Below are 72,089 nucleotides of genomic sequence, written 5' to 3'. Positions count from 1 at the left end.
ATTGAGATCATTGATATTGAGTGATATCAATGACCAAGGATTGTTGATTTCTGTTATTTTGTATGTGTGTGTGTGTTCTTACCCTCTTTTGATTTTTCTTGTCTGGAATAATTTATTCTTTGTGTTTTCTTGTGTGTAGTTAGCCTCTTTAAGTTGGAGTTTTCTTTCTAGCATCATCTGCAGGAATGGATTTTTAGAAAGATATTGCTTAAATTGGGCTTATTTTTCCCATCTATTGTGATTGAAAGTTTTGAAAGTTTTGCTGGGTATAGGAGTCTTTTCTGCTATCTGTCTTCTATTAGAGAAGATATCCCATCTCTCCAGGCCCTTCTGCTTGTTAAAGTCTCCATTGAGAAGTTAGATTAAGTTTAATTATTCTTTTTTTTATGTGTTACTTTTCCCCCTTCCATCTTTTAATATTCTTTCTTATTTTATACATTTAGTGTTTTGATTTTTATGTGCCAAGGGGACTTGGTTTTCTCTTCTTATCTATATGCTATTTTGCTTGCTTCTTTACATCCATTTTCTCCTTTAGGTTTGGGAAACTTTATGATTTTGTTGAAAATATTTTCTATGCCTTAGATCTAGCTTTCTTCTCCTTCCTCTATTCCTATTTTTCTAAAATTCGATCTTTTTCTTTTCACAGTGCCTTAAACTTCCTTGATGTTATGTGCCAGGAATTCTTCAGTTTAATCTTATTCTTTCACCAAATCACCTGCTTCTTCTACCATGTCTTCAGTTCCTGAGATTCTCTCTTCCATCTTTTGTATTCTGTTGGTGAATCTTGCCTCTGAAGTTTTGTTGAAGTTCCTAAATTTTTCATTTCCTGATATCCCTTTACGGGCATAATCTTCACTGATTGTATTTCCAATTTTAGATTCTGTTTTATTCACTTTTTTCTTTATGGTTGTTTGTATTTTATTAGAATTCTTTGAGGAATTTATCCCTTTCCTCTTTAAGACCTCTGTCATATTCATAAAGGTTGTTTTAAGGTCTTTTTCTAGTGCTTCAGCTATGTTGGACTAATCATGGCCTGCTCTGGTAGGGTTGCTGGACTCTTGTAGAGACATGTCTTTCCTGGTATTAGCTGTATTTTTACACTATCATCTAGATATTTGGATTTGGGGAGATTGCAGTTCTTGGTGCTGATATCTGCTTCTGTCTTTGTTTGGTGAGCTTTTCTTCCTTGGTTTCTGTTGTCATCTCTGGTTCTTAGGAGAGTGTGGTGGTTATATGCTACCTGGTAGGAAAGTCTGTGATCCTGCTAGGTGTGACCACTGTTTCCCTGGCTGGAGTCCTATCCTAAATTCTTATTCTAAACTGTCTGTTAGAAAAGAACTGTCGGATTTAAAGACAACCTTGTGTACTCTTTCAGATTTTACACAAACAATGCCTGGGAGAATGCACAATCCCCTTTCATGGTTTGAATCCAAGCATTTTCATATTAAAATAGGCACATTAACTCACAGTTCAGTAATAGAGACCCTGAGGTACTCATTGGATCACAGCCACAGAATAAATACTAAAGTCAAAGGAAGCAGACATGGTCAGCCACTTTGTAGACATCTGGTTACCCACAGGCCTCTCCCATGCACAGCCACATTCCCGGAGCCTTAAACATGTCTTGTTTTGTGGTGAAATCCACTTGTTTATATAATACAACAAATTGTGAAAAGTGTATAATCACCTACCTATACTTCAAGCTTTACAGAAATGTTGTCCAGTTCAAATAAAAGTCAAAAACAGCTATTTAATTTCTCTCCTAGCCTGGAAACAGAAACTTGTGATAATATGTGTTAAAACATATTTGCAATTATTCTAATCCACTCAAAATTTTATATCTTTTGTCTCAACATAAATTATGAACATTGTGGATGAAATATTTTCTTTTGATATCCTGTTTTACGAACCTGGCATATATTTGATACTAACAAGTTAAGTTGAGGGCTGAGCTCATCTCAGTTCAGACAATAACATATTAGGTGTCCCGCAGCCCTTGTGGGCAGTGGCAGGCACTCTGGACAGTGAGTTTCACACACCTCTTCTTCACTTATCTTTTGGCTTCTGTACTAAAAGAAAATAGTAAAATAATTATTAAATATAAGATTTCTTTAGCATGATATTAATAAACAAGTGACAGACTGTTTTTATAGCAGCATGTTGCAATAGAGCATTAAGAATATTTTTTTACCTGAGGCCACATTGGCCTTTGAGGGTCAAGCAGCTGCAGGGACCATACAGACCTGGGAGGTCTATGCTGCCACCAGGGTCCATAGTGTTTTCTGGACCTGAATTACTGTGTAGGACCTTGTCTGAGTCTGTGACCCTACCTACTGCAGCCAGAATCTGTGTTTATGTTCATGGCTCTGGTTGTTATTGAAGGCAGAGTGGATGCCTGGCATTTGGGCTGCTACCTGGAGACCTGTTAGTGTTTGAGGGCCACACCACCAATGATGTCTATGTGGGAAATCTGTAATGCCAACTAGAGCCATGATGACATCTGGTTCAGGATGCTGCCAAGGACCATGTATGAGGTCCTACTGCCTCCTGAGTCTGTGTTGATGTCTATCGCCCACGTTGCCACCAAAGGCCACAAGGAGGTCTAAAGATCTGGCCACGTTGGTGTCAGGAGGCTGTGCTGCTGCTTGGCCCACACAAACCTGAGTGACATCAGCTGCCACCCAGGGCCATGGCATCCTACAAGCCTGAGCTGTAGCAAGAGCCGTGTCTGAGTCTGCAGTCAGGGTCTGTGTTGATTTCTGAGGTTCATGTTCACCGAAAGCCCTGAGGATAGGGCTGCGCAGAGTAGGCCTCACCTCTCACTGGCCGCAGCCCTGGGGAGAACTGGCCTGTGCAACTTGCCTGGATAACATTAGAGTTGCTCCTGTTGGCAGGGGTGTGGGTGAGTCAGCCCTGAGAGCATGAGAGTGGGGGAGTGAGCCCCACTGTGTATTATGTGGTGGCAGGGATGAGAGAGGGATACCTCCCTTGTCCCTAGTCACCTATGGCAGAAGGGAAAAGCTGATCTCAGGGTTAGCAGAGTGGGGAGCCTGCCCCTGCCCCTCAAGGACTGCAGCACTCAAGAGAGTGGGCCCTTTGCCTCTCCTGGCCAGCACAGTAGAGCCGACCCTATGACAAGGGTGCAAGTAATCCACTCTGTGACAATGGGTGGGAGATCTGGCCCTACTTCTCATAAGCTATATGGGGAAGTGAGCAAGAAATAAGAGACTTCTCCCTTCCCCACCGCTTGCCGTCTGGGGCAGTTGGGAGATCTGGCCCTGAAGTCACAAGAGCAGGAGAATTGGCACTGTACCTCACCCGGGCAGCACAGTCGAACTGACCCTCTTGGCAGAGGTACAGGTGAGCGGGCCCTGAGTGTTGGAGAGCAGCGGAATTGACCCTGCTGCACTACAGATGTCACGCTGAGATTTTTTTCTTTTGTTTTTGTTGTGTGTCTCTGTGTGTTTGTTGTAGTTTGTTTGCTGGCTATGCTTTTAATTTTGTTTTGTTTTGGTGGAATTGTCAAAGGGGGCAGAAGAAGGGAGTAAGGGGACAGGTGGGATTGGGATGCATGAAGTAAAACTCAGAATTAATAAAAAGTTAAAAAAGAATAGTCTTTCTGATGTCTTAGTTTTGTTTTGCCTTATTCTGCTATATTTTATTGCCATCCCTTAGGAGATGTTTTGTTTTTGTTGTTGTTATAATGAGAGAGAGAAAGGGGATGGATCTAGATGGGAGGGGAGATGTAGAGGAACTGGGAATAGAAGGAAGGGAAAGCATAAATAGTTATACTATGTGAGAAAAAAATCTATTGTCAATAAAAGGATAAAATATAACTTAAAATAGGTATGTATCACTGATACTTCTTTACAAAAAATTCATATACATAAAAGATATCAAGGAGGTATACCACTTACTAGGGTAGGGGCATGGGGATTTGAAAAGTTAGTAAAGAGCACAAAGACACAAATGAAAATAATAAAACAGAAACATAGGATAGTACCAGGAGGAAGTTCCAGTGAATACTGAAATTTGCCCGTGTTTAATTTTTCATACAGTTTTATACTCCAATACAACAGGGGGAAGAAGACAAAAAAACCGCTTTAATATGGTACAAAGGGCAACTAGAACAGTTCCTTACTTCAATACTTGAGACATCAAGTCATTGGTTCCTGAGAAAAGCATTCTGTTGTGTAGGCAGTGAACCCACCCTAGAACAAGTATTCTGAAGGCAGCCACTTTCTAGGTTAAATCTCATAATTCAAAAGAAGGAGCATAAGTACGTTTGAATTCTCTGACTTTGGTCAAGGTGGAGTAGCTCTCTACCTGTCAGGGCCATCTTAATGTCCAAAGCACAAAGCCACCACACCCTAGGTAAGGGTGTGTAGATACACTTGTTTTCAACGACTTTGAGCAAGTTAAAACTCTCTGACCTTCAGACAAAGTAGAAATTGGCTCACATTTTTGGGCTTCCAAAAAGGAATAAGTATATTTTCAATATAGTATGTAAATGAATTACTGTTGGCACAATATATGTTGACACATCATGTTGCTTACAATATATTCAAGTACCTCCAAATAAAGTAAGTCCAATTTCATAATGTGAGCCATATTTTATTGTTGTATTTTAGAACACATTTTCTCTCTCTCTCTCTCTCTCTCTCTCTCTCTCTCTATCTCTCTCTCTCATACACACACAGAAACACAAACACATTAGAAACAAACAGATTCCATTTGCACATCTGTAAGCACACTGCTTAATCTTCTATGCTTGAGTTTTCTCTTCAATATTACAGCAGGTCTATATTACCTCCTTCATTGAAAGACTGGTGTGTTAGTTCAACACGCCTACAAACCACAGCACAGTGGTAGAAGAAGCAAAGGTTATGTAAGTGATGGCTTTGCTGTTATTACTACCTGTGTAGAAAAGTGATTCTCAATGTATGTTCTCTGGGCCATCAGCACCATCTTCAAGTCTGCTACTCATGTGGAACTACTGAATAAGAGCTTTCAACCACACAGCGCCATATTAACAAGATGCTCAGATAGTTCTGCTGTGCACAGTAGAACATGGGAAGCTGCAGGTAAAAGAGAGACTGCACAAATGACAGTCACAGCACCCAGGAACTGAAACTCATGCCATACTTTTCAAAGGAGAAAAATTAGGAAAAACAGATTAGGAACTGCGATGAAGAAATTTAAAAAACAAACAAACAGTAAAAGGACATTGAATATAATGACCAAGTTGAAGCTCAAGGAATTCTAACGATGACATCTGATTTCAATTTTAATGACCTATCAACAGCAAGACGGATTCATTGGGGCAGGAAAAAAAAAGAAAGCAAAGGCAAAAATAAATGTTGCATGCTGGGAACATTTTGTGGATTCATAGACCTCTTTGGCTAACACCTTACTTATGTTGGGCAATTAGTTATAGACTCTCAGCTGAAAGAAAACTCTAAAGCAGGGGATCTTCTCCTTGTTTGGTAAATGAAAAGGGAGATCTGAAGAAAATCAAGCTGGCCTATATCTACAGGCAAGTAGATGGTATGGCTAAAAGTATCTGACTATAAAGAGCGTGACTGAAATATTGTTAATAAAACCCTGTTCCACCTGAGTAAATCCACACAATACAAGTTACTAGCATACAAACAGCAGTGTAAGTGCAGCTAGCTAGCGTTCCTAAATGCCAACACCTGTCCTGACAAAGTTACCCCAACCACCACAGTATTTCACAAACACATAATCGCATGAAAAACTCAGTTACTTGTCCAAATACCTCAAACTAGAAACAGCTGAATTCTACTTGTGCATAGGAAATATCACTTTTGAAGCTAAGTCGTTATTAATTGCACTGAAGCATACTGCCCAATTAACTTGGCAGTTGGAACAGAAATGGGTGGGAGGTATTTAATGGCCAATAAAAGAATTAGTTGCCCAGCAAAGAATTGAACAATAAATTTTTAAATGATGACCAACTTTTTTCAACACAGAAGCGTATTCATTAATGGCTTTTTTAGAAAGCAACTACTGCTTAAAATTATATTTGATAAATTGACTTCTTAAAACTATATCATATTTGAATATGAAGAAACTTGATTTTGGAAAACAGTATGAATGAAACTGTTAAATCTCAAGAATATCTTCACGTAATCATATATAATGTTTTCCCATATCCCCAGGTGGCGATGTGGAAGTTAAATGGGAAAAGTCAATTTTTTTCAGTTAGTGGGTTTTCAGGTCATTTTCACACGTTTCATCCATTTTAGCTATTTCAAGTCTCTGGATAATTACAGCAGATCGCCTTTTGTGCAACAAATCAATCATATTGAATCTTGTCATTCTCAGCCGCAGTCCCAAAGCTGCTAACAAGCTGGAGAGAATCAGGACAGAGAAGGGTGTCAGGACACCCTGTGGACAGCAGCAGTTCTGGCTGTCTCTGATCTTGGATGTCACAGGATAGCCAGTATTCAAAGACTGGACTTGCATAAGCCTCTCAGCCTGGCACCCTGGATTTCCAGCGCTCATCTCAACCTTCTGACACTCTCACTAGTACTGTCTGGTTTTCCCTCTTACTCCCCAGCAGATTCCAGCTACCAGCTCTTGCTTTAATTTATTCCCACTGTGCCCATGGTGAACTATCTTGAGAGCATCAGCAAGTTGTGGAAGGCCTCAGCAGCTGAATTGCCTTCCATCAATGAGGTTTCAGACACCTGTGCCACTTAAAGCCTTAAAGTTGTGGCCCTGTAGGCTACATCTGGGAGCTTGTTACCTTTCCTGTACCCATATCCCAGTTACTCCAATATGAGCATCTACATCAGGAGCAAAAAGCTTTCAGATAATAACAATAAAACAACAACAACAACAATAATAATAATTTATTTCACTCCACATAAAATGGTGGGCTATACAGCAATATTTGGGAACTTATAAGAAATCAGAATCGGATGTGGGATTCCCCTCTGTATGCTATGAATACCATTGGCTAATAAAGAATCTGCTTTGGGCCTATTGCAGCGCTTAATAGGGTAAAGCGGGAATTCCATGCAGAAAAACGAGGAGAGAGTAGGCAGAATTAAAGAGATGTCATGTAACGGCCGAGAGGAAACAGTTGTGCCCTGGAACCTTACTGGTAAACCACAAGCCTCGTGGTATATGGAATAATAGAAATGGGTTAATTTAAGATGTAAGAGCTAGCTAGAAATATGTTTAAGCTACTGGCAAAACAGTATTGTGATTAATATAGTTTCTTTGTGGTTATTTCAGGTCTGGGAAACCAGGAAATAAATGAGCATCCTTCTGACTACAAAAATCCCAGGCTCTTGTACCCTAAGAAACTCTCCATTTTTCCAAGCTCTTGTATCCTAAGAAATTATCCCTTTAAGCACCCTCTACCAGGCAAGGATGAAGAATTATGACCTAATAAGCTTTTCTCTTCACAACATTAGATTCTCTCTCTTCTGGCACAATTTAATTATGTATATTTAATTATGGCATGTGTGCATGCAAATATGTATGTGCTTGTGCATGTGAGTGTGTGTGTGTGAATCTGTGCAAGTGTGTGTGTGTGCATGTGCATATGTCTGTATGTGTGTGCATGTGAGTATGCACGTATGTGTGTCTGTGTAAGTATATGTGTGCACATATGAGTGCATGTGTGTAAGTATGTGTGTGTATATGCACCTATGTGGTGATACATGCCACAGTGTGCTTCTGCAGGTCAGCAGAAAATTTGTCGGAATCGGTGTTCTCCTTTTATCACATAATCCTAGGGACTGAACTCAGGTTGTCAGGCCTTGGCAGGAGATACCTCTACATTCTGAGTTGTCTCTCTGGCTCAAGACTGAGTTCTAAACCACTGTTAAGTTCTGTCTTCTTTTCAAATGTACATTGTCCCTCTTCCAGGAGTACCAAGATTCTTTTGTTTCGTGATATTCTATGTGAGCAAATTGCTCTTGATAACTGATAATAAATTCTCTAGCACTATCAGTAAATGCAAAGGCAGTTGAAGGAAAAGTCAGTTTAAAGAAAAAGTTATTTTTACCAAGTATCCTCATCTTTCGTTTATGTGACCAATCTATTATTATTTCTAATAATCATGTCTAGTAATGAGACTATTACTATACAGACATATGTGTATATATGTGCATGAATGACTGTGTACACCAAGCCCCATCTTATTTGTGGCTGTTGTAAGCACCTCTCAAATGAACTTCAATCCAATATGGAGATGACGTAAACACCTGATAATGTCCGCTTTTCTTTTATCTCTGTTCTGTCCACTCAGAATACATTTCCTCTGCTCATGTCACCAACCACAGCCATGAGAATGAGTGGGTGTTTCTCTGCTGGATCCTCTACAAGAGGAAATCCTGTTCCAGTGAACAGTCCCGCTTAGTGTCTCTGGAAAGTAGAAGCCAATAATTAACAGTCACTGTCTGGCCGTCCATTTCAACATTGCTCTGATAACTGCATGGCACAGAGCAGTGGGAAACACAGTCTACGGATTTGCAAGTTCCTAGTTGGGAAACTCACATTCTTCCCTATGATAACCCTTTTATAAAGCAGGGAAATAAATAGTTGTACTAGCCTAATATTAAGACTGCAGTAGATTTCTCAAATGACTTTATTTAGATAGTATAATATCATAATTTTAAACTTGCTTTAAAAAATATTCCCTTTTTGGTTTAGAAAAATAGCTTGTTTAAATGCTGCTTTATTGGGAATTATTTTTGTTTCTGGGTACCAGTTAAATTACAGCCCCGTAAGGCAGAATGCTCTTTAGTGACTAACTTTCCTACTAACAGTTAATAAACCACAGCTTGAAAGCACTGCCAGTGTATTGTGACCAAAAGGTAAAGTGTCTACATCACTGCGGCTTGCTTCACTAATTCCTGGGTTGTTTTTTTTTTTTTTTTTTTTTAATAGGGTTTTGGAAGGCAGGCTCATTGGTAATCTCTCTCTACCTCTCTATCTCTGTCTCTCTGTCTCTGTCTCTCTGTCTCTCTCTTTCTCTGTCTGTGTGTCTGTCTCTAATAGAGTCTTGCCTGACTTATTTTGAAGACATAGGTTATTTGTGTTAGCATGTGCCTAAAAAAAACAGCCATTAATGGCACCAATGGATAGATAACACTTTGAAATTATAATTTTGATTTAATTTCAGAAAAAGTAGATATGAGGGGAACTACTAGCCAGTCAGGAAATTTCATCCACAGTTCAATCAGGGAGTTCCCTTGTTTTTCTTGTTTGGTATCTATATTTTGCAGTTAACTTTATAGACACTTCAGAACAGCTTTATTCATAGGTCCTTGATTTAGAGTCTGACACATTTCTTTAACATGCGGTTTTGTTCAAGCGACACTGACAAGATGTCTGAGCTATTATCACTGCATGCGTGAAGGAAACACTAGGCAGGTTTCTAAGCCTGTTAAAAGGCTTATGTGGCAGTCAAACCCAGTAGATAGACTATCCAGAAACAGTTTTCAGTGCATGTCTGGGTAGGCAAGAGGAGGGTAAATTATTATGAAGCAAACCCCAAGTAACAAGTTCTCTATAAATATTTATGTTTGTATATGCAAAACCATAAGGACTCTTTGAAGCCCAACTCAGTCCTTTCTGTAATTTTAAATGCCATTGAATTATTTACGCTGCCAAACATCCTTACTAGGTTATTAAAGTGCAAAATTTCTCATGATAAGTACATTATAACCAAGGTGTATGTCTTTTTAAGACTATTTAATTTCCTTTCTTCTCTTTCCTCCCTTTCCCATCTTCTATTTCTTAAATTATATTTGATGACAAAAAAAACATTTTTTATTGATTGAATTCTGGAATTCTGTAGTTTCATTTGACACACTCATCATCTCCTGTTTATTAACTCCTTAATTAGATGTAAGTAAGATAGGAACATGTCTGCTTTTGCCCCATTGTCCATCACAATGCATCGAAAACTAGAAAATGAGTGTGAACTTCTTCCTTTCCTCATCCAGTATTCCTCTCAATACATCTGAAGGCACATTGGCTTTTTTCCTACGTAAGGAGGCTGAGACAAGATAGCTCAGAGAGAGGAAGACTGGAGAGTGGACTGTAATCACATCCTCTCTCATGCTGGGAAATGGAATGAGTTAACAGCGAGACTCTCCTGGAGACCAGGCCAGTGTGTTTTCATAGCTGCACAGTAGCATGCTGGACCACACCCAAGAACAGACCAAAAGACACCACTCAGCCAAACATGTTATTCAGGGTCACATTGGCTGTTTATCTTTAGTAAATTTCCCCCAGACACTATTTCATAAAATGTAAGCTTTTCAAATGATGACTGTTTTTGTTTCTGTCATTTATCTGACAATAACTCTACTGTATAATGCTGAAGCAAAACAGAATCTCAGGTTTAGTTGTGTCTTATATGTAATTATCTGTCCTTGAAGCCTGTGGGGCCTAGATTTTTAACTTATTAACGTCAAAACCTTTTTGTGTCCTTGTCTTTTATACTCACTGCTTTCTATATTTTAAATGCACAATACACAAAGCTGTAGAAAGAGACTTAAAACTCACATCAGTACTAAAATATTTATTATGGGATGCAAATTAGCATAGCAATATTAAATTTTTAAAATACGTTTCAAGAAGGGCCTGTTTATTAGCATTAGCTCAGGGTTTCAGGAAGGACTTGTTTATTGCCATTAACTCATGAGACTAAAGTGAAGCCATAACATTCCTTTACTGCCCATCTTTTACATAAATAGATGCCTAAACCATGTGCCTGGAGACGTGCGTGTTAGTGTTGATATTCAATAGCTTTAGGAATGTGAGGTGAGTTTAATTCTTAATACTGTGGGGTGACATGTTCCACAGGTCTCCTGAGTTTTCACTCATGTTCTAGCACAGGCATCTATTATTCGTAGTAGAGCTAAGACATAGGCACAATTAGTAGCACAGGAATTTAGAAGTAGAACAGCTCTACTCCTCGTACTCCTGCTTAGACAGGCTTCCTGTCACTGTAACCACGTATCTGACCAAAAAATATAAATGGAAGAAGCATTTCTTTTGGTCCACAGTTGCCGAGGATTCAGACCATTATTAGGGAGCCTAATTTCAAGAATAGGAGGGTGACACAAGATTATAGAGGAGTAGGCTGCCCATTTTATGGCCAACAAAGATCAGAGAGGGACACAGAGGAGCTATTGACAAGATAAGGTTCCAAAGATGCACCCTTAGTGACCTGCTTCCTCTAGTCAAGCTGTTTCTTCTAAAATTTCTACTGACCTTGAAAATAGTGCCACCATCTGAGGAGCAACCCGTCAACACATAAGCATCAGGAAAGAACATTTCAATTTCTAATCAAAGCATCCCAGAAGAAAGGACACATTTATTTGCTTGGTGTAGATGCAAGTTTCTGTCCTGTCCAGTCCCACAGTAATTGATCCCTAAAGAAACACACAGTGGTTTATATTAATTTCAAACTGTTTGGCCTATTGCTCAGGCTTATTATTAACTACCACTTATAACTTAAATTAACCCTTAATTCTTATCTATGTTTAGCTATGTGGCTTGATACTTCTATTCAGTAAGGCAGTCTCATCTCACTTCCTGTTCTGATGACTGTGTCTCTGTCTTTCCTCTTTCCAGAATTCTCCTAGTCTGGTTGTTGCGCCTATACTGCCTGCCTAGCTACTGGCCAATTAGTGGTTTATTAAAGCAACATGAGTGACAAATATTTACAGTGTACAAGAGCATCATCCCGCAGTAGTCATTTTATCATTTTATCATTTGAGTATGATAAAAATTCTCTCTAGCAATGGGTGAAAAGAAGCTTGTTATTTTTGCAACCCATCCTAAAATATTTGAGCTGCTGAGCTTTGGCTTCTCAACTATACCACAGTCACTGAGTGGGAAAGGGGGCTTCAAGTAAAAATATGTCTCATAGGTTTTGTTATTTTATGAGCCATAACTGGTTTGTTTCTTATGTAGTCATCTTATCCTTTCTGATGCTTTATCATAATACTGTGGTGGGTTAATTTTATAGTGTGCAAACTAAGTAAAACATATTTGGTCCTTCTGAGTTAAGAAGTTACATTAGTTGGTTTAAATATATAATTCTTTATTCTCAACAAAATACAAAGAAGAGAGTGGGTCTTGACTTGTGTGTTCAAGAATGTATAAATTTCTGACATTAATCATTTGCCAAGCACCTTCAGTTGGTAGTGAGAAGTATCTAAGAAGGTGCCACAGTTTGTGTCTAGATGGTCTCCCAAAGGCTCATGTATTTAAACTCAGGCCTCAACACATGACTGGTAGGAACTAGTGGAAACTCAGATATGGAACAGAGAGGAGACTGCCCAGCTGTTGGAAACACAGTCTTTAAGGGAACCTTGAGATCTCCACCAACACCAACATCTGCTCCTTTTTCTTTCTTTTTGGTCCAAGATGAATGAGTTTCTTCTGCCGTGAAGTCTCACTACGATGCACTATGAGAGACTTGTAATCAATAGACTAATCAACAATACTGTGAGCCAACAAACTGTAAGCCAAAACAAACCTTTTCATTTTTTAAGTAAATTATCTCAGGCATTTTTTTTACAGTAATGGAAAGTTCATGTCTATGACTTGGTTGGAGAGATTAGATGTGTCTAAATATGAGCAGAGTATATAAAGATACATGATTGTTTAGACTGAAGAGAAGAGATTGGATAGAGTATTACCTGCTAGGACTGGGAAGATGGGAAGATGAGAAAATATATAGAATAGATCTGATTTCAGTGGTAAAGTGGTATGTTAGTGTGCTAACAGCAGAGGAAACAGCCTCATAGTTTCAGAGATTTCAGTCCTTTGTCATTGAAGATCTGTAGTGATAAAAAAACAATAATTAGAAAAGGGTTTATTGTAGAGCAAGTCTCACCACATGGTGGCCAACAAGAGACAAAGAAGGAGCCTGAGGAATATGCCAGGCATGCCCCCAGTAACATACTTATTATGCCCCACCTGCTATAGTTTTACCAGCTCCTAATTGTTCATTTAATTATGAATCCAGCAACGAATTCATCAGAGCCTTTATAATCCAATTTCTTCCCAAGTTTCATCAGTTGGCAAATAAGCCTCTAATAAATACTGCTTTTAGGAGATGTTTCTTGTCCAAATAACAAGAATATTTAGTTTTAAGAAAAAACATCCCTGGAAGGTAAGGCATTCTTAGGAGAGCAGCTGATATTAACAGTAACACAAAAGATGGAGGAGATAAGAATTCTTCCTTCTATTCAGTATGTCCTTCCTCATGGTTTCATGGGAATCCTGTCTGCTGCATCTTACATGGTTTTCTATCAGAACAGCAGCTGAGACTATGGTGCTTAGCAGGAGATGGGACAGGAGGCAACCCCAGTATCTTCCTGGTGGAATCTGTGGTGCCTAGCTGTGTGCACATGCAATGGTCATGGAGAAGTAGGGTTGTTTGACAGGGGATGCTCAAGGAACTACGTCTTGGTGCGGTTGACACAACACTGAAGCAATCTTGGTCATTCTCTTGATGTGGCCCCTGTTGTATCCAGGGCGCCTGAGGCATAAGAAAACTCAAATTACACAATAACTAGAGTGAGATGTGATGAATAGTGTGGCAGAGCTTGGTGTCATGGAAACCGAGTGGAAAATATTTGAGCTAGATCTTAAGGGGCTTTTCAATAAGCAGGTAATAAAACAAAGAGAATTCTCTACAGAAAAAAAATATTATTGCAAACGAAAATGCCCCAGATTTCATTTCCAAGTTGACTCCTAAATTTTTGAATTGTCAATGCCAAATAACCAACATTCCATAGTCAAATTACAAATATGCTACTGTTTGCTAAGGAAAGTGTGTTTAAGGGAAATATTGTGTGTGTGTGTGTGTGTGTGTGTGTGTGTGTGTGTGTGTGTGTGTGTACTTCCTGGTTGTTTATTTCCATCAACTTGACAGAAATAAAGTGGAGTAAAATAAAGTAGACATAAACAGGCTAGAGTCATGTGGGAAGAATCACATTCAATTGAGAAAATGCCTCCATGAGATTGCCTGTAGGCAAGTCTGTGAGGTGTTTTCATGACTGATGTGGGTGTGTCTAACCCACTGTGGGTGGAGCCCCTTCTGGACAGGTGGGGTTCTGTAAGCAAGCAGGTTGAGTAAGTTATGGGGGAGCAAAACAGTAAGCAGCATCCTTCTATGGCTGTTCTGACTTCCTTTGATATTGCATTGTAATATGAAAATAGATGAACACTTTCCTCATCAAGTACATTTTAGTCATGGTGTTCATCACAACTGTAGAAACCTAACTTGTATGTGCCTGTATATACATTCTTACGGTCTTTTAGTGTGTTTTGCACACTAAATGAAATATTATCCTTCAAATTTATATATCCATTTAATATTTTTAGTGAGTATTTAATTCACTGACTTTCTATCTCTTTGATCTTCTATAAATTGGTCTGGAAATTATCGTATTTGATATAACTGTTTTAAACATCTTCAAATATTAGCAATTTTGCTTTAAATCTTATTATTGACTCATTACACAGAGAGTGAGAGACCGTGCAACACACAGCTCTAAATGGAACCTCTCCCTGAAATCCTTCCCAAGAGCTTAGGGAATCATACAGGAGAGGAAGAAGAAAAAAATGTAGGAGCTAAAGGGGATGGGGGACACCTCTAGATCAACATGAGCGAAGCTCTTATGAACGCACTGAGATTGAAGCAGCAGGTATGAGTCTGCACCAGGTCCTCACACATATATTATGACTTCCTGTTTAGTGTTTTATGGGATTCCTTAGTGTGTGAATAAGTCGGTCTCTGGTTCCTGTGCCTTCGTAGGCGCCTTTCCTTCTGTTGCTTTGTCTTGTCCAACTTTTATGTGATAGTTTTTGTTTTAACTTAGTCTAGTTTATTGTTTAATGTTTTACAGATGTTTGAATGAATGAATAACTAGCTACCAGGGTAAAGGTTAATAAGTGAACTGTCATTTATTCCTGCAGGCAGAAGGAAAATCAGTTTTCTTCAATGGACTGAGATTGGATATATCAACCACTCCAGGGAAGGCCTCATACTTAGGAGTGGTTGATCAATATATAATGGATTCCAGAAATGTGTGTGTGTGTGTGTGTGTGTGTGTGTGTGCCCTTTTATTTGATTACAATTTGGTGGAATTTTTTTCTTTCTTTTTGGGTGATTTTTTTTGTTATCTTGATTTGGAGGATTGCTATATTAGATTCTTTTTGTGTTTTTTTTTTTTTTTTTTTTTTTAGAAAACATAAAGTTGGGCGAGCAGGAATGGGGAGAGGATCTGGAAGGACTCAGAAGAGGGGAAGAACATAACCAAAATCTATTTAAATTTAAAAAGTCTTAAATAATAAAAGCATTTAAAAATTTCTTTCGCTCTGTTAAATCACTCCACTGAAGTTAAGATTTTTATTACCTAAAAAAGGGAGAGCTAAGGGCAGGAGAACTGTCTCAGAGTTTAAGAATGAATAACCTTCATTCAGAGGACCTGAGTTTGCTTACAGGCACTCTCCTCATACATTTCACAGTCTCTAATTCTATCTACAAGGGAACTGACTCAGATGACCTCCACAGGCACATACTTAAACATGCCCATACATAGGCCACCACATAGGTAATTAAATTTAATAAAAAATGAATATCCTAAGACTATCAAAGAAAGAGTGACTTTAAAGCTAACTGATACAAACTACCCAACTGACATGACTGTTTACTTCTAAGGCGGACCAGCAACCCTTGCTCAGTGTTCCCCCTTTTGACACTGATGTCTGTAATTACTTTGCAGACAATATTTTATGGCCTTCTTTTGCATCATAATTCAAGGTAAATTATGTTGGGAATCCTGGAGGCATTAATGAATGCCATGCCACTTCCCCTTATTACACAGGGCTCTGACATGTATCCCATTATTATTAAGCCTGTGTTTATTTCCTTTAAGCTTGTGAATAAAACAGGGACAATGTTATGCCTTCTGTGGACAGATATTGGAAGAGGCTGCATGTGTAACTGCTGTTTCTTTGTTTTCAGACTGTGAGGAAGCACAAGCAGTTCATCAGAAAGGTCCAGCTGAGTTTCCCAGTGAGAGCTAGCATCAATACCCTAATCATATGAATCCACAAACCCTCAGATTTCATACGATTCTTCTCATTGCTCTCACTGATATATCATAATTTGAAGAGTATAAAAAAATCATCTGAGGTGATTTGGTTGTTTTGTTCCAGTACCTTTATCTGTTATATACTTCTGTTTTTATAAGGTGAATTTGCTTTATCTCTATCCTACATGGATAGAATTAATAATTAGATCTTCATCCTCACCTAGATGTGACCACCGGAATCAACAACAATGACTGGCCTGAGCAAACATCCCCGCTGACACAACAGTGGTATGAATATTATGATAGTAAGTAACCATCCACTTCTTGATTGGATATCAGTCCCTCTTTATGAGATAGAAACCATTTCTGGTACTGTCAACAGGATCTAGAATCTATGTTGAAATAACTCATACACCCTGGGGAGGAAGCTAATATTATTCTGCTGAATGGGCTTAATATTAGAGAATCTCCTAATGATTTATTATTCTACCCATAGTACAGGTATGCATATTACAAAAGCATAGATGATGGGGTACTTTGGGATCTTCTCACAAGAGAAGTCAATAAGTCTGTAAGACAGAGGTATTGGGTGACTTCAAGGAAAGAGTATTTTCCAGATGTAATGAACAGATGCACAAAGGAACTTGGAGTGATTGTAACAGCATGCACAAAACCCATATAAGCTTAAACCAGACAAAATCTTGGCATGTGAGGAGTAGGGGACTGTATACCAAATCCCACTCCTAACAGAAAAGCTGTTGGAATTTGGTAGCTTCTGGGAGAAGAAGAGTGAGTTTTCTTAAATGATGTGACCCTGTTAGGTAGACCACACTCCAGAGCAGGCTCTACGCACAAGACTAGTTGTATACACAAATGGGATTTGATGGGCTATTTTGATGGTAGTTGTTTGCTTAAGTTGGATAGATCTAGAAGAAGTTGAGGCATGGGGTGAATAAGATCAAAATACACTGTTTAAAATTCTCAAAGAATTACTTAAAACTATGACTTCTAAATATATAAACTATGTCACATTAATACTTGAAAAATTATATTAGGGTTTCAGTGGTCTTTGAGCATTGTTGGTATTTAATATTACTAAATAAAGACACTAGCTAAGTAATAAAATGGTCATTCATAAGCATACTTTTCAATATCTGCAAATATAATTTGGGTAACTCATAAGCAGGAGCCTCCCAACCAAAGAATTTTGTTCTTGGCATTCTTTGGTTGGGAACAGTAGGCACTTTTGGGTGTGCTCTTAAAATACCAAAATATCCCATTTGTCGAAAGCTTTAATGTTACTACTAAGAAAAACACTCAAGTGAAGAGACTGAATACAGATAGTTTTCATTGTTATTTAAGAAAATAAAATAATCAAACTAACATTCCTGGTGTGATTTAGCTGAATACTACTCTCAGTTTCAATAGTCATCAACGCTGTGTTGTCTGAGGGGCAGTATTTACAGCTCTCTGTTCCTCACAGGACACATTTGTCATGTAAGAGAAGAAATTAACTCTTAAGCTATTGGTCAGCAAATGATGTCGCTATACAGAACAGTCCATTGAATATCTCAATGTGTCCAGGAAGTTAGCTTGTACATCTAGACAAGAAGTTCTAAATGATTTATTTTCTTTGAAGTACAATATTTATCTTAGACTATATGAATTGTGTGTGTATATATATACAAAGCTTGATGTGTCATTATAAAGTCAAAATAACTGTAGAATAGTCAAGTGTGTTTTCCTCTAATTTTATCTCTTAGAAACTTACCTTATGAGCCTCCCCCACTAGACTGTAAATTGCCGGAAGGCAGTGTCTGCTTTATCCTGTAGCTTTGTCTCACACCTCCCATACAGTAAGATCAAACACTTGTCAAAACAATGAAATGACTTCTTCTAATTGCTGTCTCCTTTCCATCTCTTAACGCAATTAGCAAGAGCAGGCTTCTCTCATTCATTATTTATCCCCGATTTTAGGCAACATCCTTCTCACTTCGCAGAAACTCTTTACACCTAACCAAAGTGAGCAATACTCATTTGCTTGCCTAAGTCAATAGTTTTTATCAGCCCTCATGCTTTCGAACCTTTTTACGATGTTAAGCACTTATCCACACCTCATACTTGAAATTCCTTTTTTCCTTTTGGCTATTGTCAACCCATTCCACCCTTCCCCTTCTGTGTAAAACCATTTCTCTTTTGTGTTTATATTACTAAATCTTGCCTGCAAGTCTATTTACTGATCACTTCACTTACTGTTTCTGGACATTTTCTTCCACTCCGAGGCCTTCAGCTGCCAAACCTTAGTTGACAATACCTAAATCAATACTCACACTTTAGCATTATTTTCTGAATATTTTTCTTTGCATAGTGACTATCTCAATTCGGATAAAATTTAAGGCAACTTTCATTTCAAAAACTAAGGGACCCTAGATAATTTAGGCAAAATAAAAGAAAAGGAAAAAAGTTGCTTGTAGGAAAAATCACTGGAAATTGACAGCAATCCTAAGGGGTGTGCCTTGGTTAGACAAAGAAGTCAAAGTTCAAGGCAGAGGTGAGAAAATACCTTTTCTGTTCCCTCTCCTCATACCTTTTTATGCCTTCTCCCCTACTGATGACTTCTTCCCCTCTTGTTCAGTGGTTTCCAAATTTGCAAATACCAAGCTTCAGCCATTCAGAAAATCATCTGTATTGTTTTAGCTGTTCTAAGGGTTATTAGAAAAAAAATGGCAACTCTTTGAAAACCGTGTGCAGTGAGAAAGGCATGTTTCAAAAGCAGGAAACAGTAAAGAGAATAAGAGTCCCTTGAGCAGACTAAAAACTTCCCATTTCACTATCCTAGACACACGGCCCACAAAATCCAGCAGCCAAACTTAACTATCATCTATTGACCAAGACTTGCCTCCTGGAAGAAAGACAGAAAAGCAATCCATGTCCTTTCAGGAAAGGTATGATCCTGCCCTGTTTAAGGTAGGAATTGCTGAATTCACCTACCAATATACTAGCATTTTTTAGTCTGCTGGTTAAACACCGAATCACCTAATGGTTCTGTCTTTCCCAACCTATTGACACTGCCTTCCTCTGTTAAAATTGCCCTCCCAGCAGATCTCTTCAAACTCATTTGTTTTTCCAACATCTGCTCAGCAAATTTTACTGCTTCATTTTTAGTTAAAAGCCCTCACAACATATACAATAAAGCAGGTGAGTGAGCTTTCTGTAGCTCCTCTGGATCCAGAGATCACTACCACCTCCTTAGGCAATTTGTTTTCAGGAGGTTGAAATACAGTATTTACACAGCACCCTGGGCTTCTGTTTATGTCCATTTTTAGTCTCGGAATCACTTCGTTCCTGTGCTTATTTTACAGAATCTTCCACAATCTTCTGGTTTTACATTACAATCCAGTTCAGTCATCATCCTCTCCAGGAAGCCTCTCAACTCCTTACAGAGCAAGGCAAGCCCTCTTTACCCCTCCTTACCTTCAAATCATACTTTCAGTGCCTTTCCAGTCTTCTTATGCATTAGTACATTGGCAAATTATGCATATTTTCCCTTCCTCCCTCAAAGCTCCACAAAAGTCGGGTATAGAGAAAGTGCATATGAATATTCATGGATGAAAAAACGTAAATATTTTTATTGCTGACTACAGATTTTTAAAGCATTTTTAAAGTAAAAGGAGTCTAAGTTTGGTGGATTTTCTCATAAGAAACACCATTTGGTTAAAAAATGGTCGTCAAGTTCTCCTTCTGTTATGTTTGAACCTTTGAAACAGTGAGACCACCACTAGTGTTGTTAGGCTGAGAATGATATGCAAACAAATAACATTAATGCACATCAGGATTGAAATAGTAGAGGCTCAAGGTAATGCTTCAGGAGGAACGGATTAACTGAGGTAGTTAACAGGCCTTACAAAGGAGCTATGCAAAGCAGAGGGTACGTAGTTTTAAACGGCATCCAAAAGGTCACCTAAATGAACACTGTGTTTTTTCTTAATTCTGAATAAGTACGGTACATAGTGTACAAATTCTGTCCTCTAACTACTAAGTTATTTTTGCTAATTTACAGCCCCAGTAATGATTTATGATGCCTATAAAAACCAAACCTAGACAAACATTCTCAAGCACATAAACACTCATGTATACATGGCTGCCAGTGTTGATCATTTCGTTGGCTGAGCTTTCAGACTTACAGTTGAGCTAAATGTGAAGATGACCATGCCCTAAAGTGAGGGTTTGCTAAGGCTTAGAGGTGAGTGTCAGATTTCCTGCCTAAGGCCCCAAGTCAAATATCAAGACAAGACAAAAATGGTTTGCTCTGCTCTCTAGCTGTAGAACTCATTCATCAATTATATAAATTCCAACTAAGTGGTGAAACCTCACAGAATATAGCACAGTGTTGCCATGCAACCCATTATCAATTATGCTCAGGATAAACCTGTAATAAGCAATCAGAAATTTTGAGCAAATGATGGCCACCAAGCAAAGAAGCCTTGCTTTCTCTACTCCATTGCTTTCTTTTTTTTTTTAATTTTTTTATTTCCAGCTCTGCCACTAGTATCACACACCTCATCTCTTAGGCTCAAACTAGCTCCATTTAACAGCTACTGCTGTCCTTGGTGCTTGTCTTATGGTACTGGCATCTCGAAAATGTTGGGTTTGCCACTAGAACTACACTGCATCTTCACCAATGGCCTTTTCTGGACTCTCTTCAGGGAGTCTGACATTGCTACATGGTCCCAAGCTGCAACTTCTCCCCATGACCTCTTCAGTCCTGGGGCATCTACTTAAGCTGAGACTGCATATTCATTTCTTCACTGAGCATTGGCACTGAACACACAGTAGGGTCTGACCGGGGCTCAGGTTGCCTGGAAGAGCTCTTGTCTGGCAGCCTTTGTTGCAGCAGTCTGAATGAACAGCATCAAAACACAACTTTTGTTGTGAAACCCCTCTCCTATTTTTGACCTTGTAGTTGACCTTGTAGCCCACAGAGTTTCGTATTAAGAGGATTCTGAGGCTATGATGGGGACCTACCCTGAGAAGGGGATACTGCTCTATGGCATTTGCCCTTTGTCTATGTGAGAACCCAGCAATCAGACACATCTGAACCATGAAGTTCACCTCATCAGACACTCAGTCCAGCGATGCTTTCATCTTTGACTTCCCAGACTCCAAAACAGTGAGAAGGAAATGCCTGATATTTACTATCTTCAAAATAGACGAAAATGTCAGCAAACTTTAGAGAAGATTTTGTTTTTCACTGATTTAATCCGCCTAGTAAAAGCGCTTCAGAGAATGAAATGTTTACATTTACTCTACAAAAAGTGAAGTTGTTAGATTTGGAAATTTTACTTCAAAAATAACATTTTTAAGAAGTCAAAATTAGCTCCAAAATACACTAGATTAACTCCACTAGATCAATTTCACCATCAACCATTTGAAAGTTCTTATTCAAATTTCCCATAGTTATGCTCTATTACTTTCAGTTATATTATTTTGAAAATACATTTTTAGTTCATACGTAATACATGATGACTAATAACATACAGACATATTCCTAAGTGATTTTCATTCTTAACTATTCACGACATCTTTTTTTTTAAAAAAATCATCCGGTAGGGTAAAGAGTTCTAGGGAACAAGATGACCATTTTGTTCATGACCAGTAGAAGATGGAAATACATTTTCCAAGAGTTATCTCACTATTTATCATTCCTAATAGATATCAGGTGTGTGTGTGTGTGTGTGTGTGTGTGTGTGTGTGTGTGTGCATTCTTGAGCCAGGGCAGGGTAGGATGGCTGTGATGAGCAAGAACTGATACGTAAAGAACCACTCTAGTGATCTGATGTTCATGACAGTTATCACACCTTATATTAGACCTTTTCACTTTTCAGAATAAGTTTACTTATAAGAAAACATTGGCAATAACATTTATATTAATATGCACACCCACAGCTGCTCCTTTTTGTGCCCATTCTTGGCTCTCTCATGGACCTACCGCCTCATCACTGAGACGTCACAATCTCTTTGCCTATCAACACACAGATTCACATGTCAGCAGTCATTTATAATTCCTTCTATCCTTTGCCACCTCATAATATTTTAATGAATCTACATTTGACATCTTCAAAGAAGTCCCCCCGTTGAGTCTGCCAGAGCTGTTCAAAATCTGAGAACAGACTGGAAGCAACAGAGTGGATTCTATTAGCACAAATGCAGGAAAAACCTGAATTTCTGGATTCACTTCTATTCTAATAAAAATTTTTGTGCAATATAAATAAATTTAAGCATAAAATTACCATCATGAATTTCAAATCTAACACATCCCACCTCTTTTTAGACCTCCTCACGGAATAATGAATCTGTTGACAATTTACTATAATTTTTTCCCTCAGGGCAACTTTTTGGTAATGTCAACTGCATAGGTCCATATCATCCTTCAGTTCATTAATAAAGACCTCTTAACAGTGAATTCCCACAACAAAGTAGGAATTCTGTCTGTAGTTTGAAGATAAAGTCGTCCACAACCCAGGGACTTACCAACCTTCCCAGAAACACTAATCTGTTCTTAATCAACCTGATATTTTTCTTAAATTAGGGAGCGGGAATGGGGGTGTGTGAATATGTTGAGTACAGTTATTATCCAAAATATTCTTTGATGATTTTTTAAAGTTTGTATTATTAAACTAACTTTAACTCATTTAATAAACTAATATTGGCATACTTTTTCATTGCTAACACAATTATTAATCCATTTCCATCATACACTAAGGACTAAGCTTAGCTTTTAAGAGGATGAAACTTACTTCCCATGTGAATTTAATAATAATTCTTATCTAGATATGGAAATACAGGGTTTTATCATGGAACTTACATAAGAAGAGAAAATTAAACCTACTACTACTAAAAAATCATATCCTAGTCCCATAAAATAGTTAGTATAATAATTTGGATTTAGGATAATAAGATGTAAAATGGCTGCCAAATCTTTAATATTCATGAAGAACTAGTATTTTAAAATTTCAGTGCTGTTTCTGAATGAACACCAGTTCCCACTGCTTTTCTTACAATATCTGCTTTTGTTTTATTAATTACTTACCATCCTTTTGCCAGAAAATATAGTACTTTGTGTTAGAATAACAAACAGAAGGACTGGTTTCAACAACCGTTTATTATTGCTCAAAACATTATAATTAACCCTGCTCCATTTGTTCTTGCATATAAACATTGTTGAAGGGAGAACTAATGACTTCTCAAAGGAACAAATAATTCAAAACTGTACCTAATAATTTATCGGCGTGCATGTCCTAACTACTAGGGCCATTGCAGCCAGAACTAACTCAAAGCTTTTGGCTCCTGGGATGCAGAAAAGAGCACTAAAAATTAGTTACCATGAGCAGGCTCTATTTTAATTAATGAGATCCAGACAGGGGAAAACAGGAGAGGAAGATTCTCTGCTTCCTTAAAATTTCTCTTACACAATAGTCTCTCAAACCAAAGGCATCCTTCTTAATGCCCTAAATAAACACCATCTGTAGCTGCTCCTTCTTCCAGGGCTTTGACACCTGCCGTTTGCCTGGAGAAACTTGCAAGGAGACCTATTGTACAACACTCCTGGTATAGCCCTCCTTGTAAACCAGGCTCATCAGCAGCTACATTCTATGCTACTTTTCCCCCAGAAACCTTTGTTTGGTCAATGAGACAAAAATAATGCCAAGAGGAAGGTATGCTTAGCAATTTATATAATAAGTTATTGTACAAGAATAATATAGTTGTACTAAGGATTGATTCTGCACCAATTCTATCATTACTATTTAAAATGATTACAGGGATTCACTTTCCCATTTTTCTCTTTTCTTCTTCTTCCTCTCTCTCTCTCTCTCTCTCTCTCTCTCTCTCTCTCTCTCTCTCTCTCTCTCTCTCTCTCTCTCTCTCTCTATGGCAAACAGGAATAAACCCAAGGCTTTGAATCCACCAGGGAAACATTCTACCACTCTCAGTTGCGAAATTATTTCAACTTCTGTTTTAAATATTAAGCAATAGAATTATTTTTTTACTAAAATTAATTTCTCTGCCTTTTACTTTACCATAAACAATGAACATAGGCCAAATGTTAGCTCTGATAAATCATTTATGAATGAACGTTAGCCAAAGGCTATTTACAAATTGGTTATGAATGGGGACTTGTCCTCAGCAAGAATCACCTGCTTTATTCCATGCTTGCCTGACAAGAAAACCAGAAGTTTAGAAACTGTTTCATAGGTTATTGGTATTTTCTCAATTGTGATTCCCTCTTCCCAAAGATTCCAACTTGTATAAATTTAGTATAAAACTAACCATTATACATACTACAGATTGTAGGGGCTGGCGAGATGACTCAGCAATTATGAGCGCTGACTGCTCTTCTGGAGGTTCCAGGTTCAATTCCTTGCACCCACATGGTAGCTCACAACTGTCTGTAAGTACCTCTAGTTCAGAGAGATCCAATACCTTAATAAAGAGATACATGCAGACAGCAATGCATATAAAAGAAAATAAAACATAAAAAAGACTGTATAGCAGAGAACAACTTTTGAACTCAGGTTTCCAACTTCATGGTAATTAATCCTCCCAGATCTCATAGGTTGATACAGGGATAGGTTGCTGACCCATATAAAAATGACAGGATTCTGGACTTCTGGAGTTCTTAGTGAGTTTATGAATAGGGGTCAATAAATTTCAAGCTGTTGGGACCATTGGAGTCCTGGCCTTCAGATGCTCTTCCCTGCTAGAGCCTTCTAATTGGAGTTACTAAAAGCTGTGTCTTCCCTAGAGGATCAGAGGATGGGATTTTCACCTGTTGGCCATTGACTGCTTGGTATTTAAGCCTCCATGTTGTTATTTAAAAAAGGGCTTTGTACCATGAAGGTCCAGACTACATCCAATTGATATATAACCCTTGTGTCCATGGTATTAGCATAATATAACATGGATTCAAAATGTTCATTGTATTGCAAGGTACTCTGCAAGCTACCAAAGGTACGCACCAAACCACCTACAAACTCACAGTGATGACCTAGTACAATAGTGGCACAAAGATGTTGGAGCAATCAATCTAGGTCTTACCAGCTCTAAGGCCCACTCCAGAAGATAGACTCCATCCTTGAGACTTCTCAAGAGGCCACAAACCTGAGACTAGATAGGACAGAGACCTAGGAGAAAACCAAACACTACTATACTTTTACAGGAATATAACCATGAACACTAGTTAGTAAGAACAGAAGTTCTCGGTAGGCGCCAGATCAACTTCTCCATGCTCAGTGAGTTTTGTAGGTGTTGCCTTCAGCAACCGTCTTACCCTCAGTTTTTGGATAGTGACCAATTACCTTGGCAATAGCCTGGGTTGTTTGGCGGTTACCATGGTGTCTCTTTGGGCAACAAATGGTTTAAATGTAACCCATCTCCAGAAAGGGAGGCTTTATTTGATGATAAGAGATGTGCAGGTGGAGCTCCTCTTCCTCATCACTTGGCTATTCCATTTAGATCACGTTTATATGTGTAAGGAAGCTACTGCTGTATTCGGTCTCTACACAACCTCACGAATTGCCCGTAGTTTTAGTGGTCCCTTTCTGTCTTCCCTCTATTTCCTCTTTCTACTGTCCCTCTTTCTGTTTTATCCTACCTCTCTAGCCCCTCTTCCAACCCATAATAACTTTGATCCAGGATATTTTATATGGTTACAGGCAGGTTTAGCTGCGGTATTATAGCATTATTGGACACAGGGAAGAGACCTTTTACAGCTCCTAGTTTCATTCTTATGGCTGATATAAAGCAAGAATACCCAAGTTGTAAGAAGGGGCTGAACACTCTCAATAGTCAAAGTACATTGAAAATTACAAAGACAGGAAGTAGCTTGACTAGCTTCAAATTGACAAGGCTCTCAGGACTCCTGGGATTTGTAAATGACTTTAGTTATCTTGAGAAAACACACAAAGACTATCTTTTATATTTCTGTTATACTTTCTTGTGGCTAATAATTGTGATTCAGATGGCTCTAGTCTCTGATTGCTTTTGCTGATTGTTTTAAAAATGGTGGCTCATTTATTTGAATGCTTAGTCATCAGCAGTGGCACTACTTGAAACCATTAACAACAGAAAACTGAGCAGATGCAATTGGACATCAATGAGGAGGTCGTGTTCCAGCCTCAGCAGGTAGCAGAATTTGACATCTTTGGCCATGTGGTTCTAGCTTTAGAGTCAGTGATAGAAAAAAAGGGGTTGTGGAATCTCCCTGTACATCTAAGAAAAGCTGCTGAGGCCAGGCGTGTGTCAGCAGTGTCCTGGTATGGATGTCCAGAGAGGCCACTGTAAGAAGTTGTGAAGGTGAAGCCTGGATTGTCTTGGGGATCTCAAGATGTTAGAGATGCCAGAGCCATGGAATACTCGAAGGAAAGCTGTTACCAGGGTGTGTGCAACCAGCCCAAGAGAGAGAAATGCACTGTAGTCAAGAAATCTGTAAAGAGTTGAAGGCATGAAGGGTACTTTGATGTTACACATGGAGATGTAAAATGTGGAGATTGCCTGCTGGTTTTCAGTCTTAATTTGGCACAGTATTTCCTCACTGTGTTCCTTTCCCTCCCATTTGAAATTGTAGTGTTTATTCTGTGCAGTTGTATGCTCAAAGTATGTGATTTGCTTTTTATTTTGATTTTACAGGAGGTTACAGTTAAGAGATTATCATGAATCCCAGAAGAGACATTGAAGTTTAGGCTTTTAAACAGTGTTGAGATTGTTGTGGACTATTGGGACTTTTGATGTTAGACTGAATGCATCTTTGTTTTATGTTGTTTTGTTTGTTTTTTGTTTGCATTATAATATGGCTACAAACCTATAGGGAGTGGGATGTGGTGGTTTAAATAAGAACGGTACCTAGAGGCCTATATATTTGATTGCTTAATCAACAAGGAGTGGATTAGAAGCTGAGGTCTTTTCAGAATAGGTGTGGCCTTGTTAGAGAAAGAATGTCACTGGAGGGTGAACTTTGATGTTTCAAAATCCCGTACCAGGTTCAGTGTTTCTCTCTCTGTCTCTGTCTATCAATCAGGATAGTTACTGCTCCAAAGTCTGCCTATGTGCCACCATGCTTCTTGTCATGATGATAATGTACTAAATGTCTGAAAATGTAAGCAAGCCTCCAATTAAATGCTTTCTCTTATTGTAGTTGCCTTGATAATGATGTCATAGAACAGTAACTAAGACACAATGTTCAAAGCTGTTGCTGTACTATTTTATATAGGAAACCAGCAATGGCAACTATATTCTTCATGAAGTTTCTGAAAAACTAATTATTTAGGCACTATCCTATTTACTACACCAATGTTTTAAAGAGACTTACAAATCTACTTTAAAAAGCAAAATCTGTCATACTAGAAATTTCCTATAAGGCACCACATCTAAATGAAGAGATACATAATTTGTCAGATATTTGTGTAATAAATTCTGCTCAAAACTGCATTAACAATATTGAATTATTATCTTATATGAAGAAAATGTATTTAATTATTCAAACTATATTAATCAATATCAATTGGTCATTCACTACAAAAATTCTAAAAGCAATTTACAGATACAGCATTTTAAAAAGGCTCTGGCCTATTCCTGCACCTTGGTCCTTGTGATGTCCATTTGGACAAGACACATTGAAGGCAATGTAGAAGACAAGAAGAGTTTATTGTTGAGTAGAGGACAGGGCACCCTCAAGAGAGAGAACAATGATCATAGGGGCTATTACCCAGATGTACATTTTGATCAGGTGTCACATTATATATGAACTGTCAGACAGCTTTCCTGACATGGGTTTTCTTTTCGGATAATTACCAGGAACATTTGAGTTCAATTTAACAGGAATGAATCATTGCTTTCCTGTTCTTTAACATAATGCCAGCCTGCTATGTAATAATCTGCAAAGGTTTATGGTTCCTGGACTTAGATTTAAATAATTACCTAGCAAAAGACCATCTGGGAAATTTGGGATGTCACTCTCCTCCCAAGAGCACAGATAGGTACTCGTCTATTCTTCTGAAACCTACAGTTCCTTGGTTGTACATGTTGCTGACTGTGAAGGAAGCATCCATTTCAATGTGAATATCTACCTTCAAGTCTGTGAATATCTACATATCACCAAATAAGAGGAGCTTAATATTCATTTCAACAGAGGCATTTTAATGCCTCTGAATCATACATGATATTACCAAGATATGTGTTATTATTTCATTCATCTAGCATTGGAATGAGATAGGGTCCTCCTGAAGACTTCTGCTCTAGAAAAGCATTAAGGTGTCCCAGTTTACTTATGAAACTGGCCTTTGACCAGCCATGATTATATCTAAGCTGACTTACATAGAACTTACTTCTAACATCTTCCATGGGTGTTCAAACATCCATCAAAGGGAGGGATTACTTATAAAGCTGAGGTAGCTCTAGAGCATCTTTGGCCTTTGTTGTTGATTTGAGATAGTCTGCTATCCTGCAGGCTGGCAACAACTCTCCATCTTCCTGTTTCATTCCGCTGAGTGTTGCCTTCATAGGCATTCGTCAGCACACCTGATTTTAGACGTATTATTTTCTGATTAGTAGGCGTCTTGCTTTCTTCTTTCCACTAGAATCAGTCCTGGGCTCGGCATTGTAGTTTTATGATAATTCTCCAAAACAGAATTCAATTCAAAACAGTCTTTACTATTTGCATAAAATCTTCCACTGACAATTCTTTTTTTCAGTTTAAGAAAAGCAAACACTTCTGAAAGCATCATTTTGAATTGAAATATCCTTGGTTTCGTGACTGCCTGTTGTTGGAAAATCATGACTGCAGTTCACTCAAGACTGAAGTATTAGTGAAGAGAGTCACGAATTTTCCATTTCCATTGTTCTCCGGTGCTTTCCATGCTCCCAGGGGTGAATTATGCAGAGGCAGAAAGGACATGATTTTTTCCTACCTTCCTTTCAAATTGCAGCATGAATAATATTATCTGATATTTAGTGGTGGTTCACAAAAATTGTACTTGGTTTCTTATTTCAGAAAGGTACTTTTTGAAATGTCTTGCCTTTTAAGAAGATCATCACAGGCTTCATAAATGAAGCTTACTGAACAATATTGTAAACCAAGAAGAGTGGACTACAAGAGGCAAGGAAAGGGTGGCAACAGAAAATACTGCTCTTCAGCGAGCTGGATCCCTTCTTTCCACCCACATACTTGATGATGTGTTCAGGGTATACTGCATATAAGTAAGTTCAGTGTGTTCTGAAGAAGGTAATTATTGTGCCCACTTAAAAATCTGATTTTACTTTATTTAAGCTATGTAACATCTCCTCTCTTTATTTATAAATATAGGCAAATAATTTTCATTGATTTCCTCAGTAAGAATTTATTGAGGATGATTTATTTTCCAAATAATGGTTGTCTTCAGTGGATTCTCATTAATGTCAATAACTTACTAAAAGAAGAAAAGTGTCATGTGAACAAATATTGAACACAAAATACAAATATAACTGAGAGGTTATCATTTAATAGCAGCATAATGCATAAAATGCAAATTCATATGCGAAGGTTTTATAGATAAAATGTGCTAAAAGCACATGAAAAATGACACGGATGACTAATGGAAAATTCCATGTCTCAGAAGGGGAAGACTAATATCACATCTACACATCAGTTTGTAATCGAAACAGAAAGTCAATGTTCCTATGGAGCCAGGGAGAGTGTTTCTACTGCTTCGGTCATTTTCAGTTCAATATTAATTCTAGAATAATTGGAAATGTCCCACTGAACCTAAAAGTTTTTATATCTTCTGATATAACACATTAATATAAATGTACAGTCTCCAGAATGTACATAAATATACAGTCTCCAGAAATAAATATGAGAATATAGCAACACACATTTATATACGCACATACAAAGATACTGACTTCTGCCTTATTTTTATAGTTAAGAAACCCGATTTCTTTCATTGTGGAAAAATCTATAGATGCATTTAATGTGGTAACAAAAAGCTCTTAATCATAGAGATAAAATGAAATGTAATAGTGTGTGAAAATGGTAAAGCTACATTGCTAAATTATTAAAAATCAATTTCAAATAAAATATGTATTTTACTACATTTTTCTATAAAAGTAAAATTGAAGAATTATGGTCTTTATGAAATAGTTAGAAAATTACATAATTGAAAGGGGGCAAGTAATCTTAAAGGACTTTCCCTTTAAGATTATTCATTTTTCAATATATAAATTGGCACTTTTTCACTTACATTAAAAAAAATCAATCCAGGTGGTGGTGCATGCCTTTAAACCCAGAACATAGGAGGCAGAGTCAGGTGGGTCTCTGTGAGTTTGAGGCCAACTCATTCTACAGAGAAAATTCCAGGACAGCTAAAGCTACACAGATAAACCCTGTCTCGACAAACAAACAAACAATATGTCAAAGCCATATGAGATTTCATACCAGCATTTAGTTGCTTTTATTGGTATTTACATTAGAAAAGTAATGGATAATTTTGCTGCTTTCTCTCTGTACAAGTTATTACTTCTAGAATAGTTTTAACTTTGAAACTACGCTGTTACAACCAATTTTTTAAACATATAAGATCTCTATAAAATCTACACTTATAAAGCATTGACAATGTTTCATTGTGCTTCTTGCAGAACTGATCATTTGTAATGTATCCCGGTTTCTCTCTGTCTTTGAGAATAGCTGCATCATAAATGACTGAAGAACAACTAGAAAAGTTAATTAGGCTGGAATATGAAATGCAGTATAGTCATTGCCCCATTGCAGTATTGTCAAAATCCTGCTCTATTTGGTAAGTGCCACATCAATTGCCAGATGAAATTGTAATGCTAATCATTTCATCTCAGAATAGGAAAATGAGAAGACTGATGAACTATGACCCTGCCTATAGACCCAAAATTTTGATTGAGAATACCACTTTCTCTTTTTTGTATTCAACTATAAATTTTGAAATATTTTAGACATATTTCATTAGCATCTTTAACATCATGTAAAAAATAATGTCTGCATTGTTTCAGTTGGCTTATTATTTGACTATAAACTTTGTTGAAATTTTTTTTCAGGTCCTAATGTATGATTTTTTTTTCCTTTCCCTTTTCTTTCTCTAAGCCTGATGTTGTATTCCTAGCCTTTACTTTGATGGTTTATACAAACATATATGCAAATATATATTTAAATAGAGAAATACAACCTACTTGGTCCTTATAATGTCACTTGTGTTTAATATTGAATAAACATTTGGTGTACTCTTCCCTGGGAAGACGACTCCTTTCTCTCAGCATTCTTTAGCTACCTGTAGTTCTTTGTATAGGACTGGAGTCTCATGAGCATTCCCCTATCTGTGTTAGCATGTCTATTGATGTTATTCTTGTTCAAGACAAGTTTAGGGAGCCTTGTTGGTGAGATTTTTTTTTTTTTATGGATGTTGTCTCTAACATTTCTAGGAGACACAATCCCACAGCAGACTCCTGGTTTCCATGGCTCTTATTGTCTTTCTGTCCCCTTTTCTGCAGTGATTCCTGGAACTTAGGTTCAGAGTTTTGTTGGAGGTGTATCACTTGGGACTGGTCTCCACAACTCTGCAGTTTGCTTGGTTGTGGTTTTCTGTAAGGGTCTCTGCCAGTTGCAAAGAGAAGTTTCCTTGATGAGAGATGAACACTACACTTATCTGTAGGTATAAGGACAAATATTCAGGCTATAGTTAGGGATTATGCTGGTTTAGTAAAGTAGCAGTTCCAGATTTTTCTCCAAGGTGCATGACTTCAACTAGCCTTGGGTATTTGACGGAGTTTTCCATACTAGGCATGATTTCCTTCTTGTTGTGTGAGTCCTAAATCCAACTGGAAAGTTAATTCATGGGCCTCTAATTGAGAAGCATATTTGTTTATTCAGATTTGAACTGACCAACTTATTTTACCAACAAACCAAGCAGAATAAATTTATATTTCTAATATAAATATATATACCAATAAAAACAGAAAATGTAATGACTTTATTCATATTTCTATAATATTTATAAATTCTTGATAAAGACTTTAGAACTATGAGGTCAGACTCCAGACAATGGGTAAAAATGCAGTCATTACCTTAGCTAGAATAAAAACCAAATCTACCTCCTGTCTCAGTGTGTTTCTTGCCTCTACTCAGTACACACCCTCTTGATCAAGGGCAAAGTTTGCTTTGTCCAGAAAAAAAAAATATCAAGGATGGGGAAGAAGGATGAGATTAAATGGAGCTTAAAAGTTACCTTAATTGCCTTAAAACCTTTATTGCTTCACCCAATATTTAGAGAAACAACAAAAACCAATAATAATAATAATAATAAACAACCCTAAATTAAATATGCTCTCTGAAGAGATACTTAGCAAACACTATTTGATGATGAATTATAAGTAGTATGCTTTATGTTCATGGAGTAAAAATGAGCCAAATAAGTGAGTGATTGGTAGAATCTTGCTCAACGCTACACAATAATTAAGATTTGAAATTACACAATTTTGTAAAGCATATACTTTGTGCACAAGACAAAATTGTGATTTTAAATTTTGTTTTATAAACCATTTAGCAGATAACGAAGTCTGATAAATGTTCCCACATTGCCTTTCCAATTACTGCTTAAGTACACTAGAGATGACAAGAAAAATGTAAAAGAATGTGGATAAAATTATAATAGTAAAGTTTCTAACCGTGGGAGCAAGCCTGAGCCAGCAGCCTTCACAGCAGCAGGTCTGAGGGAACGACCTCCTAGGACGCAGGCCTGAACCTGTGACCTCTGTGGGAGCAGTCCCAAGCCAGGAACATCCTCAGAAGTAGGCCTGGGTCAGTGACCTCCACTGGAGCAGGCCCAAGCCAGCAACCTCCACTGGATTAGGGCCCAGCAAGTGACCTCCACAGAAGCAGGCCCAAATTAGCTACCTCCACAGGACCAGGCCTGGCCAGTGACCCCTGTGGGAACAGGCCCAAAACAGGGACACCCACGGGAACAGGCCCACCCAGTTACCTCCATCGAAGCAGGGCCAAGAGAGTGACCTCTATGCGACCAGTTCTGAGCCAGAGCAGGCCTGAGCCAGTGACCTCTGCAGAAGCAGATACAAGGGAAAGAGCCTGAGGCAGCAGCATCGGTGGGATCAGGCCCAAGACTGTAACCTCTGTGGTAGTATGCCCTAGTGAGTGATCTCATGACACCAGGTCCAAGAGAGCGACCTCCACAACCAGACCCAGGCAAGCAACCTCTGCAGGAGCAGGCCCTAGCCAGGGAAATCCACAGGAGCAGGCCTGCTAGACCTGAGTCAGCAACCTCCTCCATGGTAGGCCCAAACCAGTGACCTCTGCCAGAGCAGGCCTGAGCCAGCAACTTGTGCCATAGCAGGCCCAAGTCAGGGACATCAGGAGCAGATCCAAGCTAGCGACCTCTGCCAGAGCAGGCCTGATAGAGTAATCTCCATGGGAACAGGCTCAAGCCAGCTACCTCCGCTGGAGCAGGCCTGAGTGAGCAATCTCCGCCAGACCAGTCCCAAGTCAATGACCTCCACAGAAATAGGCCTGAGTCGGTGAGCTCCACAGGAGCAGGTAAGAGGGAGAGACCTCCATGGGACCAGGCCCAGGCCAGCGACCTCTGTTAGAGCAGGCCTGAGCCAGGGACATCCACAACTGCTGTTAGAGGAGTCCCCAGTGAGCAACCTCCATGGGAACAGGTCCAAGTCAGTAACCTCTGTGGGCCAGGGCCAGGCCAGTGACCTCTGTGGGAACAGGCCCGAAACAGGGACACCCATGGGAGCAAGCCCAAGTCAGTGACTTCCCTCAGAGCAGGCCCAAGTCTTACCAAAAGCAATCTACAGATTCACCACAATGCCCATCAAAATGTCAGCAAAATTCTTCACAGACCTTGAAAGGACAATATTCAACCTCATATGGAAAAGAAAAGAAAAAAAAAAAACAGTATTGCCAAAACAGTCCTGTGTAATAAAGAAACCTTTGGAGGCATCACAATCCCTGACTTAAACTCTACTACAGAGCTACAGTACTGAAAACAGCCTGGCATAAAAACAGACAGGAGGACAAATGGAATTGAATTAAAGACCCGGATATTAATCCACATACCTATGAACACCTGATTTTTGACAGAGAAGCTAAAAATATAAAATGGAAAAATGAAAGCATATTCAACAAATGGTGCTGGCATAACTGGATGTCAACATATAGAAGAATGAAAATAGATCCCTATCTTTTGCCATGTACAAAACTTAAGTCCAAATGGATCAAAGACCTCAACATAAAACCAACCACACTGAACCTCATAGAAGAGAAAGTGAGAAGTACACTTGAACACACTGGCACAGGAGACCACTTCCTAAATATAACCCCAATAGCACAGAAACTAAGAGAAACAGTTAATTAATGGAATCTCTGAAAAGTGAAATGCTTTTATAAAGCAAAAGACATGATCAACAAGACAAAATGGCAGTCTACAGAATGGGAAAAGATCTTTACCAACTCCACATGGCACAGAGGTTTGATCTCCAAAATATATAAAGAACTCAAGACTGCTCATTAAAAGAGCAAGTAATCCAATAAAAAAAATAGGGTACAGTCCTAAACAGAGAACTCTCAACAGATTAATCTAAAATGTCTGAAAGACACTTAAGGAAATATTTAACATCCTTAGCCATCAGAGAAATGCAAAACAAAACATCTCTGAGATTCCATCTTATACCTGTCAGAATGGCAAAGATCAAAAACACTGATGGCAGCTTATGCTGGAGAGGATGTGGGGTAAAGGGAACATTCCTCCATTGCTGACCAGAGTGCAAACTTGTGCAACTGCTTTGGAAATCAGTATGATGATTTCTCAGAAAATTAGGAAACAACCTACCAATAGACACAGCAATGCCACTTTTGGCTATATACCCAAAGGATTCTCAATCATACCACAAGGACATGTGTTCACCTATGTTCATAGCAGAACCTGGAAACAACCTAGATGTCCCTCAGCTGAAGAATGGATAAGGAGAATGTACATTTACATAATGGAGTACTACATAGCAGAAAATATAATGATATCTTGAAATTTGAAGGCTCATGGTTGGATGATGTAGTAGTAGGGGGCTGTTTGTTCATTTTCCGGCCACCCAGACTCCCGAAATAACCACACAGAAACTATTGATTAAACCATGGTTTGGCCCATTAGCTCTTGCTTATTATTGGTTAAGTCTTACATATTAATTTAACCCATTTCTATTAGTCTGTGTATTGCCATGAGGCTGTGGCTTACTGGGTAAAGTTCTGGCATCTGTCTCCAGTGGGGCTACATGGCTTCTCCTTACTCTGCCTTCTTTCTCACAGCTTTCAGCTTAGTTTTCCCTACATAGCTATACTCTACCCTATCAGGCCAAGCCACTTTCTTTATTAACCAATGGTATTCACAGCATACAGAGGGGAATCCCACATCAGATGGATCTAGAAACCATCATATTGAGTGAGGTAACCCAGACCCAGAAAGACAAATATATGTACTCACTCATAAGTGACTTTTAGATATAAAACAAAGAAAAACCAACATACAATTCACAATCCTAGAGAACCCAGACAACAAAGAGGACCCTAAGAGAGACATACATGGGAAGTAGAAAAAGACAGTATCTCTTGGGTAAATTGGGAAAATGGGGATCATGGGAGGGGGTAGAAAGGTTTGGGGAGAAAGGGAGGGGAGCAGAGAAAAATATATAGCTTAATAAAAACAAAAAATACATAAAAATAATGTAAATATATAAATGCATTTGTATGAATATATAATTTATGTAAAAAACCACATAAAATATAAATATATATATTAATTTTTTTCTAGTAAATACATTTTCTTAATTGGAGGAGATGAAACCAAGGCATCATTAAAATAGTTCAGAAAAATGGGTCTAGCTATGTTGTCTCCATAGTGAGGAACATGGGCTTTAACATTTCTCAAGTTAAATTATTACTTTTAATTATTGATATAAATAACAAGTGTGTTACTCATGGTATTTTTGCAGTTGTTATTTCATTTTTATCTGTTTAGTCGGTTGTGATTTTGTTTCTGCTCTGCTTGGGCTACATAAACCAAGATCAGTAATATTCCTCAATAGCGGTGGCAGCCACAGCTACCAGACCTTTAACTTACAGAAGATTCAGGAACATCAGCTAACAAACAAAGTGTAAAGTGGAATTTTCTAGGCAGAGGTCCAAACACTGGAAAGCTAGTATATGGAGATTGCTTTAGCTGATTCATTCTGCCCTCCCGGAGCAAGCCATGAAACTAGAGCTCTATAATATTAGAAGCTTACAGAAGTTAATGTATGGGGAAAACCAAGAAAACAAAACAAAAACAAACAGAGAGGGCGAGAAAGTCAATGTGAATTTCTGCTGGCAGCCTTTGCTCCCAGTGGTTCTGGGAGGAAACCGTGCATTGAGACACAATTGCAGAGCAGTGAGTGTCCTCACCTCTACTCCAGCCAACTCTGCTTTGGGTGCTAACAGCTTTGCTGCTCTAATTTGATCACGTGTGGGTAGGACGGTGCAGTCTCAGCAGTAAACAGAAATCCCCTGCAAGCCTAGAGGGAAAATGCAAGAGATATCCACTGTGAAGGAGGATCCTAGCTGCCAGGTTACATCTGTGAGCAGTTGGTTGCCATGGCAATGGCTAGAGTGGGGGAAAAAAAAGGAGGCTGAGAGGATAACATAGGCACACAAGTACGTAATAGTTCCTTAAGAGAGTGAGTGGGTGCTGAGGATTAGAGAAGCTGGGTACATCGATTTCCTAGGACTGCTATAACAAGGTACCCCAAACTATGTGGTTTCAAAAGCCAGAAATTTATTCTCTCACTTTTCTGTAGGCTAGAAATCCAAATCAAGGTGTGGGTAAAGCTGCATTCTGTAGAGGAGGGAGATATTCCATGATTCTATCTTTGCTTTAATTTATATATGCATATGTAAGCATTCACACATGCATATATGTATGGAAAGAATCTTATTAAGGTGCAACCCAAAATAACCTAAAATTCCTGTACCTCTTGATTCAGACTCCCAAGTATCTTGAATTACAGTACTACCAATTTACCTCTCTCTGGGCCAAGAGTTCTTGTATCAATCTCAGCTTTCATGTGTCATTTTCCTTGTGAGTTTGTGCCTTTGTGGAGACAGCAATCCATGTGATGAGAGGCCCCCCCCCCCCACCACCATGACTTCATCTTAACCAATTACACACACAATTACCCTATTTTCAAGTCAGGTCACATTTTGAGGTACTGGAAATTACGACTTCGATCCATCTGTTTGGGAGGCTACACTATAACTCATAGCAATGACTTATCATGGTGGGCTGACTAATTCATGAGACACGATGGAGATGTGAACTTCAGGTGAGAACGTGGGAACAGAGAGGCTGCAGCCTGAGTCAGACCATCAGGGTTTAAACTAGGAGAATGAAAAGCGTGGGTGTGGTTCTGCTGGGAAGCGTTAAAACCCCACATTGGCAGAAAGGAATGTTTACTTTATCAGGCTCTGGCATATCAGAAGGAAGAGAATGGAGGATGCTTCATTAATATTACATAGTTTTACTTTTCACATTTCCTTAAAATCAGGGACTTTCTGCAACCCACCACACTTTAAGTTCTGCAATATATTTCCAGTGCTGTTAATATTTAATGGACTTCTCAGAAGCCCTCCTGCTTCAGATTGTAGGTTCTTTCTTCGAGAAGAACAAGACAAAGCAAACTCTGCTTCTCAGTGTTTCTTAGGCATAATGATCTACAGCACAAAGGAAGGAAAAAGACCAGGAAAGAGAACCTTGTAAACACTAGTACCTTGGTGTGTGTGTGTGCCTAGTTACATAGGAAACCTATGCTTGCTAACTTTAAACCATGGTTAAAATGTAGTATTTGAATCAAAATGCCAATACATCACTAGTAGCAGCATATATTTGTATTATAGTTTTTTATGCACCTTTGCATTTTTAATGAATAAAATTGTAATCTTCATCATAACATTGTCATCTTTTGCTCATATTTGGCCCCTTCCTCATCCTCCTGCTCTCTTTCTAAACAGTAGATAGTATACAAATTGCTGGGGAGGGAGAAAGAAAAGAGGAGCATGCGAGATGATGAATACAAATAAAGAGGAGAGTGTGGGGTTGTGGCGCCGCCCACAGGCTTCAGGTAGGACAGTAGAACCTGGTACATGCAGTGGCCTGGAGCTCTTGCAGCCCCTGCCCCTCGCCCCAAACTCACTGTCTAAACAAAGGATCGCCCTGACTCTGAGCAACGGCACAATGACTGAGATGGAGTGATGAAGAATGGTTCATTGTCTGGATTGTGCCTCCTCAAACGACATTCATGGTCGGTACTGTGCCTGAACACCATGTTAGCTTCCAAGGTCCATGCAACTGCCTGGGGATGGTGTTGGGGAGCGATGTAGATGTCTGTGATCGAGCTGCTGCCAGAGGTCATTTTGATGTCTGTGGTCTGTGTTGCCACGTGAAACCTTATTGGTGTTCATGGTCCTTATTACCACCGGAAGACATGTGTATGCCTGTGGCCTGAGTTGCTACCTGAGGCCATGTTAAAGTCCATGTTCTGTGCTGACACTAGATGCCATCTGGAAGCTCACGATCTGTGCTACAAGTGGCTGATACGGGCAAGGAAGCTTCTATTGTTGTGCTTTCAATGACTGCAGACTCATAATCGAGAGACAACGAACGCTTTTGTGACAAACCCTTCATCTATCTGATGTGGGATATCCTTCTGCATGTGTGTTGCTTTTATTGGTTGATGAATAAAGTTGTTTTGGCCAATGGCTTAGGAGAGTAAAGCCAGGTGGGAAATAGAAACAGAGATATATAGAGAGAGTAGGCAGAGTTAAGGAGATACCATGTAGCTGTCGAAGGAGACAGACACTGGATTTACCCAGTAGGCCACAGTCTTGTGGTGATACACAGATTAATAGAAATGGGTGAATTTAAGATGTAAGAATTAACCAGGAATATGCGTGAACCATAGGCTAAACAGTGTTGAAATTAATATAGTTTCTGTGTGGTTATTTGGGTTTGGGAAGCTGGGACATAAACGAGCAGTCTCTGTTTACAGCTACCCCCACACCACAAAAAGAAAATAGTCTAGATAAGACGTCCTTGAAGAGAGTCCTTTATTTTTTACTTACTTATTTATTTGTTTGTTTGTTTTTCAAGACAAAGTTTCTCTGTGTAACAGCCCTAGCTGTCCTGGAACTAGCTCTGTAGATCAGGCTGGCTTCGAACTAACAGATGCTGAAATGTAGCTCTTCACAGTGGATGCTTTCTGGTTGTGTGTGTGTGGTTAGGGGAGGGGCTTGGTTATGCTGTTGGATGCAAGCTGAGAGATTTGTTGAATTAATTTCTTGACCTTGCTTCTTCCTCCAGGCATGACTTCATGTTACACAGATGGTATTTACCAAGTTGAAATTTCTTAAATGACACTAGCGAACGTTTCTTCTATGGACTTTAGAAATACCAATAAATGTTCAGGGAAAGGCAGACTTCCAATGCTTTGTTGCTGGAAAGGAAGAAAACCCGGGAAAGGGGACAACATGTTATCTCTATAGCTTAAATCACTTTTTTTTCATGCACGTGCTCAGAGTGAAATATGTAACAGCTGAATAAGTTTATATTTTCTGTAATCAGTAGTCTCAAGTAATTAAATTGTATTTTAAGAAGTCTTGCCAATGGATAGGTCTAATCCTGGGCAAATTTTCTGTCTTAACCTAAATTCTCTTTCTTTGCCTATGACTATATCATTTAGATCTATGTATCTTAGCTACCAACTTGTCTTATATTTCTGTGATAATTATGCACATACAATAAATCCATGCATATATCTATTTGGCTAGGAAGATAGCTCAGTAAATAAGTACTTGTCATGCAAAAATAGAGACCTGAATTGAGATGCCTAGTACCCATGTCAAAATGGATGTGCTATGTCATGGACCAGTGATTCCAGTTCTATGGAGACACAAATAGGTAGCTTTTTAGGCTGTACTGAAAACACTAATGTTCTCATCTCAGAGGACTGCAGTTTGCTGTGTTGGTGGACTGTTCCCTTCCTTGCTAATGCCAAATTTAAAAAGTTGCTCTTAAGGTGAGATTGGAAGAGTTTATTCAAATCATAGTGCTGGTCAGTCATGATGAAATGACACCCCTCTTCATGGCGTCTATCAAAATGTAATTAAGCATGACTTAAATTTGGATCACCAGCTAGGGAAGAGTATAAGGCCTTATACGTCAACCACATGTTGGTTTTACTTTTTCTTTTGAAAAGCAACTGGAAAGGTTATTAGTTCTAAACTCCAGGAAGCTTTAGAGGCTTATAATTTCCTCAGAGTTATGAGGTAGTCTGATGGCATGCTTAAGAATATTCAACATCATAATGTATCTCAGTTCTTAATTCATAATCTACTGTCATCTTTAAAAAAATCCACAGGGTTTATTAGTTGGCCATAGAACACTATCCAACAATGTAGGATTCTATCTTTATTGCCTAGTATTTAATCAAACTTAACCATGAGTCAAAGATTCCTAAAAATCATTGGAGCTTTTTTCTCTATCTCCTATCAATGAGTTATTAGTATATTGCTGAAAATAAGAATATTCATCCTCTGTTTGCTCTTATTTGCTGACAGAGCAAGTGTCTGATCAACCACTGTGACTGTCGCTTTCAATCTAATACATTACTATGTCTATGTTTTAATGCATATATATGTACAATAGGGAACATATTATTTTAAGAGATTATGAGTAACTATACAATCTAACATGAGATTCGGCTTAGATGAGGAGAAAATATACAACAAGGGAAACATCTTTAGGGTCTTGTTGAAAGGCCACAAAGAAGATGAGGTTCAAGTCTATGCAACAAACAAATAGCTATTTTCATCTCCAGCAGTGACAACATCTTAAATGACATTTTTATTCATTTGCAGAATTGTCCTAATTTTAGGCTCTCTCGGTGTTCTTTAATTTGCTGATAAACTATAATTAGAAACAGCTTTTTCATCAAGGAAATCAATTTTTAGTATTTTGTTTCAACACTTTGCACGCGGTTTCTCTTTCTTTTGAAACCATGACATTGAAAATATTTTGTTTTCACAGAATAAAAATGAAGCATCCTGTGAACTGAGAATTCAAAGACAACATAGAAGGCCCAGTCAGCAATGGCTACGTGTGCATAAGATGAAGTAATACACACCTCCTGTGAAACACAAATGGCTCAGCATGATTAATTTTCATTGATCCTGCCAACATATTGCAGGAAACTCTAACAGCTGCAAATTCAGTGCCTTCCCCTCTGTGATTGGCATTATCATATTTTCCTGTGAAGTCATGACTGAGCGATGATTTGACATCTTGGATAGGAAATTGAATAGATATAAGAAATCAAGTAGAAATTCAAATCTCTCTGTTATGTCTCACAGAAACATGTAAAAATGACTTCCATAGCAGCAAGATTTTCTAAGATAAAATTAGAATTTTAATAGCATGTTTATTTCAATCAACATGACTCAAGAGATTAAACATCTTCTTGCCTTCACAGTATATATTGTCCTCTTGAGTAGGCAAATCATGCATATGAAATATCCTAAGGAGACATGGAGAGGTATGGTGATTGATTCATTTTTACTGTGAAATATCCTAAGAATTTGTGCATTTAAAACTAAAATAACTGTATCTTCATTCGTTTTATTATCATTACTAAATTTTCCCGAAATGTTTACCAATTTTTGGACAGTAAACTGAGTGTCACCATCACAAAGGCATATGAAGCAGCCTCTACCTGCGAGGCATGTCATCTGGTTGAAAAAGAAAATAAGTTTACATTGACAGATGTTCCTATAACCTTTATTATTCTTTCCCTTCTTTGGAACCATGCAACTATTAAGCCTTTGGGCTTTGATTTGTCATAAATTTTTATTTCTATTTCTCATGCCAGAGGAAACAGTGGGAAACCTACCTGAGATCTCAAGGCTCTGCATCAGACCGGTATTGGACTCATTCCTTTCCTACATCATTCGTTTTTACTTATTTGTCAACAATGTTGGAATTCGCAATTTAGCACCATTAATTAGAGAAATTGGAAAAACTATTTAAATAGATGAATTTCTTTCTTTTTTTTTTTTTTTTTTTTTTTTTTTTTTTTTTTTTTTTTTTTTTTTTTTTTTTTTTTTTGGTTTTTCGAGACAGGGTTTCTCTGTAGCTTTGGAGCCTGTCCTGGAACTAGCTCTTGTAGACCAGGCTGGTCTCGAACTCACAGAGATCCGCCTGCCTCTGCCTCCCGAGTGCTGGGATTAAAGGCATGCGCCACCGCCGCCCGGCCTAAATAGATGAATTTCTAATAATCTTCTAATCTTTTGACTGCAGCAAGTGCAGAATTACAATCCATACTTAATGACTGTTTCTTTTTAATTTCATTTCTGCCTGAAACAGATACAATCCTATAACAATTCTATTTGAAGCATATCACATCCAGTTATTTTTCCCACAGATGCCCAATAGGAACTCTAATAACAAAGGAGAACAGGAAGATTCTCTACAAAGCCAGGTAGTGCCCACAAACTTGACATTTTACAAATGTTATCTAGTGGCCCATGTTCAGAATTTGAAGAACAAAGGGAAAGTCACAGATTAAAGTTCATCATAGAAGGAACTGAATCTAGAGAAAAAGTCAGTGTGTCCTTTACTTTTCTGATCTTTCTTGTGACACCGTACCCCATATGCTTTTCTGTAATAATTGGTTGGTTTTTAATCCCCAGTGAAAATGTAGGAGAGTACAGAATTTCTTCTTAGAAGGCATGTAAAATGCTAAGTGACAGAGATCTTATAAGTATTTAATGAATGAATAAGATGATGGTCCAAGAAGGTGTAGGATCTGTCAGAAGAAGGAAATGCTGTCATGGTAGCAAGAGACTTTCAGGTCCACCCACAAAGTATCTCCTCAGGGTTCAGATTAGATGCAGCAGCAAGCAAAAGGACTTTTTTCTTTGGGTATCTGAGGGTAAATGAACAAACTCTTTATGTGCTTTTTTTAAAAAAATAAGTCTCTTTATTGTTCTGTTTCTATTCCAATTCTCCTATCCTGGTTTTAATATTTCCTAGTTTCTTCTAGTGTCTTCTCTAGCCTAAAAAAATCTTTTTGCAAGAAACTTGAAGTCAGGACAACAGTATTCAGCAAGACTCCTTCCCACCCTCTAGCTCTTACACTCTGATTCCTCTCCTTCATGTTCCCTGGGCTTTGGTGGTACAGGAGGCATTGATACAGATGCTCTCTCTAGAGCTGATCAACTGTCTCTTATTCTCTGCATTTCTATCGACTGCACTTCTCTATCAACTGTTACCCACTGTAAAAAGCAAGCTTCTCCAACCAAGGTTGTGAACAGTTCAGATCTATGGCCATACCCATAAATAATTAGATGGAACTTTGTCAGACTGATGATTTAGCAAAATAACAATAGGAGGTTTTACCCCAAGATCCACAGCTTCCCTGGCCATGATGGGCTTTTTGCCAGGTTTAGAGTTCAAGGCATGAAATGCCCTCTTGTAAAAGAGGCCTTGGACCAAACACACAAACAAAATCATTTTAAGCATGTTGAATATTTAAGTGAAATTTCCCAAATATCTCAAGTGAAAACTGATATAAGAATAATTAGTCATTTTGAAGAAGAAAAGAAAATAAGAAAACACGAATCATCAGTTCCAGAGCTGCAACTTACGGCGGCAGGTGAATTGCACACAGGGCTGTGATGTCTGAAGAAGAGAAGCTTTAGAACTCTATCCTGGATATGGCTGTGGCTCCTGTGAGCGTCGTGACCTAACACTTGAAGTGACCTGTACTCTGTCTGAGTTTGCAAATACCAGAGTGACTTTAAATGGAAGAAGCTAAAAATATTTGCGTCTGTGCTCTGTCCTCTGTCACACTTTGAGATTTGTTTAAACGGGTAGTTTCAGCGCAGTGGAGTGATGCTAAGCATGAGATACCTAGCCTAAGTTGCAGAGTTGGCAATGGTAGGAATAAATCACTTTTTGGTGAATATAGATTAGAAAATGAGGAAATAAATTTTAAGTGATTAAAGAGTTGGTACACTGCTAATGTGCAAGCCCTGCTGATGAAATGTTGGATTATCATGGGAAACACCATCACCAAAATAGGATTCCTAAATTTTCCTCTATAAATGATTCTTGTTATTAATAGGAACTAGTAAAGTGAAATGCTTTAAGGCAAAATCTTCCCCATTTTAATAGCATTATTCAGTGATTCAATAACATGAGATAGTTGGTCAAGCTGTGCTTATCTAATAAACTACAGCAAAGTCTTAAACCAGGCACTTAAGAATCTTAAGAATGTGACCTCAGGCTGTGGAAATGGCTCAATGAGAAGGCAAGTGGATCTGCCTGGTTTGGCCAGTCAGTTTAAACAATGTGTGAATTCCAGATTTAATGAAAGACTGTCTCAAAATAAGGTAGGACTGCATGAACTCCTCTCCTATTCATGCTGAGATTTTGTCTAGCTTGATTTCATGCCAGTTTAATGTGGTCACAACTCTGTAAGCCTATATGTCCTTCTGGGAATGGGCAAGTCAGTTCTATTCAGGAGACTCCAAGAAGCTACCATCTCCCAGTACACAGCTCTATGCCCATCCATATACACATTGATAGCACTAATAGACTCACTGAGTCAAAAACAAACAAAATAAGAAACATGAAACAGGGAGAGAATATCACAGACAGAATGGGATAGGAGTCTGAGGTGAAAGAATGGGGATGTGGGTTTGATAAAAAAAAACACATTTTTAATCATTTTTATCACATTGCCCACATGTTCAAAATTCTCTGACCTCCACATGCATGTACTCATAGCTACACATACAAGTACATGTTTGCATAGACACAGACACACACACACACATACACACACACACGACTTTATTTGGGAAAGGAATTTGTAGATATAATCAAACTAAAATGAGCTCACACTGGGTAAGTGTGGAACTAATGACAAGTGTCCTTATAAGGAGAGAAAACACAGACAGTAAAAACCAAGTGATAATGGACACTGGCTGGAGTTGGTGACTGACTCCCTACTGAGGAGAACTGAGGATACCAACATCGCCAGAAGCTATATATCCTGCACGTAGCAGACTCTTCCACAGACCCTGAAGCTAAATATCCATGGAAGAGATAGTAGCACAGATCCTGCCCTGTCAAAATGTAGATTTCCATTGTCCTGAGCCAGAAAAAGATTTTTTGTTGTTATTTTAAATTATAGTTTCCTGTGTGTATTTAGCTAACTTGGTTGGCATAACAAAACATCCCAGGCTGGGTGGGTTCACTATCAGAAATAGGTTCTCTCACAGTTCTTGAGACTAGAAATCCATAGCCATAGAGGTGAAAACTTCATTTTAAGAGGAGGGATTTCTTCCCTATTTGCCTGTGACTATCTTCCTTCTTATTATAGAGCATGGGGAGAAACAGCAGAGAGAGACATTAAACCACATTGAACTCTTGGACTCTGGGTGTCAACATATAGTTAAATGGTACACAACTCAGTGCATAACAGTGTGATATCTCTCTCTCTCTCTCTCTCTCTCTCTCTCTGTGTGTGTGTGTGTGTGTGTGTGTGTGTGTGTGTAATTTTTGTCTGTTAGGCTTTATTTGACTTTTCTTCTTTGTCTTTAATATGATCCATTCTTTCTGTGACATTTTCCTATGTTTAAATTATGTCAACAACACTTGGCTCATGTGCAAGCAAATACAATCCCTCACCAAGGATGGTGTCTGATGTAGCCTTAACAATTCAGAGAACATTATATTTATGTCTGACAAAGTTAGGAAGTTTGAAGACAAGATATTAGCTACTCTAATTTTTAGTTCCCGGGATCTTGCCAGAGTTCAACTTCACCCACTGTGGAATGAATTTGTCATAAGATAAAGCCACAAAGAAGAAAATCTGAGCCAAACTGGATGGAGAGCAAATCATATGGACGTGATGTGATATGATCTGTCAGACCTATTACAGAGGGTTTTGAGATACTAGAGTGTTAAGAGATTGAACTTGAGATGTCTCCCGTGTCTTTGAATGCCTGGTCCCCAGATATCAGTACTATTTGGAGGAGGTTGGGGAGGTGGGGCCTGAATAAACTGACCTGGGGTCTAGGATTCTGTTTCTGTTCCGTCTAATGTATTTTTTTTTATTTAAAAAATTTCCATCTCCTCCCCTCTTCCTTCCCCTTCCCTCCCCTCCTCTCCCCCGATACCCTCCCTCCCTCCCTTTTCAGGCCAAGGAGCCATCGGGGTTCCCTACTCTATGTTAAGACCAAGGTCCTCCCAACTCCCCCCTGGTCCAGGAAGGTGATCAACCAAGGTATTCTGTGCAGGACTTTCTTGTTAGAGTTCGGACAAGGGGAGTGTGAAGAGAAAAAAATGTAAAGGTTGTAAAAGAGAAAAGGGGCAAAGGAAGAAATGTAATCCCCAAAGGGTGGGATGATGTGGGGCTGGGGAAAGAATTCTATGGCTAGAAGTTACTTGGAATCATTTATGTATTGCATCATATTTTATTTCTCTTTGGGAGTAATACAGTTTCTTTCCTTAGAAATAAATGGATCCAGAATATAGCTGTGTGGGTGCCCAGGATCACATTAGCTTCATAACAGCTTGCTACTATTTGAAATCCATTCACCTTACTTTAAGATCTATTTATAAAAGTTTCCTTCTGGAAATGACTTTTGGCTATTCTCCCCTAAGATCAACATTTTTCCATAGAGTGTGAAAATGATGTTAAAAATTCCTATACCTCCAAAGAGCTATGATAATGTGTTGTCTAATTTAAGACTTATACAGCTTTGTAAAATTAACACATACATAATTTTACTAATGTAAACACATGTCCATCTCTGATTATCACATGACTTTTCTCAACGGCCAAATCATGAAATTAGCTTAAGTGCCAGCCAACAGACTAATGGACAAATAATATGTGATGGAGTGTGTTATGTGGAGTTGTTAGTGCACCATAAGGAAGGAAAAAAATTTGTTAAGTATAGAAATGGGTAGAAATGGAGATCATCATCTTCACAAAACAACACAGAGGCAGAAAGACAAATACTTTATTTTTTCTCATCTGTTGGGTCTAGATTTTAAATATTAACAGCACATGAAAGCATAAAGATGACTATTTTGGAAGAGGAAGTATATGGAGATAGGAGTAGAAACAAGAAGATGTAAGAGACGTGAAATATGATCATAGTACATGACATAGATGTATGAAAATGGCATGATGAAACACACTATTTGTACAAAGAATATACACTAATGAAAATTTTATGAATAAGATTAAAGTCAAAGTGTGTAGCATCAACTTTATAAATAAAAACACACAATTATCTATGTAATAAGTTTTCTATAAGCAGTTTCATCAATTCTTGTTAAAATCTAATACCTATAGAGAGCTTATGGCTGCCACTAAACAGTAAATATAGTTTTGGAGTGAACGCTGGTAGTCATTCAATCTAGGTTTGCAAATAAAGCAGAAATAAAATGAGATAGATGCACCAATGTCGCTCATTGATCAGTAGCTTAAGCGGCATTGAACAGATCTAGTAAAATAACTCTGGAGCAGGGAAATAAGTCTCTTAATTATTGTGCCACTCACAATCTAGTAGCTCTGAGAAAATTCCTCCAAGTTTAATACAAGCATTTCTTCCCAAAATATCTTAGGTATAAGCCACAAAACAACAAATGAAGCCAAAGTCTGTGGCATGTGATGATTTCTGCAGCAGAACTAGTCCTACTGTAGTCTAACAAAAGGTACAACATGTTTACCCCCAGAATGTATGGGTAGGAAGAGATGAACAGTATCAAATACACCTACAATCCCCCGCCAGCATGCTTCCATTTTCATGATATATTGATCACCACAAGAGTGACATGTTGGGAGTCTAACATCAAAGAATCTAGTAGGCACCTATATACAAATAAATGGTATATGCCTGCCCCATTTTAAAGCTCAGTTGGCATTCAAGCTTAATACCTGTTGTTTTCAACCTATGGGTTTTTCCTAAGTGAGCATCACTCAATGATGAGACTGTCAGGGATGTTTGGGGACAGTGATATTACTCCTATGTTTATCTCTGCTGAATGCCATCAGCTGCACCGAACATCCTCTAACTTGAGCAAGCACTTTTCCCATTGGGTATCCATGTGGGAGAGGTAGCTTGTTCCCTGTTGAGACTTCTCCCTGTCTTTTGATGTCTGCACACACATCACCTACACTTGCCTAGGATTGTCCCCAGGAGGGAAATCTGAGAGTGCCACCATGCAACTCCTCCATAAGCAAGAGATTTATTCAGTCATCCCATATAAAAGACCACTGTCTTCTCCATCATCAGTTAAAGAGAATGATACTCACTATACAGTGCTGCTCTCTCAGTGCCAGGTACTGAGGGGACCTTTATGCAGAGTCCATAAAAGGCAAGAAAGGATCCATTGAAGGTTGTTTGAAAGACTGTATTGAGACCACAACAACATAGGTGATATTGGTGGTGATAGCAACAGTAATAGAGGGAGGGGGTATTGGGGCGTGTCATGAAGATATTTTTGTCCCCTTGCATCATGTGATTCCTCCCTTCTCAGACCTCTCTAGGGTTGTTACTCTCAGAAACGACTGTTGAGAGTACAATGACAGTTCTTGTCTTAAATTCTCCGCACAACATCTCCTTGAATTCCTACAGATCCTGTTCCAGTAGGTGAACCTTCTCATGGCCCCACACCGTCTCTGACAATCTTCCACAAGCAGCAATTGTGATCAATTCCCATCAGTCCCTTCTAATGTTCTGCATAATCCTCAGCTCAGACATTGGATCTCACTGTTTTATCTCCTCCACACGGGGGAGGAGTGGAATGGAATAAATATAAATTGGTTAGGAAAGTAAAAGGGAGCAAGAAAGTAGTTGGACTTTTCAATACGAGCATTGTTTACTCTGATTATATTTTTAATCAAATACAAAATGTCCTTTGAATAGTTATTTCCCAAGGGAAATGCATATTACCCATTACCTTAACATTAGCTATTTTGTATAAAGAAATACCTTGAACTTATTTTGCCAAAGCCCCAATTTCCTTATGTAGCTCCATTAGCTTGCCAATGAAAACCACTGTCAAATAAATTAATTCTCACTAATTTCAGTGACTAAATATTATTTTCCTTCCTCACTGGGGGGTAATTAATACATGCAAGGCAGGAGGATGCACAAAATAAATCAACATTAAATTGGAACCACAATCTCATTTTAAAAATATAAGAAAAGATTTTTATTGGGATTTTATCTTCAGAATAAGACCACAATTATAAAAATACAATAAAACGTAATCTAATAGTTAACCAAACTTAGCCTATAATTGCAAATGTAATTAAATTCATAGAAAAGGGAGTAATTTTGTATAAATCACTAGGAAATTTATATGTATTAATATTACATTGTATTCTGTTAAAAATATTAAGGTTTGTCTTAATTCAGGTTTTTATTGCTGTGAAGAGACACCATTACCAGGACAACTTTTATAAAGAAAATATTTAATTGGGGTGGCTTACAGTTCTAGAAGTTAAGTCCATTTTCATCATGATGGGGAGCATGGCTACATGCAGGCAGACTTGGTGCTGGAGCTGAGAGTGCTACATTTTGCAGGCAACAGGAAGTCAACTGAAAGTCACACTGAGTGAAGTTTCAGCATAAGAGATCTCAAAGCCTGCTCCCATAGTGGCACTTTAACACACTCCTCCAACAAGGTCAGACCTCCTCATAGTGTTACTCTTTGGGGGGCCAATTTCTTTCAAATCACCATATAGAGTTAAAATAAATGCTGGAGTTACAACAATGGGTTTGGATAGACTGAGGAAGATAAATAAGAGGGGAATCACTGGGCATGACTTAGTTATGCTGTTTGGATAAGAGTAAGCACAGGCTCTGGCTGAAATAACAAAGAGTGTGGAGCCTCTGGCCAGCTGGTCTACAGAACTCGTGAGAGACAGACACAAGGCTCTGTTGCCCTTTCTTCTAGAAAATTTCTCAACATTATGGGTATTTAGACGGTTGAAATGAGGCCTCTTGTTGGTTCCCAGCTGCTCAGCCCCGAAATAATCACACAGAAATTGTATTAATTAAATCACTGCTTGGCCCATTGGCTCTAGCTTCTTATTGGCTACCTCTGATATATTAATTTAACCCATCTCTATTAATATGTGCATCACCGCGAGGTCGTGGCCTACCAGCAAAGTTTCAGCACGTCTGTCTCCTGTGGAGGCTCCATGGCTTTCCCCTGACTCTGCCTCCTTTTGCCCAGCATTCAGTTTAGTTTTCCCCACCTACCTAAGTTCTGGCCTATCAACAGGCCCAAAGCAGCTTCTTTATTAACCAATGGTATTCACAGCATACAGGGGGGAATCCCACATCATTTAGACCTTTATGTGTATTTCTACATTTGATGCATCCAATTGTTACTGACTGAATTGTGGGAAAGCATAGATTCTAAGAAAGCTTTCAGCTGTTCCAGCAAGGAAGACACCCCAGAGGTGGGCAAGGGAGAGGGGAATTGAAAACCAAGACTTCTAAGTTCAGACACCAAGGGAAACCCTTTACTGTTGTTTCTTGGCTCTGTCTGCCCTCATCTCTGGAGGAAGTAGGTTATCACACTTTTCATTTCCTACCTGCTGAAAGAATCCTGGAAATCATCTCTCGTACAAACTATTGTATACTTCGATGTTGACATCATTCTCTTTTAAAACTTCTGTCCTCATTTCTGATCATTCTTTTAACCCTTCCCCAAAATTGCTAATTGATCATTTGTTAATGATTTTAATTAAATCTAACTATTAATTCAATGGTATCTTATGGTCATTATATATTTCTAAATATGCTGGGCAATATATTTACAATAGACTGACCTTGCAACTGTAAAATAATAGAAGCAGGAGTAACCTGGTGAGCTGGGAAGGTGGGGGAGGGGGATATCCATAGACTAAATTATTAGAGGAAAATCTAAGTTAAATGGTATTTGAAGAGAAATTTAACTTTTCATGGCTAGTTCATTTTTTTTGTCCTTCAAGTATCCATATATCAGTGAAAATAAACAGACAAAAATGGTGCCCTGTATATAGAAAAAAATTATCTGACCTTCCAGTATGCCTCAAGAAATTAAAATGGAAGTTCTTCACTACATTTTAAAATTCAGTCATGCTGCCGGGCGGTGGTGGCGCACGCCTTTCATCCCAGCACTCGGGAGGCAGAGGCAGATGGATCTCTGTGAGTTCGAGGCCAGCCTGGTCTACAAGAGATAGTTCCAGGACAGGCTCTAAAGCTGCAGAGAAATTCTGTCTCGAAAAACCAAAAAAAAAAAAAAAAAATCAGTCATGCTTTAAAAATCTGAATAGATTGTATGTGTGTCGTCGGTGTATGTGCATGTGTCTTCCAGGTGGCTATGGGCACTTGTTTTCAGGATGTGCATACACTAATGTGTATGTGGAGGTCAGAGGACAACTTCAGCTATCTTTCCATAAGTGCTATTTAAACTTTTATTTTTTTATTTTTAGGAAGGGATGCTTACTGGTCTGGAAAACATCAAGTAGGCTAGGCTAGCTGGGCAGGATGCCTTGAACACCTGCCATATCAGAGGCCTTTCCAGCATTGGGATTGTACACGTGCTACCAGGCCCAGACTTTTCTAACATTGGAATTGACTGCATCTCTAGCAAGCAATCGCTTTACCAACCGAGCTACCTGCCAATCTCCCAAACCTTGCCTGATTAATGTGTGATATAAAGCTAAAACTCTGTTAAACATTAATATCAGTCCTAATCAAAAGAATTGGCTATGTACAAACTATGTTCCGAGGATGGATAGGCTGGCTCTGGGGAAGGAAGTCACTGACAGTGCTTACTTTCTTCCAAGGCCCTGATAGATAACGTTTCTTAGACAATTTGATACTCTACCGCACTGCTTGGTTATCTCTGTTGTGTTCTTTTAAAAATGTTATAGAGTCCCAGGCGGCAGCTGTAGGCAAGCAGCAAATGCTATAAAGTCCCAAATGGTGGTAGCAGGCCATGTGGCAGCAGACAGTGGGCCCTGTGAGCAGCCAGTCCCAGGCAGAGATGGCTGCCGGTCCCCGAGCAGTGGCTGGTCCCAGGCAGGGAGACACATGGCGGGCTGGCAGAAGACAGAGACATGGTGAGGCTGAATATTTATTCAGGGGAGTTATGAACGGGGAAACGAGAGGGGGACGGAGAGGGAGAGAGAGAGAGAGAGAGAGAGAGAGACAGCGAGAGAGAGAGAGACAGACCGAGAGAGAGAGAGAGAGAGAGAGAGAGAGAGAGACAGAGAGACAGAGACAGAGAGACAGAGAGAGAGACAGAGAAGGGGAAGCAGAGAAGTGGGGAGAGAGGCAGAAGCGAAGCTGCCTCTCCGAGAGGAAGATGGAAAAAAGAGTGAGCTCAGGCCGGAAGCTGAAGATCAGCCTGCCTCAGCGGATGGGGAGGGAATGGGCGTGGCTTGTCTCTTAAAGGGACAGGGACCAAAACCCATAAACAATTTCTGGCTGCACAACAGAACACACCACGATTTAATCCCCTAAAGTTGCATGTTTATCATATGCTTCTGAGGGCTATGGGGTTATTTTTTGTACTCCTCACTGGTGGCCTTTTATGTGGCTACAGTCTTATGCCAGCTGGAGCTAGAGTTTTTTGAAATCACAGGCTTACTAACTGATGGCATTGACGATGGGGAACCGAGACGTGGAGTACAACAGCTGTTCCTGAATATTTGGGTGGCATGATCTTCTCAAAGAGTGGTCCTTGGTTGTCTTGATGTGGCACCCCAAGAATAAATGCTCCAGAAGATTTGGAAGGAAGCTTGAGACTGTGGTGACAGCGCCAAAGTCACAGAACGTCACTGCACGTATTCTGTTGGCAAACAAGTCAACAAGTCCAGTTGAGACTTGAGAAGCCGAGGTGACATTAGCTCACCGCTCTTGAAGGGAAAGGACAGGGTTCTTATTGACTTTTTACATATATTTTTTTTACCATTCCTCCAAAGTTTCCTTCAGAAAATAGGGTTCCCCAATGGTGTCTATTCAAGAGCTGCTCCCCCTATACTTGTTGATTTCTTCATTTAAAATAACATTTTCATGTTATGGCTTAGAGTCATGTTTTTGCATAGGAAACAAAAAATCACGTGAGTGAGTGTGCTAATGACTACTGGGCTAATGTCTCACTCTGGTAACACATATGTCATCAAATTATAGATTTTTATGGCAAATGACTCAAAATAATTAAATGAAGAGATCACTTGGGACAGTTCTAAAATCAAATGATTACTTAAATGCCACGTAATAAACTCAGAGAGCTATACATAATGTCTTATTTCGTCTTCATAGTAACCCTGTGAGTAAGGTATTGTAGGCCTATTTTCCAGGTGAGGTAATGCTCTGAAAAAGTAAAGAGCTTGGGAGCAAATTGATTTGTATCCCGGAAAGGACAGAGCTTGAATTTGCTCCCAGATACGTATCAGACTCAGTATTTGCTCTCAGCCACTACAAATATTGCCTCTTGGGCCAATAAAATCTGCCTCCTTTCCCAAGAATACAAAATTTTCCTGAGCTTCATTTTCTTCTAAAATCCTAATGTGAGGGTAATAGAAAGAAACAAAAGATAACTAATTGTTTTACATAACCCTGCCCGTCACTGCAGAAACAGTGGGGTACCTAGGGTTATTATTCATATGTAAATAACACGTGTAGATATCTAACCCTAATTTTATTAGTTACTTCTCTCACTGTTATGACCAAGTACACTATAAAAAGCAACTTAAGGGAAGAAAAGTTTATTGGCTTACGGTTCCCTGGGGTCCAGTCTAAAATAGGAAAGTCATGGTGGGAGAAGCACAAGATTGCTGACAACATTTCAGTTACAGTCAGGAAACAGACTGAAGAGAACGTGCAGCTGGGCTATAAGAGCGCAGGCTTGCCCCTGCCCACTTCCTCTCATAAGGTTCTATACCCCCCGAATTCTACAACCTTCTGGAACTGCACTGCCAGCTGGCGACCAAGTGCTCTAATGCATGAACAGATAGAATATTTCACACGCACACCACAGCACACACCTCAAGGAAGCAGATTTTCAGATTTTAAGTCTACCAGGCATTCTGATTCACTCCACTAGGAATGGCTCCATCTTACTCAAATAATGCTGGGTAATTGTTGGAACCAAGATTCCGTTGAATTGCATTCATGTTAACTAGGAAGTGATATGGTTGAAACTATCTCCATATTAAAATTGCAAAGATTAAATAAAATAAATTCATAAAATATTTTTCAAACTTACTAGCTTTACTTATAAAAACATTTCATTTTATTGTTGAACATATGATATACTGATGGTAGCATCTCCTGGAGTTTGTTCTCCTCTCATTTTCAGCCTGTATGATATAATATATATTAATATATAAATATATCCCCCATAGGCTTGGTGTGTTTAGAGTTTAAAATATAGTTGATTTCGCATCACTATGCTATATTTTTAGAAAGAAAATTATAGAACCTATTCATCATGTCTATTTAACATCATCTGTCTATCATCCTATCTGTCTGTCTGTCTGTCTGTCTGTCTGTCTGTCTGTCTGTCTGTCTATCATCGATCTCCAATGTGGAGAATTAGGGTCTCTCTGGGACATCCTAAACCTATTACTGATAATACAATGATGCCAGAAAACAAGCATCTGTTCTTCGAGCCTTTTATTTTCTTTTTATTTTAGGTCTTCAAGGAGTGTGCTGAGTTAATTTCTTGGCATATGACATCTATAACTGCTAACCATAATTCTTACTCATTATCTTGTTATTTGATGTTAAAATTTTTTCAATTATTATTTATGCCATAACCTTTAGATGAAAGACATATATCCAAACCCCAAAGTGCTGGTTTGATATCTATCTGTAATCCTAATACTCAGAAAGAAGGCTTAGGTATGAGAACCGCAGGATTGAAGTCACAAGACTGAAGCCACATGACCACATATACATAGAAAAACCGTTTCTCAACTTAAAGAGGGAGAGAGTGAGAAAGAAAGTGGGTGTAAAAGGATGGGTAGACAGATAGACTGAATGACAGACAGAGTGAGAGAGGGGGAGAAGGAGAAAAAGGGAAGGGAGAGGGAGTTTTTGTGTTTGTTTGTCCTCTGTGTCTCTTTGCACTCTCCTTCTAAGAGTCCTGGGATGGTTTCCCTTCAACAGCAAAGAGCACCTGTAACCCTTAGACCTTGATTTACTCGAGCACTATCCACTTAAAGAAAGCAGAAATCCATGGAGAAAAGATGTGTGTGTGTGTGTGTGTGTGTGTGTGTGTGTGTGTGTACATATATGATTTCTAGGACCATCTTACATATATATAGGTTATATATAATATCTATATAGCCTATATAATATATAAGATGGTCCTAGAAAAGCTCTCAGCGAACAAAAAATAGATGTTTCTCTATACAGAAGAGAATTCTGTCTTAATACATGTTGGTTCTGTTTGGGTATGTCATTACAGTAAGAAATACTGAGCAAACTGAAGTATGCTTCAAGAATTGACATAACCAGATCCTCAAATTTAAAAAATTCATTTTAAAAGATTAGATGCTAACATTCTTAGACTTTAGTACTTAAGTTATTTTTGATGTATATTTGACAAAAAAGGAAAGCAGTTAACAATGAATCATTTCATCCAAAAATTGTCCATTTATTTGCACTTTATAAATATTATTGTTGGGCAAGATTAGTTGCTAGCATCTGCAATCATTAAAATTGAGACTGAGGCAGAATGATTGCTATAAGTATTTATCTCTGTCTTATCTATCATCTATCTATCCATCATTTATTGATCTCTGTATATATGTACATGTATTAATATATATTTATATTCATTGCTATGTCCTACTCTCATTGTTTCTTTGCAAAATAAGAAATTTGCATAAAACTAAAGATTTAACTCTTTTTGACTCACTTTGCTCTCTTCAAAAACAAGAATTTTCAGTTTAAATTTTGAATAGATTGACTGAGAGATTAATGCCTGTTTGTCCAGTTCCTTGAATGACATTACTCAAGTAAAGTGTGATTAGTATTTATTCATAACTCACAATAGGGAGGACCACTTTAAGTAATTTACGTCATCAATCTTTCATCGTAAATCGGATCATATTGATTCTATTGACAAAATTTGGAAAGTCATTTGAGATTCCAAAAACATCCCTAAAACAATTGCAACCATTTGAACAAATGGCTGCGAAAAAACATATAAATAACATTGTTTTCTTAGAATATTGTTATATCTAGAGTTATCATGTAAGTTACATAAGAGCCCAAATCTCTCAGGCTTACTGTTTTATCACTTTATAATTACATAAAATTGAGTCATATCACTAATGCTTCCATAAATACAGATGATGTTTGACCTCAAAACAACCTTCTGAAGCTTTCAAAGTTTATATTTCATTAATAGAATCTTTCTTTTATATATTTTAGCATTAATTTAATTGCTTGTAGTTGATGTGGAATTACTGGAGAAATCAATGCTGAATTTCCAGAACTAATCTCTTAGTTTTGCTGTTTTATCATTTTTATGGTTTAACATAACACTGAAGAACATAATTCATCAAGTCAGAGATCATGATATATCCTTGAAACAGAAATAAAACTTATCAAAGTAGGAGGAATCTTTATTGTAAATAGCCATGCGGTGTTTATTGTTTTACTTTAGATATTCCTTGAACTATGCAGAATAAATGAGGAGTGATTTTGTCTGTGATGACACTAAATTCTTAGTGCCCCTCCCCAGTGGAATACTTTATAATATTTAAATTCATCTGCTGTTTCCCAAACCAATCATTAAGAATGTTAGTAGACTATTTTCATAATCTCAACTCATAGCTGATTTTTGTCAAGATTTAAAGAGAATTTCAAGCATGCCATCCCTATTCCAAAAACAATTTAAAATGCTTTACAAAGATACATGCACACATAATTGGTGTCTTTATATGTAAGATATAATTGATATTTAATAAATAATTTATGTTACATATAGCACATATATATACATATATATATAACAATTTGATATGAAATAAAAATAAATATGTAAAAATAAGAGTAAACAAGGGTTAGAATGCAATATGTTATAGAATCAAGGGCAACCACATGATACAGTCCTAACTGGCTGACTCATGTTTGTCCTAATTTCGATTTCAAGCTTGCCAACTTTTGGAACTTGCTCCTCTCTGTGGTAGGAAGCTGTTTGTTCATTGCTGACCACCCTTACTCAAAAATAATCACACAGAAACTATATTATTTGCAATACTGTTTGGCCAATAGCTTAAGCATATTTCTGGCTAACTCATATCTTAAATTAACCAATCTCCATTAATCTGTGTATCACCACAAGGCTGTGGCTTATCAGGTACAGTTCCAGCGTCTATCTTAGGCAGGGCTACATGACATCTCTCTGATTCTTCTTTCTCCTAGCAATAAGTTTTGTTTTCCCCACCTAGCTCTATTCTACCCTATGACAAGCCAAGGCAGATTCTTTATTCATTAGCCAATAGAAGCAACACATATACACAAGGACTTCCCACACTATTTCCCCTTTTCTATTTAAATAAAAAGGAAGGTTTTAACTTTAACATAGTAAAATTATATATAACAAAACAGGTATCAAGCAAGAATTACAGAAACAATACTTATATCTACTTTATCTTTTATCATAACTAAGGAAAACTATAATTATAAATATGTATTCTTCAACTCCATCGAAGACTCCAGGAGTATGTAATATTACCTAAGTAAACAGGAAGTGTATTGTCAACAACTTCTAAAACTCTAGAATTTACAGACATCATGCTGCTCAGACAGTCATTCAAAGTTCTTCTGTAATGTTGGGGCATCCAATATTCAGCCTACAGGCCCATAGTATCCAACAGACTTTTCCATGAAGCAGGAAATTTCAAAGACAGTTCTGCCTATATTGGCATTTTGTCAGTCACTTTCTTCTGTCTCCTGCTGAAAGTCTAGCAGACTCTTCCATGAAGCAAGAACCCTGAAAGATCATCTCATCTTTAGGCAGTCATTTCTCTGTGTGTCCTGCATGTCCAGTTCACACAGCATACCATCAATCAGTCCAGGCAAGAGCAGTTTCTTGCCTAAATGGCTAACAAACTCCATGAGGAGACTCTTTAATGCCCATCTTCCTCTTGAAGTAGATTGGTGCTGCCAGTAGCAGGTGTGTCTCATTGTCATGATAAGTCCTAAATTCTTAAAACCTTTTAAATGCCATATTCTGAAGGTCTCTGAAAGATTTAAAGAATACCTAGCTAACTGAAATATATCTCTATATATTTAGAAAACCTAACTAACAAGACTACAAGCTTTATTATTATACATAATTATCGATTAACATATATTTCTTAATTATACATTACATTTTTAAATGAGCTACACAAACACAATACCTTAATCAAGAGCAGAAATATACATATAACAAAATCAACCTTAAATTTCTATCAATAAACCATACCAATGTAAATTATTCATATCTATAACACCTCCGTCTTCTGTACCCCTTCAAAGCTGATCATCTCATTCACATTATAAACTGTACTAATTCTACTCATGGTCCTGCTTACTGTACCCAAAGTCTCTATAACTTTGGGACATTATCATTTATTTACTGTTTTTTTATGTTGAACCCATTAGTACATTAGTTCTGTACAAAAGGAATTACATTCTGATGTCTTCATCCTCATAGTGAATATAATGTCTATCACATATTGGAAACTTGAAAATATCCTAAAGTGTGAAAATGTGCTACCATGTTATATCCATATTTAATAGCCTTTGCTAACTATAAAAAAGCTGCAGCTCTATTTCATCTGCAAATTTACATCTTACTTTACCTCTCTTTGGCATACATTAGCCCCAACACAAGCTTATTCATTGTTTGTTCCATCTGTCTCTAAGAACATATGTCATAGCCTGCTTCCAGTAAGGAAAAATGTATGACTTCCTATGCCCCGACCACTTTCTGTGAAGAGAAATTTCCATGCACTAAAGTGTGAAATCATGTTTCAGGACTGCTTACACAAATTATCTACTGTAATTGGGCTCATTTTACCTTAATTTTCTGATTAAAAAATAAAAGTCAGGCATGGTAGTGCACACCTTTAACCCCAGCACTCCGGAGGCAGAGGCAGGCAGAATATCTGTGAGGACAACCTGGTCTACAGAGCAAGTTCCGTGACAGCTAGAGCTGTTAAACAGAGAGACAGTCTCTAAAACCAAATAAATAAAATATAAAAAATAAGGAATATTTGTAAGCTCCTGCAATAAGTGTGGATCTTAGACATTATATCTACTATACTGATTAGATAAGTTTTCTCCTATTCTGAGCACAACCTAAATGTACTTTAACATCAGAAACATCTGTGTTGCCACCCAACACACAACAGCTCGTTGTGTACATAGTACATTCTGCCAACTCAACTAAGTTTAGTAACGAATTAAAAGTGAAGTGTTTATCTTGTTTAAATTTCCATTTCTTCAATGTTTCCATCATAGAGTTTGAAGCTTTCACAGTGAGCATAAATAACATTTGATTTGATGCTGATTTTCTGTGAGTTAGCATCTAAGGATGTTTACATGAAAGAAATTGACTTTTGATGACCCTAGATATATTCATGACTCTGGACAGAGATAATTGCTGAAACTGGATGGTGGAGAAACGTCTTTTTTTTTTTTCTGGAATAATGAAATAGGTTTTAGAGCAGGTTTTAGAGCAGGTTTTAGAGCAGGGAGGATTCTTGATCAAGAATTATATGAGGGTTAAAATTTTAAGATTTATTTTGAGTTATACATTGTTAGTTAAAGTAGGGTTCATCTCAGGGCAGAGAATCAGGAGAAGCTAAAGAAATTAGTTTCTATGTTTAGACTATATGTATATACACACACACACACACACACACACACACACACATATATATATGGGATACTGGAGTTTTATTCTACTTTACTTAGTGTTGCTTTTATTTTATTAAGTAATAAATAAAATTCATTCTATTCAACATATTTACTTTCTAAACAACTTTGGACCTTTAAAAGAATCACAATCTTAAATATGACTCAATGCGTATGGTCAGAAACTTTAAATATTATTTCCACAAGTGAAGCCTTTCTAAAATTCTCAGCCCAACTTGTTAAGAATCAAGCAGGTTTGAAACAAACCTGTAGGCAATTTGTTTGTGGTTGAAGCCATGGATGATTCAAGCTAAAAAGCATAGTAATAGTGATTGATCTATATGCAGCATTTTCTCGCTTAAAAGTTTGTTATACTATTCAATTATGCCAAAGGTATTTTTATACTGTACCAACCTCTTTTCTTAAAGGAAAAAAATCTGGTGTGCTACAATTCAGAAGGAAACCAAGAGCATCTGGTGCAGATCCTGTTTGCTTCTACGGCTCTTCAAAGGAAGGCAAAATGTAGGCACCAGTCATACAAGAGGGTAGACTAGAGCCCCAATGCCTGTCTAAGAACTTGAAAAACTGAAGCTGTATGGGCATTATACTTGTTCAGAGAAAATTTTAGTGGATTAAACATGGAAATTATCAGGATGGGAGCAACAATCACCTTGCCTTTAGTCTGAAAATGTTGCATAAAAGACAATAACTGTGCTTTAGAGTGTGCTGGTCAAAAATAGAATTGAATTGAATAGGAAAGACCTGGTAAGAAAGATGGACAAAATATCAAGAATGTCTACAAGATGGAATCAGGAGGTCAAGCCCATGCCAGAGTTACCTCTCAGAAAAAGGAATGTGGTCAGAGGAACATGAGGGTGATAAAGAGAGGACACTGGCTCCCACTTTGAATATTACATATTTGTGTGTGTGTGTGCGTGCGTGTGTGCGTGTGTATATATACACGCACACACGCACACACGCACACACGCACACACGCACACACGCACACACGCACACATGCACACAGTCATGTTTGTGTAACATGATAATGTAACAGTCTGGGTAACACGGAGTTACCAAGAAAGGATGGTAAAACCCAACTGAATTATGAACAGAAAGACTGGAAGCTTTCAAGGGAGTCCATTACAAGAAATGGTATAGTCTGTGTCATGGTGGCTTCTATTAAAGAAACCTGGGAAAAACAGGCCACATCCTCAGAAAAAAAGACATTTACAGCATGGAATGAGTGTGATAGAAAGCATGGCCAGTTGTATAAGTTGAAAGAAAGGTTGTTGAGCTGGTTAAAATAAAAATAGAAATATGTTGAAATCATGGGAAGATGAGATTTGCAGATATTCTCACTTCGTTTGCATATAGAAACACAAAGAGGACATTTTATGTTTTGCTCATTATGATATTAAAGAGCAAATAATGACTCCTCTTACCACAAGAAGTTTTCAACATGTAATGAATTTGGAATGACTGGTCAGGTTCTAACATGCCAGAAGGAGGAACAAACTATTCTTATGTGTTATTGAATTTAGTCTTTAAAATGTATGATACAGAAAAGATGGCCACATTTACTTTATACTTTGCCTTCACTGTATGGGTCAGCCTGTGGTAATTCCAGATTTACCAGTCCTCAGCAGACACTCCTACCTACTACACTGGAACTTCACCAAAATCTGTAGGATATGGGGGCAGCCTTATCATTGACTACAAAGAAGTAATTATACCTCTTCAAAACTCTGGGCCACAGTTCAGCACATTGCAGCAAAAGCAAGATAAATTGTTAATCAATATTGGGAAATAAAATATATTTTGGACTCCTTGAATGGTTTTAAAATCTTAGCCTAATTACAGTACATATTATCCTTTTAACCATTTTACAGTCAAATTATGTATACCACATATTGACAATTTGGCTGATGACAAGCCACAACTGTATGGACAAAAGTGATTCCATAAGATGATAATATAGCTGAGGGCTGTGGATGTAGTGGGATAATGTTTGTCCAATATTGTCCAAGGCCTTGGGTCTCAACTTCAACAGAATTACGCTCCCCCAAAAAAGATTACAATAGAACTAACAAACCCCTGTTGCACGGATGTGGTAGCTGAGACAGTATTGTAGCACAATGCATTACTCACATGCTTTCGTGATACGGTGTGAGTACACCTAGTATGTGGCTAGTTGTATGAAACCACAGCACATTAAAGTGATGCCATCTGGACCATGCTTCTGTATAATGACACATTTCTCAGATGATATCTCTGTAGCTAAGCAACTGAACTGTGTCCACAATAGAGAAAGCCCATGTTACAGATGAAATCCCTCCCAAGCAAGTAGAAGTAATGTATGTTGCAAGAAGTTAATAAGCCAGTGAACAAATAAGCAAGTTATTATTCCATTTTTCTCAGATTCTGTTGAAATACCATTTAAATGTTTTTGTTGTTGAAAACATTTTTTTCCAATTTTAAGATGGCAAGGATTCTCATTTTAAAATCTATCAGTCAGAAGTCAAGACAATAACTCTTCTAAGACAGAATGTATTTTGTACCATCTCTGGTTACAATGTAAATCTCAGAGGGAAAACAAAGCTTTTAAATAAATTAACTACACATTGAAGTAACCATGATACTTTTACCAATTAATTAGGCTGACTTAAAGGAACTCAGAAGAACATAGCAAAATTGGTTACAGAACCAGGGATGATTGTGTGTGTGTGGGGGGGGGGGTTATTTTTTTTATGTTGTTGTTGTTGCTTTTGTTCTTTGGGTTTTGTTTTTGTTTTGTTTTGTTTTGCTTTGCTTTGTTTTTGCTTTTGCTTTTAAAGGAAGCTGTTCTTTACACATTACAAAAATGCTTATAGTTTTCCTCCTTGATACACAACCTTGGAGTCCAGACACTGAAAGAAAACCCAGGACTATGGAGAGCGTGCTCTATCAAGCCACCTTATAAAGGCTCTTTGAGAGGAAAACTGAGTATGAAATGCTTGCCCTAAATAATGAAACAAGGAAGGAATAGTTTTATATTAGCAAATTGTAGGATAAAATCAGATCTACTAGTCTGAGTGTTTAAGAATTCTTTCTTTGGGATTATATTAAGATAGACCAATGTCTTAGTTTCTTTTCCTGTTGCTGTGATCAAACCCCCTTGTAAGAGCAACTTAAGGGAGCAGGGAGCAAGGGTTTGCTCTGGATCACAGTTCACAATGTCACAGTCACAATCTGGAGCAGAGAGTAATGGGTGCAGGTGCTACACAGTTAGTTCCCTATCTCCAGACACACAATTCAGCATGCTCTAACTGTGTGGAATTCAAGGTAAGAATCACAATCAACTTTAAAGCAGAACCGAAGATAGCTCGTAAGTCATAAACATGTTCGGAAACTATGTCAGCTAAATGGCAAACCACAAATTCGTTGTACAAGTCAGTATCTATTTCCTGTATCATCCACGAACACTGTCGTTAGCCGTCATTGTGCATAGTCTCTGGAAAGAGCCACAGTCAGGGAAGGTACTCTGATTCAGAGCGTTTAGTGAGAAGCTACGTCAAGGGAGATCTTGATGCTGGGTGTAATGAACCTCCGAGGCCTCTTCCACCACCTTGTTCAGCCAACACATGGGCTTAGGTCATGTGTCACGTACAGTTCTGATTCTTAAACACCAGAAGAACACATAAGAGCACCTTTTTGGAAAGCCCAGTTCACCATAGAAAGCACATAGACAGCTCTCTCATGGGAGAAGCATGTGCCGCCACATTTCAGGAAAGAGATTGTGACATTCTCTAGTTCTGTGCAAACTAAACATGTGTTACATGTGCTAGTGAATAAATGGATACACAAGTCCAATGATTTACTCATTGCCAAACAAAATCTTTTTAGTAATAGGCTCTCTCCCTAGATGGGGCCACACCACTGCCCTCTGGGTCTCATGATGTAACAAATTGGGTATTCTTTCCATTTGAGAATTCCCTTGTCTTTCTTCTCCCACCAAGGACCTGCCCAACTGTTTTCTGCAGGCTTTTCTTTCTGCTAGGTGATTGTCTCTGCCGATTTCTTTTTATTTTCCTCAAGAATTTCCAGAGCTGTCCAATCCTCTCCTTCTTTGGAATAACATTTATATTTAGATGACATTAATGGGCATAAATGTAGCTATTGATGTATTTTTATGGTTCTATCTCCTTCATTTTCACAAAGCAGATACACATCTGCTGCCTTATCAGAAATCAACTTGAGCTTTTTACAAGTGAAAATAATTTATCAACTTTTTAAATAATAAAAAACAGCATGCCATATGCTAGCTAGCATTTATAACTTGCCAATAACTGCCATTAGCCTTCACCTGTGAGAATTTTCCTGTTCTCTGTAAATCAGCCATTACTGAACTTGCAAGACCCAGAATGCCCTCTTTTTGTATCATTAGAGATGTTTGTCTGGCTTTCCTCTTTCTTTCTTCAGGTCAATATTACTTACTCTTCTGTATTCTCCAAAGCTACTTCCACTGATATATTACTTAAGAGTTCTCCCTAACTCTGCACCTCGCTGGGGCAGCACAGTAGAGCTGACCCAGGTGGTGTGGGTGTGGAAGAGCTGACCCTGAGGCTGTGAAAGCAGAACTGGCCCCTCCCCAGCTCATCAATCACTGTAAGGGTGAACTAGTCAGGACAATACTGAAGAGCTCTCTATGGTCCTGAGGACAAAGGAGGGCTGGCTGGAGGACTGACCAGTCCTGCAACCACCCAAGCCCAAAACCAGGGTTATGGGTTGGCCCACCCCAACATCTTTCTCATCTGTGATCTGCTGGAGAACTTGTAGGGGCCTGTCCTGCAAATTCAAAGCTTCAGGATCTCTACAACACAGGCCAATAACAGGATATCCAAGAGGAGTCCCAGTGAGTGCACAACATCAATAGTGTAGCAGAAACCAGAGGCCTTGAATCAGACCAATGACTCTTTGCAATGAAAACTTACACATAAAGATATATGGATAAAAGGGTTTACTGTGTATCTTACCATGTTACACTACGGCTTCCATGATGAGATTTTTTTCCTTTTTTTCCCTTGTTTTTCTCTTAAATTTTATTTTATTTTGTGGGGGGAGGCTGCAAGGGCAGACGGTGAATATGAAATGAATGGGCTCGAGATGCGTGATGTGAAAGACACAAGGAATAAATAAAAAGAAAGTTTCCAAAGAAGTTTTCCTTAGACATTAACAATTTACTAGTGTACCACCTATAACAGGAAGCTGATAATCTTAGCTATCACCACATACATGTGTATGTATGTACATATGTATGCATTGTAGTGTGTGTGTATGAGAGAGTGAAGGGAGAGAGAGAGAGAGAGAGAGAGAGAGAGAGAGAGAGCGACTAAGTGGTTCTCTGAGACCAGTTGAAGACTCTGTAGACCTTTCCTTGCTACTGAGAACCTTGAATGAAAGGAAACCAAAGATCTGGTTCTAAAGGCATGAGTGTACATCCTGGCTTTCACAATCATCAGTTTGGCACCAATAGACAATTTCTGTTTTCTATACTGAAAAATGGAAACGGTTAACTGACTTGCAGTATGGACATGATATTAACTAATGTGTGAGACACACTTATATGAAAGCAAGTCAATACCTCAGAGAAATCCTCCAAATCATATATTACATATATTGTATATTATATTTGAGATTCTTATAAAGGTACATTGGCAAATTTTTGAGATTTACTTCATAATAATTCAATGTAGATATCAATCAAGGTGTATTGACATAGATCAATTAGGGTTGTCATGAATAGGGTTGGGATGGGTCTAACAAAGAATTATTGTAGTGTCTGAGAACATGACTTGTACTTAAAATTCGTAGAAACAAGTTGTTTTAGTTTTTTAAGTGTGCTATTATGTTTAATACATATATACTTCACAGTGCATAAATGTATACTTCCTTTTATTAGGACTATATGAATTATTTCATTGTATGTGGAGATCCTGCATATGTTTTTCTATAAAATTGTTCCCTGTAAAGCTATGTTCTCACACTCTGAAGTCTGGAGAAAAAGATGATTTTGAGAATAGCAGATTCAGGATTCCAAACTCGTTTTTACTACAAGGACATAATGTGTTCTGGGTGACAGATATGTGACTCACTGTCTCTGTCTCTCTCTGTGTTTCTCTGTCTCTCCATCCCTCCCTCCCTGTCTCTCTCTCTCCAGATACCCTTAAAGCATATCATATACGTACACACATAGCATGGTACCAACATTCACTATTAACTATCCATCAGCTAACTATCACTACTGTGTTGTTTTCTGTTCTATTTTCAACTTTCCTAAATTATACACACTGTGAACTTCAAGCATTAGAGACTTTCCACCATTGTAAATAATTAGAATTATCCTTTATGATAGATGAACACATGGGAACTTACATAAAAGAGAAGGACAACTATAAATTTTTTTTTTAAATTGTGTGTATGCATTGCAGGGGGTTTTGTACCCATGAATTCTGGTGCCTGCGGAGGCTTAAAGCATCAGATCTCCCAGGAGCCAGTGTTATGAACCACCAAATACTAGTACTGGAAACCCAACAACACTCCTTTGAAAAAGCAGTAAATGCTCTTAACCACTGAGTAATCTCTCTAGACCAATTAAGGAATACTTTAATGATGGAGATTTTAGCTTGACTTCTGTCTCCCACCTGCAGGAGCAGGACCTTGACTGTGGTCTCTGTGCTACAGTTTCTCAGCTTCTTCCACTTCCAAATGGATAAGCTAATGTTTTCTTATCAATGTTGCTTGAGAGAGACAGACAGAGAGAGAGAGAGAGAGAGAGAGAGAGAGAGAGAGACAGAGACAGAGAGAGACAGAGAGACAGACAGACAGAGACAGAGAGAGACAGAGACAGAGAGACAGAAAGAGAGAGTGCATCAAGTTGGATGAGTTAGAACGGGAGGACCTGAGGGGGCAAAGTGTGGTCAGAATATATTCTATAAGATTTATTATCAATTAAAAAAAGAAAAGGATGAAACAATGGAACTATGCTAAGTCAGTAAAAGTAAAAATAAGTCTTTGGGATATTGCTTTCTTTTTTAATGCTAAGAAAATTGGGTTTCAGGGAAATGAAACTGTAGGGTAATATAATAATTCAACTAATATAAAGTGAATACTAAAATATTTTAGTTTGTTAATAATACACATTTAAAAATACTTTACAATAAATATGTTTTAATAGTCTAGCTTTAAGAATTTCATGATTGATCTTCCATGACTAAAAGTCTTCTAAGAAATCATATAGCACTTTATTTTATGCATAACAACATAATTTACATATTAAATAACACTATAATGACTTGATTTGAGAGAGTGTTAAACAGAAGAAAAAGGGGAAACTTTTCAGTGTATAGAATTCCTCTCCCTGGAACAAATTTTTAAAGAGATTTAAAGTAAGTCAGTACTGCAATGTGCTCAGGGACTAGCCATGTCCAGCCCCTGGTACACTGATGGTCCATGGAACAACCGTGACAAAGCCATGGGCTGGCTGACAGTAAATTCTTCCTGAGAACTACTGATTATTGTTCAATGCATATTTTACAACTATATATTATAAGACGTTATTAAAGACTTTCTAATTAATGCATGCAATCTGTATGTTGTCTGCAAATAAATAACCAACTAATAAATGTATTGAGAGTTGTAAAAATTATCTACTGCTTATTAATCCTGAGTGTATAGACTTTCACACTTATATTATTGGAATCAATAGTTTGGTCTGGGAGAATGTTTTCTAATCGTGCATAAAGCTCTTAGCCTTATTGTTCTACCACAGAAATGAAAGGTTCATATTCCACACTCAAGGTTATTTTTGAAGAAAATTCTGTCTACCATGAGTCTGACTTTGTAAATCTAAAAACTCTTCACACTTGAGAATTTCAGTGGAGGGAAACATACATTTTTTGAGTGTTGAAGTATTCATTGAAGTGTGGCAATTCATATTTAGTTTCTCATTTATTCACACTTAATGTCTTTATTTGCATATATATTGGTCTTCTTGCGGGATTCTATAGTTTTTAGCTATAAGATTATATGACATAGTTTACAAACTGGAAGTAATACTCCAGAGGCCAAAATAAATAAAATTATTCCTCAAGACCTTTGGAAATTGTTAATATAACTTAATGGTAATTTACATTGTGTTTTTATGACACTTAACATGAAAAAACAAAAAAAAATGAAAATTTTAGGACGTGATTCTTTTTAGTTTCCCTTAAGTCGCTGTCCTAGCATTTAAATGTCTGTAAAACCATGTATATAAACAGTAACAAGAAGTAATACTTGACTTGAAGGAAACTCTGTTTCTGCTAAAAACAGTCCAGACCATTTCTGCCCTCAGATATTTGGGATTATCTGAGTACAAATTTCTGCAATTTATCAAACTCCTCTCGCAGACACAGCCTCACTACTAACCTCTGTAGCTCTTTGTCCAAACATTTACAAAAGTCATTCTACTTCACTGAAAAGGGCCTCAAAGAGTGAAGTTGGCTAAGAATCCATGAGAAAATTACCCTTAATCTTGACTATGAAATATTACTTCTAGCACATTTTCTCTATCTTGAGTCTTGATTTGTGATTTGAAAATTATTATAGTAATCTGATTAGGAGAGAATAAACAATAAAATAGCTGGAGGAGCTTCATCTTCTATAGAAAACAAAGCAGCCAATGAATTTAAATATACAGGGTGACTACTATTATTTTCTGGTTGTTTTGATAAAATACCCTGCCTGACAAAAGTAATATAAGGAAAAAAGAATTTATTGAGCTCACAATGGATGATTACAATGCTTTGAGGCAAAGAAATCATGCCAAAAGGAACTTGAGGGAACTGGTCTCATTTGGTTTTCAGTCAACTAAAGAAAACTGGATCACATTCTTTTTCTAATACAGTTCAGGATCCTCTGATACAGTTACAACAAATATTCCTAAATAAATTCATGTATTCAGGATAATCACTCCCTCACAGGCATGCTCAGAAACCTATGTCTCAGATAATTCTAGGTTTTGTCAAGTTTACATTTATCACGACCCGTCACACCTCTGTACTCATTATTTGACACCCAAAGACATCATAACTCTCTACCTTGTTCATATTCTCTTGTTCTTCTCATCATATAAAATACAATTCAAGTTTGAAAGGTCATATAGACATTAACAGCTACCATACTTTAAAAGTTCAAAGTCTAAGGCAGACGGTGGTGGTATATGCCTTTTATCCCAGCACTTGGGAGGCAGAGGCAGGTGAATTCCTATGAGTACAAGACTAGTATGGTTTACAAGGTGAGTTCCAGAACATCTAGGGCTGTTACACAGGAAAATCCTGTTTTGTTTTTTAAAACAAAACAAAAAACAAATAAGTGAAAACGAAAAAGAAAAAAACAAACAAACAAACCACCAAGTCCCTTACTTAACTTTGAGCTTCTACAATATCACAAACAAGTTGTGTACTTCCAATGTTTCATGACACAGAGTAGACATCCCTGTTCCCAAAGGGAATATCCAGGAGTGGTCAAACCACAGCAAAATCAAAATCCAGAAAGAAATAAACAAAAACAAAACTCTACCACTTCATTTCAGTATCTGGGTTTCATAATGTAATTTCCTGACTTCTTCCCTTCAGCTTACCTACTTTCAGCACATGTAGACTCAGGCAGGCTCCTCGCGCCTACCTATCTTTATTACACACCCATAGTCCTGTCATTTCTGCCGCAGCTTAGGCTTCACCTTCACATCTTTGCTGTGTAGCCTCTTAGGGCCTCTCCACAGGAATTCTAGCCAAAAATGCTTTCTTTCCTGCTGTCTAATGCAGAACACCAGGTTTGTCTTTAATGGTACCAATCTCACTAACAGTTACAGCTATGTGTTGTCTGCCTGTTTGAAACTTTGAGCTTGCCAGCATACCTTTTCCATCATAAAACAAATTAGTCCATTATCTTTAAATTCAGTTTGACTCACATTCTCAGAACATAGCAGAGTGAAGCCAGATTTTTCATGAAAATGCCACGTAATGACCCTAACCCAGTTCCAGGTATACTCCTTGCTCTCTTCTAAAGCCCCAGGAACTGTGCCCCCACTGTCCACATTTCTCCCATCAATACTGTCTTTCAAGTTCCCACTAGAAGAGCCCATTAAATTCCCCATCTCACATTCAATGACTTTTCAGTCCAAAGCTTTAAAATTCTTCACATTCCTTAGAAAAAAAATCTCCAAAGGCTTCGAATAAGAATATGATTGCAGCCGGGCGGCGGTGGCGCACGCCTTTAATCCCAGCACTCGGGAGGCAGAGGCAGGCAGATCTCTGTGAGTTCGAGACCAGCCTGGTCTACAAGAGCTAGTTCCAGGACAGGCTCCAAAGCCACAGAGAAACCCTGTCTCGGAAAAACAAAAAAAAAAAAAAAAAAGAATATGAATATGATTGCAGCTCTTGCATCCTTGGTGGGACTCGGAAACACAGTTTGCTACAATACAGAGAGGACTAAGAGGTCAGTGAGCAGCAGAACACCCCACCATCTAGGACCTCCATAGTGGGGCAAAATTCCAAGCCCCTCCTCCAACTGCCTCAGTTTCTCTAGCCAGCCAGCAGGAGAGTTTCTTGCAGGTAGGCTCCCCCAAACTCAACCCCATCCATGGGACCCTGCAAACTACTAGCCCCACCCCACCACCAAATTCACCTATCCTCCTGCATTCTCAGTGGAACTCTGAAAACACAGCTTGCTACAATACAAAGGGAACTAAAAGAGAGCCAAGAGAGAGCCAAGAGAGGAATAAGAGCCAGCAGGAGAGTTTTCTGCTGAGAGGACCAAAAGAGAGGACCAAGAGAGGAACTCTAAAGCACAAGCTGCGAATGAACAGAGTGGACTAAAGGAGAAAACCAGGAGAGAAGACCAAGAGAGTAGGCTATGAAAGACCTCAGTGGCTCCCTGAGACGCAGACATTGACATAACAGAGCAGACCAAGAACAATTCCCGAAGATTCAGACAACCACTGCAAAGATTAGACCAAGATGCAAAGACACTGTGGGCATCAATTGAAAGAAGAGATGGGTAGGTGCCAATGGAAGAATTCATCCAACAACCTAAAAAGCAACAAGGTAACACCAGAACCCAGAGGTCGCACAACAGGAAGACTTGATCATCCTAACCCAGAGAAAGCAGAAGAAAATGATTTTAAACGTAACTTTATGAAGATGTTGGAGAACTTTAAAGATGAAATGGAAAACTCCCTTAAAGAAGTGGCGGAAAAGACAAACAAAAATTGCGAGAAATTAATAAATTCCTCAAACCTAAAAAAAAAACAAAAAAAAAAAAGAAGAAACAATCAAACAGGTGAAGCAAACAGTTCAAGACTTGATGACTGGACTAGAGGCAATAAAGAAAACACAAACTGAGAGAATTCTGGATATGGAAAATCTGGGTAAACGAACAAGAACTACAGAGGCAAGTATAACCGAGAGAATAAGAGATGGAAGAGAGAATCTCAGGTGTTGAAAATACTATAGAGGAAATTAATTCATTGGTCAAAGAAAACATTAAATCCAACAAATTCTTAACACAAAACATCCAGCAAATCTTGGACACCATGAAAAAACCAAACCTAAGAATAATAAGGATAGAAAAAGGAGAAGAACTCCAGCTCAAGGGCACAGAAAATATATTCAACAAAATCAAAAAGAAAACTTTCCCAACCTAAAGAAGGATGTCCTTATGAAGGTACAAAAAGCTTATAGAACATCAAATAGACTGGATCAAAAAAAAGTCCCCTCACCATTTAATAATCAAAATGCAAAACGTAGAATAAAGAAGGAATATTAAGAGCTTCAAAGGAAAATGGTCAAGTAACA

This window comes from Arvicola amphibius, chromosome 11 (genome assembly GCF_903992535.2).
Source record: "Arvicola amphibius chromosome 11, mArvAmp1.2, whole genome shotgun sequence".
NCBI lineage: Eukaryota > Metazoa > Chordata > Mammalia > Rodentia > Cricetidae > Arvicola > Arvicola amphibius.
The sequence above is the reverse complement of the archived record's forward strand: the minus strand, read 5'-3'. Positions refer to the sequence as shown.